Source organism: Silene latifolia, chromosome Y (genome assembly GCF_048544455.1).
Source record: "Silene latifolia isolate original U9 population chromosome Y, ASM4854445v1, whole genome shotgun sequence".
Taxonomy (NCBI): Eukaryota; Viridiplantae; Streptophyta; class Magnoliopsida; order Caryophyllales; family Caryophyllaceae; genus Silene; species Silene latifolia.
In genome coordinates this window covers 17,890,894-17,951,841 of record NC_133538.1, presented here as the reverse complement: position 1 = coordinate 17,951,841, position 60,948 = coordinate 17,890,894, and the positions used below count along the sequence as shown (strand labels likewise).

The window sequence follows — 60,948 nt, the reverse complement described above, 5'->3', positions numbered from 1 at the left end:
TTTCGTCAGTTTCTTGTCATTTTACCCTATTCTAAGTTTCATAAGAAATAAAAACATGTTACGTTACTCTCCTCTTTCGCATTGCTATCAAATCCTAAGGGCTAGAGTCGTCGGATCGTTGAGTTCTTTACGCCATTGAGACCGTCGCATTGCAGGTGAGCTTCTAATATGATTTTTATATCGTTTCATTGATTTTAGTTGAAATCCTAATTGGGTAATTTGGGGGTTTTGGGGAGTATTGTTGATGTTAGATTGTGATTGTATGATTGTGTGTTTATAGGAGGTGATTTCGTTGAAGAACGGTTATGATTAGCTAATTGTGACGATCTTGGTGATTTCTTTTCCAAGTAAGGTTTCCTTACTCAGTATTGTTTACATGGCATTGTTGGTAATTGGTTGTTGTTATTGTTTTTGTTGTTGTTGGATATCATATCGGTAATGAATTGGATAATGGTTGATTGTATTGTTGATTATATAACTGTTTGTGGTTTGCGAGGTGCATCCTCGGCTGAGTGGAGTTACTTGCGGGAGTGGCTTCACGCCCTTGATTCGCCTTCTGTGGAACCCGCCACATAAGGGATGTGCACATTTAGGAACTTGGGTTTATCGCTCGGATGAGATGAGCGGGGCTTAGGTGGGAACGACTGCGGTCCCCCACTGGCGGTGTGGAATACTTGTTGCGATGAGTATTCTGGCAGGACTACACACTTTAGTGTGTAGTCAGGTGTGTGGTGATTTGATGGAGATTGGTTTGGTTGGATTGGATTGTTGTATTGCTTTGGTTGTAACGTTTGTGTAATCAGTACTGACCCCGTTTAAATGTTTTAAAAACTGTGGTGATCCATTCGGGGATGGTGAGCAGGTATGAGTCGATACGCATGGGATAGCTGGGTTGAGTCACCACGAGCTGTTTAGAAGTCTTTCACTGTGTCATAGACATTCTTTTACATTGTTTTTAGTTGGTTCGACAGTTTTGAGGAACATCTGTATTATACTTTATCAGTTTTGGTTTTTGGACTTGTATCCCTTTAAACATATTTAATAAAGTATGTTTGTTTATTGTCTATTTGATATACATTGCCTCGGGTAACCTAGATGGTAGCTCTTCCATGCTTTAAGTGGTTCTGGTAAGGCACTTGGGGTATGGGGGTGTTACATAAGGATCACATGTTAAAATATTTAAATGAGGCACCTCTTCTCTGCCTTTCCTCCTCAAAGTTAATCAAACAAGGACAATGATCAAAAATACCCACGGGCAAAAAGTGACCATAACTATTAGGATACTCATCTATCCACACTCATTGCACAAAACTCTATCAATTCTTCTATACACCTTTGATCCATGATAATGCTTATTAGTTCAAGTGTAAAACGCACCCTTAGCTTTAAGATCAATCAAGTTGCAATCCTGTACTAGTTGTCTCATAGGTTAGATCTCAGCATTTGTGACATTAGCCCCACCAATTCTTTTATTTCAATTGAGAATAGCATTAAAATCACCATAAATTAGCCAAGGATCAGCTATATTGCAGTGATATCTCCTAATACTCCTCCATAAATCTTCCTTTTCAGCAATTTTATTCAACCGATACAACATAGTATACCAAAATACCCTCTTCATGGTCTTATCAAACACCTGAGCATGAATATTCTGAATAGTGACGTCCTGGATATGCACCTCATAAGAATTAGGATTCCAAATAAGCTAAACTCTGCCTCCAGGATGAAGACTAGAATTTGCGCAAATGGACCAATTCTCATAAAGATTAATTCCTACATTATTCCCACTACTACTTTTTATTTTAGTTTCAACTAACCCAAATAATTCCACCTTATTCTGGTTTATAAACTTTTTTATTTCAAGTTGTTTGGTAGGATTATTCATACCCCTAACTTCCAAACTCCACAACTACTCATTATCAATGTTGTTACAGCTAGACTCCCTTTTCTAAACATGTCTATTCTCAATAATCACCCTTATAGTCTTTTGCAGAGAGTTGGAGAAGGCTTCCATAAAAGATAACCCTCCAGGAGTAAAAGATCTATTCTCACCACTATTAGTTCTCGTCATCCTAGCTATAAACCTTCAAGGCAATGAAGTTTACACATCAGGGATTCTTGGTGTCACAACCGGGTTTACAACCCCCACTGGAACAATAGGTGTAGGTTTCTGCATAGGAACCCTCTTAGGGGGCTGCACAGGTGCCTTCTGTTTAGGGACTATCTACTTTGGACCAACATTAACCCGAGGCTTCCATATTCTCTTCACCACAAGCTTGGGATTCCCCTTCCTACAGGAATTAGCAAGATGTCCCATCCCTTTGCATACAGTACATGATAGAGGCAACCAGCCATATACAACACGAAGAGTTTGGGTCTTACCATTTTCATCCGAGAAAGAGATCTCAGACGGGAATTTCTGCCCAATATCTACCTCAATTAAAATTCGAGCAAAACCTAGGAAATTCTTATGGAATGTAGCATCATCGCATTTAATATACTGACCTACCACCCACTTAATTTCTTCAGGCTTTCCACCCCTAAATACTTCACTTCCAAATCATATAATTTCATCCAGATAGGAACTCTTTTCACATCAAGTTTTATCAAAACTGTTTTCAGTTTCCATTCTCTCACAATAACAGGTTTGTTATCAAATAACAAGTGACCATTATTTAATATAAACTGCTGTTGTTCTTTTGTTTTGAAACGAATAAGGAAAATTCCATTTGGCATGAATGAAATCTTATCTACACCCTGAGCTTGACAAACCCGGTTAGTACATTACTCGAAGGGTTCTATAACAACCCGACCCGCCACCGTCGTAACACAACCCCAATAAGATGGGTGTGCACTTTTGGGCCCATTAATTGTCCTCACTTAAGCCCAAAAGCACAAGGCCTTGTTACTAAGTGGTGGGTGAAATCCCTTATAAACATATCACAACCTCCTCAATTCCCCGATGTGGGACAACCTTACTCTCAATAACTTGGGGTGTTACAATCTCCCCCACTTAAAGAACACAACGTCCTCGTTGTTACTCCAACTTGACCGCAGCCAAGCCCATAATCCTCCCCCGCTAGGTGTGTGACCCGGGTACTCCCGACCACGGGTTCACCACACGGTCGCAGGGTCGCTCTGATACCATTTATAACAACCCGACCCGCCACCGTCGTAACACAACCCCAATAAGATGGGTGTGCACTTTTGGGCCCATTAATTGTCCTCACTTAAGCCCAAAAGCACAAGGCCTTGTTACTAAGTGGTGGGTGAAATCCCTTATAAACATATCACAACCTCCTCAATTCCCCGATGTGGGACAACCTTACTCTCAATAACTTGGGGTGTTACAGGTTCATTCCTAGGTAGACCTGGCAAACAGGTCAGGTCCCGTCATGTTCGTGTCAAATTTAAACGGGTCATCATTACCCCAACCCTAACCTGACCCAATTACATAAACGGGTCATTTGTCTCAACCCTAACCCAACCCATTTAATTTTTCTATAACGTAGCCCGATCTGTTTAACCCATTTATCTTTTAGCAGGTTATTTTCAACCCATTTAACTCGTTTAACCCAATAAACTAATAAAATAAACTAAGATTTATAGCCCTAGTATCCCAAAAATGATGAATGATATTATTAAGTTGTTTGGTTGGATTATTGATTAAATTCAACTATATTATAAAACTTTTAAATGAATGGGTTATTCGTGTCGGGTTCGTGTCAAAAGAGCTCAATCCTAACCCGGCCCATTTAAGTTTCGTGGCGTGTCCGTGTCAAACCAATTACTTAAATGGGTCATAACGCCTTAATCCAAACGCGCTAACTTCGTGTCAGATTCGTGTCGTATTTTTGGGTCGTGTCGTATTTTTGGGTCGTGTCAATGATTGCCACCTCTACTCCTAGGATATAGTAGAAAATAGAAGGGGACCAGAAATTGATCTCACCAGAAACATCCTCATTTGTGATCTGAACCAAAGGTGGGCGATTGATTTCTGGGTTCTCCGGTATCTCCTGGTAAGGGGCTTCGAGCACTTTATCCTCCACAATGGATCCAAGTTCCAACTCAAATTCTTGCAATGAGAACCGTAGATGAAGTTGAGGAGCTTTCCCCTTATTCTTAGAATTTAAAACAAAATCAACATGTTTTTGTGTTTTTTGATTTGATAAAGAAGGACTATTACTCGATTTCTTATTTCTCGCCATTGTTTTTGCATTCACTAAAGTTTTGGGAAGTTTTATTAGACTTGTATTTGCATTTCACTAAAGTTAAACATATCTATAATAAATTTCGTTCTAAATAGTTGTTTGGTGCTTGCTACCTCGGGAAACCGAGATGGTGACTCTCTCATTGCTAGGAAAGGTCTTGCTAATAATTTCCTAATGAATTGGAGTGTTACAAAGTGGTATCAGGGCGACACTTTTGAAACCTAAACCAATAAACCTAATAAACTTAGGTGTGTCTAGCTAACAAATTGAACTCAGGAATAGATTGTTAGGAGCTACCGCAATGACTCGGGAGACGTCCCGAAATCATACTTAGGCCCTCTTAATCTCGAACCGGTCACGACAAGGTAAGGAGGAGAGTGGGGTAGAGTGTCTACTTCTTGGTGTACAATGAGGTTGTTGAATATATGTAGTGGATATGCATGAGTAGATGGATTCATGTGAAGAAAGATTGAGGAGTTTACATAAATGATGAAGACAGGTTCATGTGGATAATGATGTGATAAGTTTTGTGAATAACGAGTTGATAGACAAGTTTGAAACAGAATAAGAAGTATTATGCATGTGATATTCTCCATTTATAAGTGTTATTATATATCGTAGCCTAGCGATCTCTTTCTATGTGTGCGCTTATAAACGTGCAAAATAGGGTTACCTGTGAGTCTTGTGGTGCCGGGGTATGTGTAGAGGCTTTGGAGTAGAATTCGATCGAGTATGGTCGAGGACTCGGTCGAGTAAGGGGTACTCGACCGAGTGTCCTTCGACACTCGACCGAGTGGGGTTTTATGTAGATTAGGGTGGTGCTTGGAACTGTGGCACTTGGCCAAGTATGAGGATATATGATGTGTCCTATTTTTATATGATTTTCACCTCTCTTTTATCTCGTTTTTACATGAGAATTTGCACTTTCTGAAGTGATTATGTGAGCTAATTCTGTGTTCCAGGTGTTTTGCATGTTTTTTTGCATTTTGTAGGAAATGAAACGACTTACGACTTTTTCCTATCATTTTTTCATTCACCGAGTATCACGAGGCTACTTGGAGCGAGTCTTGGTCATGTAGGGGAGTTTTAGGAATATTCACGCTTGTCGAGGAAGTAGGAATGGGATATTATTAATGCCCATTTGAAGAAATTCAGTTCTACTGAAGATTGGAAGACTTGCATGAGACCTCATGACGCAACCCCTACCCCTTGGGGTCATATCACTTGATGATTTCATAAATATTATGGCTCAAAATTGGTTTACTCACGACCTATATCTGGGTTGGTGTCCCCGGGTCCTTGAGATGATTTGTGTTTCAATTGCATAAGAAGATATATGAAGAAAATCTAACTGGCTACGGCCCCGATCATGGTTGTTGACCACGGGTTCCCGAGGTGGTGAATCCCAATGCTAATCTATTCGTCTTCCCCTCTTTATTCTATATAAACTTATGTATTCCATCATTTCTAGATATCTCGTATCATACATTTCAGTTTTATCGAAAAAACCCTAGATCTCAATAGTTTAGTTTACATTTTTATTCAACAATCGTTCAAGTTAGTTCAAGTTTTATTTCCGGGTTTATGTCGCTCTTGTTTTTCCAAGTTTTTGTTCTTATTCCCTTAAGTTGATAATTTCTATTCTCTAGTTTATATTATCATTTCAATTCTAATTTTCATATTGTTAACATGTTTATGTTAATCCATTTAATAGTTATTATGTGTGAGTAGTTCTATAATCTGGGGGGTACGGAAGCCATGTTTGATTAGAGATTTGTATTTGTTGGATTATGATATTTTAATATAAATTCGTTGTTTTCATCACAGAATTCTACTCATAGCTTGTCATATTGCATCTACCCTCAAGTTGAGATCGACCCCTAATTCCCTAGCTACATTTGTTTCTTAGCTAAGCCTAGGTTATCTTTGTTAGGTACGCAATAACTCTATCTATATATTGGACCGAGTGGCCTTCACTCGATTGAGTACCCTACCACCCCCTAGTACTCGACGGAGTATGCCTGGAGGGAGCTAAGATACCGCCAAAGAGAGCTTTTTCGTCGTCGAGGGTTGCTAAAATGTCGGATGTGGAGGTAGAGAGGTTGGTGGAGCAAAATCAAGTACTTACGGAGGCTCTAAAGAATGTAGGAAAAGGGAGAGAAGTGGTGGTTGATGCTTCTACCGTGAGTACGACTATAGCTAGGCATCGACCTATAAAGTATGAGGGTAACTGAGCACCTAACTTTGTAGATAATTGGATAAGAGAGATAGAGAATGTCTTTGAGGTTGTTAATTGCCCGGAAGAGTTGAAGGTTGACTAAGCCGCATTCTACTTGAGTGGCCAAACTTCACAAGGATGGTGGAGAGTCCGGTATACCTTGGGCAAGCTTTAAGGGTGAGATACGAGATAAGTTCATTGCCGAACATATTAGGAACACGTTAAGGGCAGAATTTGATAGCCTCGTCATAAAGGAGGACATGACCGTCCGAGAGTACTATGTGAAGTTTAATGAATTGCTTACCTATGTGGAGGACTTGCAATTGAGTCACCAAATCTTGTTCGTTCGCTTTGAGAAGGGAATAACTTTGATGATTCTAGAGAAGTTGTCGGTGGGAGTGCTAGCCGACTTGAAGGAAGTTTATGCTAGGGTCGGTCATGTGGAGGGACTAGTTAACATGGCTAAGGAGGATAGGAAAAAGGGAGTGAGAAAAGGAAGGCAGAGGGTAAAAGGTTGTTTGGTCACAAGAGAAGCTTTACCAGAGCTTGGTATTACATGAGAGGTTCTCATTATAATGGAAGTTCAAGGCATGGTTGGAGTGTTGTTCGATCCCCTAGTGAGGGTAGAGGACCACAAAGCTACAATTGCAGTAGAGTGAGTCACAAGAGGTATGAGTGCATGAGTGCCGGGGGAGGTTCACACCGAAGGTTTAGCCAAGGAAGCTCTTACCAAGTCCCATCACATAGCATGGTTAGCAATCGTACTGCGGGTTCATGGAGTACCTCTAGGAACCCAAACTTCAACAAGTGTTGTTTCACTCGTGGTGGTTTCAATCGTTGTGGTGCATCATCTCAAAGGCAAAACACCGGAGGGCAAAAAGCTAGGAGACTAGGCCGATTAATTCCACTAGTACCGTTTAAGGAGGGCTGAAGCGTAGTAGGAAGTTGTTTGCAATAGAGGAAAAAGCGGCAGAGAAGGATGGTCTTGTTGTCACGAGTACATTTCTAGTTAACTCTAAGCCTACTTTTGTTTTAGTTGATTCGGGAGCCACCCATTCCTTCGTGTCTACGAGTTATGTGTCGAGTATAGAGTTGAGGGAATTTGAGGTTGTAGGGGATGAGGTGTGGTGAGTCCGTCTTTTGTAATAGATTGTTTAGAAATGTGTCGGTAATTGTTGAGGAAATAGACTTTTCGATTAACTTGTTTGAGTTTCCTTAGGAAGGGTCTGAGATCATCTTAGGGATAGATTAGTTGGAAAAGTATAAGGATAATATTGATTGTTATCAGAAAAAGGTGTCGTTGAGAAGTCCCAAGGGAGTTATAGTGTCATATCGAGGTTTTGTAATCAAACCAAAAGTTAAAATTATTGACGTAACAACCTTGAAGTCGTGACAAAGGAAGGGATATCCTATGATATTATGTCATGTGAGGGATACTCGAGTGGAGGAGTGTAAGACTTTTGGGATACCCGTAGTTGGTGATTTTGAAGATGCGTTTTTGAAGGAGGTGCCCGGATTACCTCCAACGAGGGCAGTTGACTTTAGTGCATGTGGAGTTGAAACCGGGAACGAGACCTATATCTAAGTCCCCTTACCGGATGGGACCGAAGGAATTAAAAGAGTTGAAAGGCAAATGAGTGAGTTATTATAGAAGGGAAATATTAGACCAAGTGTTTCACCGTAGGGAGCCCTAGTTCTATTTGTGAAGAAGAAGGTGGTATAATGAGGTTATGCATTGATTATCGGGAAATGAATAATGTTTCAATCAAGAACAAGTACCCGCTACCGAGGACTGATGATTTGTTTGATCAATTGAGTGGTGTCGAAGTGTTCTCTAAGATCGATTCGAGGTCGTGTTACTATCAATTGCGGATTAGGGATGCAGATATTCCTAAGACCATATTCTGATCAAGGTATGGGCATTATGAGTTCATTGTGCTGCCTTTTGGGTTGACGAATGCCCCGACCATATTTATGGACTTTATGAACCGTGTCTTTAGTCCATACTTGGGTATGGTATGGTGGTGTTTATAGATGAAATTTTGGTCTATTCTAAGACAAAAGAAGAGCATGAGGAGCACTTAAGGATTGTTTTACAAACATAGAGAGATAACAAACTTTATGCTAAACCAAGCAAGTTTGGGTTTCGGCTAGAGAAGGTTGCATTCTTGGGGAACATGGTGTCGAAAGAGGGTGTGTCTATTGATTCAAGTAAAAATTAAGTGGTGTCTAAGTGGGAGCCACCAAAGAATGTTGTGGAGGTGAGAAGTTTCCTTGGTTCCGGCTACTATAGGATATTTGTTAAAGATTTCTCTAAAATAGCTAGGCCTTTGACTGCGTTGATGAGTAACGAGAATCGAGCTAAGCGGGACGGGATTGTGAGACGACATTCTTAACCTTAAAGGAGTGCCTTACTGCGCCCCCTGTCGTAACCTTACTAGAAGGAAGTGAAGAATTTGAAGTATACACTGATGCATCTAAGAACGGGTTAGGGTGTGTACTAATGCAAAATGGCAAGGTTATCGCATATGCTTCACGACAATTGAAACCTTATGTGGAGAACTATTCGACTCACGACTTGGAGTTGGGTGTCTGTGGTGTTTGCCTTGAAAATTTGGAGGTATTATCGTTATGGAGCAACTTTTTTGCGATCATAAGAGTTTGAAGTACATCTATACCTAAAATAAGTTGAACATGAGATGGATCGAGTTAAATGGTGACTATGACATGGATATTATGTATCATGAAGGGAAGGCAAATGTAGTAGCAGATGCTTTGAGCAGAAATCGGCGCATTCCTTGTGTACCGCTTTATACAATGAAAGAGGAAGTGAGGAGGATGAGCATCCATGTGATCCGAAAAGGAGATGCTATGAGTGATTTGACCTTAGAGCCCGGGTTGTACGATGAAATTCGGGAGAAGCAAATGGCGGATCCTAAGTTCCGGGGGTGGAACGAGGCCTTAAGAAGGAATGAGACATCGAGCTTTGGGTTGCATTCGGATGGTAGCATTGGATTTGAGGGTAGATGGTGTATTACTAATGATGACGAGCTTAAGAAGAAGATTATGAATGAGGCCCATTGCACACCTTACTCGGTGCATCCAGATGGTGACAAGTTGTATAAAGATCTAAAGAAGACGTTTTGGTGGCCTGGGTATGAAGAAATAGATGGCAGAGTATGTGGCAAGGTGTTTGACGCGTCAAAGAGTTAAAGGGCAACATAGGAGACCAAAAGAGGTGCAATCTTTGGAAGTACCATAATGGAAGTGAGAATCGATATCCATGGACTTTATTATGGGATTACCAAGGACTCAAAAGAGCAACAATATGATATGGGTGATTGTGGATCGACTTACTAAATCGGCTCATTTTATATCAATGAAGGACACGTGGAGCAAAGTCGAGTTATCCAATGGTTATAGAAAGTATGTGGTGAACTGTAAAACACCCATTAATTAGGAAGCCTTTAGCAAGGCCTTCTTAGCTAATAGATGCACTACACATCTTGGTTTCCCAAGGTAGTGAGTGCGAAAAACTATTTAGAAGCATATTTAGCATAGATAAGTTTAAGCGTGAAGAGAATTAATACATGTCCAGGACTTTAAGTTACAATATACCAAATATACAAACCAATAGATATACTCGGAGTCTAATAAATAATGTCAAAAACTAAGAATGCTATGTGGTGACAGGCTAAGTGAAAGACCGCTCCAAGCCTCCGACTCATCAATATGCACAATGCTACTTGTCAATCCATTGCTCCACATATGACCGAAAATATCATAGGTTCAACATAGATTTTGAAAACATTAAAGGTCAATCTCAATAATACGAGTACTCCTTATACAATATGAGTGTAAAGATATAAGAGGCAATAAAGACATGCAAGAGTGAAGTATGAGAACCACAAGTCACCCCAATCACTCCTCCTCCTCCAAAGCAACCCGGTGACGACATCACAACACTGCCACCAATAGCCGGATCGCAGTCCATAAAAGATCTTCGGAACACACCCAAAATATCGAGTCCGGGTGCAAACCGGACTCCTGCCAGACGTCGTGATGCCACATAAGTCCCTCCATACTCAAGTCATAAACGTGCACGTTCTCCTTGGAGTGGGAAACTCCAAGGAGCGATCCAAGCATAAGACGGTCTCCCCAGACCGTCTTACGTCTCCTCAACAACACAATCATACACCAATAATCTTCCACCAACATCCCACCAACATACTCCAATCAGCATCCACAAGTAACCAAAGTGCCACACAATATATATCAAATAAATCCATTTCACATTAACATGAACCACGGTATGACATGAATGCATATACCCACAAGTATTCCAATTCTTTAGTCACCCATACTCAATTTCATATTATAATGCAATTCCAATGATAATGCGAAACTAATACCATTTACCCATTATCATGGTATAATGAATTTTCAATAATAATACGCAACTAACGTCAATTTCCCAATAAATCATGTTATAATGCAATTATGGCATTATTTACTAAGAAATCCATGGCAATTAACACAAATGTAAACAACCATATTACCAAGACTGAGTAGGGAAGCCCTACATTTTAGCAAATCTTTCACAATAAGCACACACATTAGAAGGGCTTCTCTATGAAGTCTCCTCCTACAATTAATTTCGGAACTACTATCACAAATATGCTCTACAACAATAAGAATACTCATAATCCCTTATTTAAACTATATAATTACCTAACACTCTAATTAAATACCCATAAGACAAAACCTCCAAATTCTAGGGTTACTAATAAGAATAAGAGAACAAAGGCCCTGTTCTTTTGGACTTAATTTCAGTTCTAATAAGTTGATTGATTCGATTAATTTCCATTCGATTCGATTCGATTGATTCACTCCATTCGATTCGATTCGATTCGATTCGATTGATTCGATTAGAACTTTTTTTGTGTATCAATTTTTATCATGCATCTAGGAGATATGGCACCTCTTGAGTATACTCTAATGAGTTCTTGAGTGATGAGGGTATTGTCAAAGATAGACCTTCCTTCAACAAAAGCAGCTTGTTCTTTGCCAATTAATACAGGTAAGACCCTCTTTAATCTATTTGCCAAGACTTTGCTAATAGTCCTATAAATGGTATTGCAGGATGAAATGGGCCTGTATTCCAAGACCGAGTCGGCATTCTCTTTCTTAGGGATGAGAGTGATTAAGGTAGAATTTATTTCTTTGAGAATTTTGTTGGACTTAAAAGAAAACTCCCACAGCTCCACAACTCCATTAAAATCATGTTGAATAATATCCTAAGATTGTTTAAAAAAGCCAGCCGAATAACCATCTGGGCCTGGACTCTTGTTTTGGTCAATATAAAACAAGGATTGTTTAATTTTTGAAATATCCTGAATTAATAGTTGTTGAACGTCTTCTATTATGCAGGGTCCGGTCTGAACTATGGATAGCTTAGGCTGAACTGTAGCATCTTTTGTTCCCAGTAGGTGCTGGTAATACTCTAGGAAAGCTGCTTCAATAGAATTTCAGTCGAGACACATATTACCTTTCATATCTTGCATTTTAGCTATATCAATTGAACTAGATTAATACCCGTGCAAAGTTGCACGGGTATAAATAAGATCATTTAAAAATTTGACTTATAAATTTATAGCAAAATTAATATTTTTTCCATCATCTTGAAACTTCTTACTTCAAAAAAAATCTTGTTTTTTGTCGATTCTTTTGAACCTAACTTATCATATGTTTACCCAGTGTCTCGGCGGTTAATTACACCAATAAAGATCATAAGACAACAAAATCAGTGGTATGACGATTTTTGTAACCCGTCCAAAAGCAGCAATCATGTATTACAATTAAAATGTTAGAATCTAATCCGACCCAACCTAAACCCGATTGTTTGATCCATTTTACGGTCATGTCCCGTAAACTATGATTGTGATTCGAACAATCCACGGCTCTTGATGACTCGTGATTTCAGGGTTAAACCCGACACGTTCGACCTGATTGATTGAAAATAAGTTTATGTTAAGGTATGTTAAATATTACTAAATCATTAATAATTATTACTTTATATAATATTTAATTTCAATGTATAAAAAACGGAATAGTAAATAATACTGTAAGTTTTATTTAGTCGAGGTTTTTTAAATCATAAACATGATTAAAAAATAATTATTAAAATAAATTTAGTTTTTACCATTTTTCAATGTATAAGTTGGACCATATGGAAAATATTGTCATTTAATGCTAAGTATAACTTAGAAAATGTTGAAAGTATATACCTTTTAAAAATGAGTAGACAAATTTAGATTTGTTTTCTCTTGATAAAGTGCTCCAATTTAGGAGTTATTTTAGGAAACATTAATTTTTAATGGAAATAAAGTTATGAGTAGTTTGGAGGGAAAAAATTGTGATAGTGGTTGTTGTTTTATTATTTACTATAGATTTCTCCTGGGTGCTACTCTGGAAAAGAAATATGCCGAGTTCCCATCCATTGCCTGAATATCATGTTCTTTGCCTCTTTGGCTCAACATACTTAGCTCTGCTCTTTTTAGAGTACAATATTGATTATTGAGCTCATTTTCTTCTGTTTGCAAAGCAACATTAGCAGGGTGTAACTGCAACTGGTTTTGACTATAATATAGTTTATCCCTAGCCTTAATTACTCTCTGAGACAAGTGTGAATAATTCTTAGCATTCAGTTTCTTCAAAAAAAAAAAGGTTTCAAAAGCTTCAAATGAGTAACCAGCGTGTACACCTTATTTCCTATAATTCTAGTGCCCCAAACTTGTGATACAGTAGGTTTAAAAAGAGGATCATCCATCCAACAATTCAAAAATTGAAAAGGTTTAGGCTTTGCCACCATGTGAGGATCAGTGACTACAATTAAGGGAGAGTGTTCAGAGATACCAGGGACAAGAGCTTCAGCAAATGAGGAAGGAAATGAGGTAACCCAAGCCAAATTTGATAATGCTCTATCCAATTTAATCCACTTCCTGGATTCCGGTTGTTACTTATTAGTCATCCAGGCAAGTATCATCAATGCATGAATTAAAATCATCCAGCTCAGATAAGACAAGAGGACAAGCACTAAGTCGTTTCTCAGTATTTATAACATAGTTGAAATCTCCAAGAAGAAGAAGTCAAGGTTAAAATTTCTTAGATAAGCCAAAAGAGATTTCCTGCTACCTCCATCATTGGCCCCATCGATGCTAGTGATGTAGCCAATAAAGTGATTCATATACTGCACATGAAGAGTAATCCATTGTCTACCTTCACTGACCATAGTCATACTAATGAGGGGATTCCTCCAGAATACCAATATTCTTCCATTATAGTGAGATATATAAATTTTGAAAGCTGGTCTGCATAGTTTTATTTAGGTGATGAACCTTAATTCTAGTGTCCAGGACACCTATAACATCCAATTTATTTCTATAAAAAATCCACTACTACTTTTTGCTTGAGAGAATCATTCATGCCTCTAATAGTCCAGGAACCAATCTTCATAGGGAGAGTAAAGGAGGGATGTAATCATTTCTATCAATAACCTGCTCCTCTATGAGTGGTCTATATTCTTTCTGTCCAGTATATAGAGTTAGTGTTGGCTTTGATTTGGCAGTGTGAAAAGAGTGATGTGAATGCTGGATAGGCTCAATGGGTAGCTCCTCCACTATTATCTCAGCATTTGCTCTAATCCCCTTCAGAATAGAGGAATTATGTTTTGTTGGAGTTTGGACCACCAAAACTGTCAACATTTTTCATAGGATCCTGAACAAGACTCAGACTTGCCAACTCCTCATTCTCTTTTGAAGATTTAACCACCAGAGCATCCTTGGCCATCTTCTGAACTGGCTTAATCTGAGACCCTTGAGAAATCTCTGTGCCATCACGTTCAGCATGCTCAGAGCACTGCACCTGGGAAGATGTCTCACCAGCATTCTTGCAGTAAGAACTGCCTTATAAGTTTCCTTAGGAGCAGGTTTTGTGCCAACTACATCAGTTTCTCTTAAGTAATCTGCAGTGAGTTTGCTCATGGCCAAATTTCTTACAGTGATGACTGAAATAGGGCGTCCATTCAACCTCTACTCTCTGGAGAATAGTTCCATAAAAGGGAGAATGTAATCATAACTGATCTGGGACTGGTTTAGATACATCCAATTCAACCAGGACCCTAACAAACCCCAAACGTTCCTTATGAGGGGTAACATGATTCGCATATAATGGTTTGCCTAGTGCAGCATATAACAACAATTATTGGTAGCAAACAAGGCAATAACTCAGAATTTAATGAAAAGGAACAACTTTATTTGCTTGCAGAAGATAAATTAACAGACTAAATGATGCAATTTTAGGAACTGTAAATTATTGAATTACTCAACACAATAAAGCTGGATTACTCGAGATAAACAAAAGGATAAAAGGACTTTACTTTCACATAAATGCCAAGAACGAGAATAACTATCTCCCTTCTTTTTTCTACCTTCTCTTCTACCTTCTCCTCTCACAACCCAAAAAATACCCATATATTTTGCTCCCTCTACTTTCCTTCCGACCCCACACGATATATACTAATTTAATCAAGGGATAATTCACGTGGTGTCCCCAGGAGGGTTTGGCTTTAATTCGCGTAGACTTCTGCGTTTAAGTTTGTCATTTGTGGTATCCTCAACTTTCATTTTAGTGCACAAACTACCCTTACTTTTCTTGCCGTTATAACGGCGTCATCTCCCCTCAACCTGTTGATCAACCTAACCTATTTTCCCCCCTTTTCCCCATCAACCTAACTTATTTTCCCCCCATTTCACTCATAAACAAATAAAAAAAAGGACAACCTCTCTCACTTCCCCATAACATTAGACGATTATCCTCCACAACCCGAAAAACCCCAAATCAGCTCTTATTTTTCATCAATCTTCTTCATTTTGATCACACCCTTCATCATCTTCGTCGCTGCTATTGTATTCCAGGTAACCATCTTCATCTTTATTTCTTTTTTTTTTTTGGTTAAAATTCGTTTCTTTGAATCTTTTTCTCTTTGTTTTGTGATTAACTCATATCTAAATGAGGATTTTTGTAAACGATTTTGTTTGCATGTAGATAATTGTTGTTTTGTGAATTTTAATTAGGGTTTTTGATGTGGTTTTATGAATATTGCAATTCAATAATTAGGGTATTTGTTTGTTTTTCTGATTTTGTTATCCCTTTTGTTATCCCTTTCCATTTTGGAGTGATTTTGTCAATTATTAATTTTTTTTAAAAATAATTAGGGTTAGTGTTTTACTCGATTGTATTTAAATAATGCTTGATTTAAAATGGTAGGATGGAAGCTGCGTTTTGGTTGCAATGTGACTATAAAGGGAAAAAATTTGATTATGCTATATATGATGTGGATTTTATACAATTACTAGATATAATTGTTGATCTTGGGTTTGTTGCTGAGAAACAACAAGTTTTATTGCCCTCTGTATATGCTATGTATTATAGAGGAAGGAATGATGCTAAGGTAAACATTAAGGATGATGGGGATTTACTGAAAATGTTTTGGGATTATGAAAGCTTTGAGACAATTGATGTGTGGATTGATGACACAAATAAGCCAATTAAGGAGTTTAGGTTAGTGGCTGAAATAAAAAAGGCAAGAATGATGGAAGAACAGAGGAAGGAGATGCAGAAGAAAAAAGAAAAGGAAAGGATGGAGAAAAACAGCAGTGGAGAGTGAAGGTTTGTTAGTTGAACCTTTGGCAATTGAAGTGCCTACTGTGGATGTGGAGACAAATGAGACTGTTTATACTAGAGTCTTTGAGTCTCAAGAGTTGGCTGATCTAGCAAAACAAAACAACAACCCTGAACCTCAAAGAAACACCAACCCTGAACCTCAAAAGAAGACCAACCCTGAACGTAAAAAAAAGACTAACCATAAACCCCAAAAAAAGACCAATCCTGAACCTCAAAACAAGAATAACTCTGAACCTCAAACAAACAGCAACCCAACTTCTCATGAAACTACTCCTAAAAGTCCAACCACCACCACCACCATACCTGAAACTCCCCGAAACTCAAGCAAACACTCCAGCAAGTCAGTTCACCCAAAATTGCCCAACTGCTAATAGATTTAGCACAGAAAATCAAAATGCTCCTGATAATACCCCAAACTTGTCTCAATTGTTTAAAAAAAGGCCTGACCCAAAGCAGAAAATTCCTAAATCAACTGCTAAGAGAAAAAGTATTTATACTCCAAAATCTAAGTCAACTGCTCCTGAAAGTGATGCTGAGGCAACTGAGATAAGGACAGGAAGGGGTAAGAGAAGGGGTGAGCCAATAAATTTGGGTTTGGATGAGGATGAAGGTGAAGGTGAAGAGAGTTAGGAATTTGATGAAGACTACTCTGCCTCTAATGAAGAGAGTGAAGAAGATGAAGATAGTACTGAGGATGAGCAATCATCTGAGTGTAGCAAGGATCCATTTGATAAAACAGTGGAAGGGGATAAAATGCATCCATTTGATAAAACAGTTAATGAAGCAAAGGAAGGGGATGAGGCAGTTACATTGGATAAGGCATACAAGAATGGTAAGATGTATGTACCTGAAAGGTGGGGTGAGATTAAGTTGAGGCCCTGGTTACTGTTCCAAACCAAGAGTGACTTTGTGTCAGTGCTCTCGATTCACGCATTCAAGAAGGGTTCAATGTTATAGTCAGCAAATCTGATAAGGTGAGGTACACAGCTGAGTGTAGTGGAGAACATTGTACTTGGAAGATACATGTGTCCATAATCCCTGATAAACTAACTTGGGCAATCAAGACAATTAGTGGTGAACATATCCAATGCCATTTTCTGAAGTGCAATCCTATGGCAACAACTAAATGGGTGGCTTCTAAATTAGAAGATGAATTGACTGCAAATCCTGGTATGCCAGTTCAGGGCATAGCAGACTTGTTAATGGGTAAGTTTGGGATTACTGTGAAAAAGAGGACAATGTACAAGGTCAGAAGTGTAGTTGTTGAGAAGGTGTTTGGGGGACATGAGGAAAGTTATAATTTTTCGCCCGCTTATCTTTGAGATGATCAAACAGACCAACCCTGGTTCATGGGCACTTATTACATGGCATTCCCCTTACACTGACAGGTTGACCTATTTTAAGGGAATGTTTGTTAGCTTTTCTGCCTGGACAAAAGGATTCCTGAGAGGTTGTAGGCCAATAATAGGAGTTGATGGCTGTCATCTGAAGGGGAGGTTTAAGGGAATGTTATTGTCTGCATTATCTCTGGATGGCAACAATAACTTGTTTATCATTGCATATGCTATTGTTGGTAAGGAGACAACTGAGTCATGGAGTTATTTTTTCAGAAATTTGAAGATGGTATTTCAGAGGGAAAGTTGTACTAAGTGGCACTGGACTTTCATTAGTGATAGAATGAAAGGTGTTGAGAAGGCTTTATCAAATGTGTTCCCAACTACCACAAGAAGAATTTGTGCTCAGCATTTGTACACAAATTTCAAGGAGAAATGGGCAGGGCCTGGCTATCATGATCTGTTTTGGAAGGCTGCCAATACAACATCACCATTTGTCTTCAACAAAGCAATGACAGGTATAGCTAGACTTTCTAGAGAAGCTTTTGCTTACTTGTCCAATGTTCCCCAACAATGGTCCAGACATCAATTTGATCCACTAACAGCTTGTGATCATAATACCTCAAACTTTGTTGAGTCTTTTAATGTTGTGATTAGTGACATGAGGGCCAAACCAATTCTTGTCTTGATGGAAGAGATAAGACAGTATCAGATGAACAAGATAGCAGAAATAATTGATATAGCTGAGGCTATGCAACCATATGATCCTACCCCATATGCAAAGGGTATTATTAAGTCTAATTGTTCAGACTCAAGGCATTGCAGAGTGATAAAAGCTGGAGGTGGAGAATTTGAGGTGGTTGAAGGTACCACAACTGCCTTTCCTGTAAATTTGAAGAATGAATCATGTTTGTGTGGGGCATGGCAGGTGATTGGGATACCATGTAAGCATGCATGTAGGGTCATCTATCACAACAAAGAAGAACCAATGCAATTGTTTTGTGTGGATTTTGCACAAGGCGAAATCAGGTCAGGGTAAAACTGTGTAGGGTTAACTAGCTCTAGGTAGTCTGTTAGTCAGGTCGTCAGAGTACAATAATAAGTCGTAAATGAAATAACAACAACAACAACAAAACAAACAATTTTGTACGTGGAAAACCCTTGAATGGGAAAAAACCACGGGCACCAAGCCAGGAGAGGATTTCACTATGTAATTTGGGAGAATAATTATGTGATAATAACAATCTTTGTATTTCTCTAAGTGTTGTATATGCTTCTTCTTGCGTATGAATGAGATGCTTCCTATATCTTCAAAGTGTTCCTTATATAGTCTTCCATCTTGAACGGCTGCTTGATCTGGTCATTAAAGGCAGAATATTCTCCATAATTGCCAGTAGTAATTGCTAATTATTCCTCCCTTAATTACTGCTTTTACTGCGTAATCTTCACATTTAATGTCGCATATATAATTCCTTTATTATACGCGTATATGGTATAATATCGTCCTGATATTTCGACCGTTGTCCTCTCCATGGCCTGGCGCCTATCTTCAAGTGCCCTGATAGCCTGACACCCTGACAGCCTGGTAGTCAGGTTCAGGTGAGATACTGACCAGGAAGGTCTGCGGATTTCCAGGCCTAACAATAGCCCCTTATCTCCTCATTTGCAGTGTGCCAGGACGAAAAAACGAGGAGATAACTTTATTATTGGTAAGATTACCCAACGGTTAAGTTTTTCCTGATTAGTTTCCTGTAACGGCTCTTTTACTGCAATTGCTGACGCGTGTTTATTTACTGCAACTTGCCTTAATGATTTGGCGGCTGAAACCCTAATCTTTTTCACTATAAATACTTGTGTGCTTCATTAATTTGAACTCACCAACGCAATTTCTTCTTATCTTATTTTAACAATCTTTTTCTTCAGTTTTCTTAGTTCCCAACTCCCTCAATCTTTAATCAATCTTCCATAATCTTTTAGATAATGGCTGTAAAGAAAAAATCTACCAGGGCAGCGATTCCTGCAACTCCTCCTCCTCAGAATCCTGAGGAAATTTCTTCTAAAACCTTATCTGCTTCTTTCTGCTGCTCCATCTCCCATAGTAGATAAGCCGAGTGATCCTCCATTGGAGATGATCTCAATATCTCATGGTGCTTTTCAATTCAAGCCTACGAAGGCTTTAAATAAGGATCAGTCTCCTGCAAACCGTTTGAAGCCTGAGTTCGAGAAGATTTTGAAGGATAAGGGGATCATCCCTGCTGATGCTGAAGTCGGGATCCCTGAGGATTCTCCTATTAGGGCTGACTGGGCTTGTCCTGGTTGGTTCTGTATCCATGACTGGGCCTTCAGGGCAGGCTGTAAGCTTCCTTTTTCTCCTCTTATGGTTGAGGTTATTAAAGAAATCGGTGTTCCATCTTATCAATTAATGCCAATGGTGTGGAAGGTTGTATGTTCTATTGAGAACCTCTGTAAAAAAACACAATATTTCTTTTTCTCTTGACGATTTGAAGACTGTTATCTCGTTAAAATAAATGATCCTGGCCGTATAAGTTTTAAGGTCGGGCGTCTACTACTCCTCTTCGAGTAACTTGGACAAAGTGGCCATGATAAGGGTGGGGTTTGGCTACATGTTTGTCGGGACCAATTCTGTGGGTCCCGACCTGGCGTATTTAAATCATGAGGGCTGCGTGGTGGTGAGTCTTTTGGTTTCCTTCTTTGCCGCATGTTTTATCTCGTTAGTGAAAATTAAATGAAATTTATAATAAATCATACCTCCTATGTGTGCGAGTTGATGATCAGAGTTCAAACCGAGTATCCCACTCCTAATGTTTCGCTTTCCTTGCTATTCCTCCTTTGAAGAGGTCCTGGCCTCTCTGTTGTGGGGTTGGTAATCTTCCACGCTGTTTGAAGGCTGACGGTGCTCCCAGAGTGGCTAAAGCTTCAGGGGCTGCTAGTGCCATTACTTCAGGCAGTAAGTCCATCTTGATATTTCCTTTCTTTTTACCTAGGCTTCCTGATAATGTTTGGTTTGTATTGCTGATACAACATTTCGTGTTGCAGCCACCATGTCGTCTATTCGCCTTCCCAGGTTTGGTATGGCTGACCTCTCAGCCAGGCTGGCTAAGATTAAGGAGGAAGGTCCCCAGGGAAGCGGGGAAACTGAACCCGTTATTGACTTGATTGAGCGATCCGATCTTTCGCAAGGTCACTACTACGGTGCGCCCTGCTTGAAACAAGTTCAGCAGCCCAAAAAAGAAGAATTGAAGATGTTGATGTTTCTGCCCCAGTCAGGGAGGTGAGAGCAGGTTGGATAATATGGAGGCTGCTAGGGTGAAGATCAGGGACTATGCAGCCTCTAAATCGGATGTCATGCTTACCCTTGACCCTGTTGAGACTGCTACTCAGGCAGTTGCTTCAGTGGATCATTCAGGCAGCCTCTTGGCTGGTGCCCTGGCTGCTGTGAGGGAGGTATGTTGACATGGTTTCTAAATGTGTTTTGTTTTGGTAGTTTTCTATTGTTGGTATAAATTACTCATATTTTTCTCTGTTTTTGGTCAGGGTGTTGCAACCTGTCTCCATAATGCCTATTAGGCTACTTCTTTGGTAGCCAGAATTGATCTGATGAGATCAGATTATGATAGGCTAAAATCTGAGCTGGATTTTGCACAGGCTGACCTGGCTGCTAAAGCTGCTGACTTGACCTGGGTGCAAGCTGGGAGGGATGCTGCTAAGACTGAGGCGGTTTCAAGCAAGCGACTGTTGTAAGAGGCCTTGGATAGGAATGAGGAGCTTAGGCAAGAGAGGGATGACTTGGAGTTCAAGCTGGATGATGCTTCCCTCTATTTCTATATCAAAGGGAGGGCGGCTGCTATGTCAGAGCCTGTCGAGGCCAGGGCCAAATGGGACCCTGCAGCTGAGATGGCTTTTGCTGCTTCAAAGTATCCTGACCTGCATAATTTGGAGAATGAACAGGAGGTCGACTCCCCGGGGGAGCAGGGCGTTGAAGCTGAGCCGGCTAAGAGTGGGGAGCAGGTTGTTGATGCTGCTGCTTCTAAGGAGAAGCAATAATATATTTTATTTCTCAGTTGGTATTTTGGCCCATCCAGGGGGGATGTCCCTGGGCAAACATTTATTTTTATTTTCCTGTTTTAGGTCAGGGGGACTCTCCCTGGCCTTTATGAATATTTTGGCATCTTTGCCCCAGGGGGTAAAGGTTTTTATTAATATAGGCATGATGGCCTATTGCTGGTTTCACTTTTGACTTTGCTTGATTTGTGAGTTTCATCCTGTTGGGCCTGTCAAGTATTTCGTTTGAATGATCTGCACATTATTCTTCTTGAATAAACTGCACATTATTTTCGTTTTAATTTGTCATGAAAATTTCAACCAAGTATAGTTTTCTTTGCTATAATGGTTGAAGGGGTGGGAAATCCGGCATGTCAGGAGGGCTTATGTCCCCTGCCTAGCTGGAGGGCTTGATATTCGGCCTGTCAGGAGGGCATTTAGACTGATGGTCGGGATAAAACACCCTTGCACCTGTCTTGCTGCGTCCAGCCGGTTGTAATCAATGGCAGTAAACCTAGTCCGGTCAGGCAATTATTTCATGCCTGATTGGTCCTGACTCTTTAATGTATCTGGTGGTGGTTACCAACTCGTTAGGCACGGTTAAGTGCAGAATGTTTGTTTCAGGAATGTACAGTAGAGTAGCCCTCAATCCTGAATATTTATGCATATAATCTTTTATTATGTATAATTGTTCAGGATTCAAAAAGTAAATATATGGGTTAGTTGAACAGGTATAAAATACAGATAAGGCATGTAAAACATGTAGTTCATCACATAGCATGTTGGGTTGAGTAGTGATTGAATTTATACCTGATTGTAGCCTGATCTTTACATATGGAATAGTTTTAAATGAGTTACATTCCAGGATCTTGGGATCATTTTCCCTTCTAATGTTTGGAGCCTGTATACTCCTTGTCCAACAATTAAATCTATTAAGTAAGGGTCTTCCAATGTGGGAGCCAGTTTGCCTGCTGATTTTTCTTTTTTATTTGGAAATACTTTGCGTAGGACAAGGTCTCTTTCTTTAAAGACCCTGATCCTGACGTTTTTATTATAAGTCCTGACGACTGCTTGTTGATATGATGCCATCCTGATTTTGGCAGCGTCTCTTAATTCTTCTGCTAGGACCAAGTTGTCTTGCATCAGGTCTTTGTATGCTTCAACGTTGTTCAGGTTGCATCTGAATGTTGGTACTCGTACTTCCGCATGGATGACAGCTTCACAGCCATACACCAAGGAATAAGGTGTTTGGCCTGTTGCAGTTTTTGGAGTTGTCCTGTCTGCCCATAGAACTAATGGAAGTTCTTCAGCCCATCTGCCTCGTCTTCTTTTCAGCTTCTTTTTTAGGCAACTTATGACTACCTTATTGCTTGATTCCGCCTGGCCATTAGCTTTTGGATATCCAGGGGTTGATGTTACCAGGTTGATATTCCATTCTTGACAAAATGCTTGGGTTCTTTTCCCTACGAACTGAGTTCCGTTGTCACATACTATTTCTGATGGGATCCCATATCTGCAAATAATATTTGTCCTGATGAAGGATATTACTTCTTTTTCAGTTACTTGCCTGAAAGAGTCAGCCTCAATCCATTTGGAGAAGTAATCAGTCATGGCTAACATGAAGACTTTTTGCCCTGAAGCTACAGGCAGTTTTCCCACAATATCCATGCCCCACTTTATAAATGGCCATGGTGCGGAAATTAAATGAAGGAGTTCAGATGGCTGATGTATGATTGGGGCATGAATTTGGCAGGCTTCGCATTTTGAAGAGTATTCTAGGCAATTAGCCCTCAGTGTAGGCCAGTAGTAGCCTGTCCTGAGAACTTTGCTTGCCAGGCTCTTTCCTCCTTTGTGGTTGCCACAATGTCCATCATGTATCTCTTGAAGTACCAGTTTGGCTTCGTCAGGCTCCAAGCATCTCAGGTAGGGTACAGCCTGCGATCTCTTGAACATGGTGTTATTGATGATAGCATAAGTTGAAGCTCTAATTTTAAAAGCCCTTGCCTCATGTCTTCCCTGAGGCAGTATTCCTCGGAAAAACCAATCATAATAGGGTTTGGTCCAAGAGTTATTGTCCTGATTGACAGGATTGACCTGTTCAGGTTTGTTGATGGTTGGCTCTAATAAGTGCAAAATTGGTATCTTGTCAAAAACAGTAGGGGTGACATTTGAACCTAGGCTGGCCAGAGCATCAACCTGGGTATTCAGGTCTCTTGATATTTGATCTATGTCAAATAAAGCAAATTTAGCGGTAAGGTTTTTTGCATATTCTAGATACGAAATCATTTTTGCATCCTTAGTCGTATAAATTCCCTTTATTTGATTGGCAATTAGGAGTGAATCAGTTTTTACCTTTAGGTTTTGAACACCGAGGTCTAGACATACCTTTAAGCCTGCTATCAGGGCTTCGTATTCTGCTTCATTGTTGGTAGCTTTGAATTCACAGCTCACAGCCTGAGCTATTACGTCTCCCTGTGGTGATTTAAGTACTAGTCCTAACCCTGTCCCCCTGGCGTTGGATGCCCCATCTATGAATAGGGTCCATTCCTGGTCTGGGGTTTTATTTTCTAGTTGATTGACTTCTTTTATTAGGTCCGGTTCCAGGTTAGGGCTAAAATCAGCCACAAAGTCTGCTAGGGCTTGCGATTTGATCGCTGCCCTGGGTTCAAAAGAGATGTCATATGTGCTAATCAGTACTGACCATTTGGCCATCCTGCCTGAAAGTTCAGGTTTGCGCAGGACAGATTTTATGGGTAGGTTGGTCCTGACTATAATGGGGTGACTTTCAAAATAAGGTCTCAACTTGGGTACATAACATAATTAAAGCTAAAACATATTTTTCAAGTAGTCCATACCTCAACTCAAAGATCTAGCGAGGCTTTTACTTACATAGTAGACGGATGTTCTTTGCCCGTCTGTTCTTTAACCAGATCACATTGATCTTTGTGTCGATGATGAGATAGGTATACTCGACAAAAGTTCTCCTTTTTTCGGCTTAGCCGAAGGGTGGAGATGATAAATAGGATTTTAGATCCGAAAAAGTCGCCTCATGCTCATCCGTCCACTGGAATTGTTTATTTTTCCTGAGGAGATTATAGAATGTTTTGCATCTTTCAGAGGATCTTGATATAAAGCGGTTCAGGGCAGCCACCCGGCCTGTCAATTTTTGGATATCCTTGACAGACTTGGGTGACTGTAGTTCCAGGATAGCCTTTATCTGTTCAGGGCTGGCTTCTATGCCTCTTTTTGTGACCATATATCCAAGAAATTTGCCTGCAGAGACTCCAAAGTGGCACTTTGCGGGGTTTAACTTCATGTTATACTTTTCTAATATCTCAAATGCTATTTCTAGATGCTTCACATGATCTTCTGCATTCTTGGATTTCACCACCATGTCGTCTATGTATACTTCCATGATGTCACCTATCTGGTCTTTAAACATCATGTTGATGTATTTGGTACATTGCCCCCGCATTCTTCCAGGCCAAAAGGCATGGCAGTAAAATAAAGATATGCCCGATCTCGTAATGAATGCGATCGTCCTGGTTAACAGGGTGCATCTTTATCTGATTGAATCCGCTGGAAGCATCCATGAATGTTAGCATCTCATGGCCTGCTGTGGCGTCTACCATGGCATCAATATGAGGCAGGGGGAATGGATCTTTAGGACAGGCTTTGTTTAGGTCAGTGTAGTCTACACAAACTCTGCACTTCCCATTCTTATTCTGCACAACAACCACGTTAGCCAGCCATTCAGGGTACATTACTTCCCTAATCATCCCCATATCCAATAGTTTTTCTACTTCCTCATTTATTATGGTGTTTCTTTCAACTGCAAATTTGCGCCTTTTCGTCAGACAGGCTTAAAAGATGGGTCAACATTGAGCTTATGAGTAATAACATCGACACTAATTCCAGTCATATCAAAATGTGACCAAGCAAACCAAGATGATTTATTTTTAAGGAATTTTACCGATTCGGCCTCGACACTATCCGGTGCGTCGATCCTATCAAAACATACCTGTCGGGTGCTCGTGGTCTAGGATTACCCGATCTGTTTCCATTGCGGGAGGTGCCACATAAGTGCTCCCGACAGGCATCGTAATTGCTATGCCAGGGACTTACCTGCCTTGGAAGGCTTCAAAGCTGTTGTGTAGCGTTCCTGGGCTGTCTTGTGATTCCCTTTGATTGTGGCTATGCCCCAGTCTGTTGGTATCTTAATGCACTGGTGATAGGTTGATGGTACGGCCTTGACATTGTGAATCCAGGGTCTGCCCAGGATGGCATTGTAGGATGACAGGCAGTCAAGGACTCCAAACTTCTCATAGGATGAGACTCTTTCCAAGTAGGTTGGGAGGTGGATTTCTCCTAAGGTGCTCCTAGTTTCACCGCTGAATCCTACTAGGACGCTGGATCTCTTGGTGATTTGATCCTCGTTTATCTTCATGGCTTTCAGTACGTCAAGTATGATCGGGTTCACCGAGTGCCTCCATCTACCAGGATCCTTCGACCGTGGTGTTCCAATCTGCATAGAAATGACCAGGCCATCATGATGAACATCAGGGATGCCCCCAGGTCACAATCATTGAAAGTGATTGTAGGGACTAGATCCGGCTTGCAGGGTGACACAGTTCTTGGTGTCCTGGCTATCTTCTTTGCTGCTGAACTTGTCAGACCGCAAATTTTCGAACCTCCAGATATAAATTTTACTTCATAGATTGGTGGTGGTGGAGGGAGACTACGATCCTGCTTGTGCTCCTGGTTTTCTTTATCCTGGTTTGCGTTCTTACCCTTAGTCTTGATCAGGTCTTTTAAGTACCCTAACTTTAACAAGTAGGCTACGTCCTTTCTCAGGGTGAAACAATCATCCGTGGTGTGTCCAATATCCATGTGAAATTCGCACCATTTTGAGTTGTCTCTTCTGGGATTTGGATTCTATGACTTCTTGGGCCATCTAACAGCTGATCCCATGTTGTTGTGTCTCTGGATTAGTCCTGCAATATCAACACTGAAGTTATGTTCGGAGATAGGTGGATAAACTTTTAACCTTACCTTGATACTCATGAGCCAGGTTGATTTCTGACTAGTCTGGCCTGGAATATGGGGTAGGTCTGTAATTGTTCCCCCTGTTGCTTTTCCTATTGCCTCTTTCATGGTCCTTCGATCTACTAGGTGATCCAAGTTTGTAGCTTTTATCTTCTTCCAGCCTGATGAAAGCAAGAGTCTTGGCCTGAACATCTTCGAAGGTGTGGCAGGGATACTTAGTGAGTTCGTTGTATAGGTCACTGTATGGTAGTAACCCCCTGTCTCGAATGCCTCCTTTCTTTGTTCCAACGTCACACCGGGTATAGACACTTTCTCTTTGTTGAATCTTGCAAGGAATGTCCCGAGAGTTTTATCAAAGGCTTCGTGTAACTCGGTAAAGGTCACCTGGATCACTTTTCCAATTCCCGCTACTTGCAAACCGCTGGTTGAAACTATTGATCGGGTTGGCAAAGGAATGGATCTTGCCGGTTGGCAAGGTTGATGTACCATTGCGGGCGGGGCGGTCGTGGTCGTTCTAAATCCTTTGCACATGCAAACTTGTCTGATTCACGGGAATAGATGCGCCAAAGATCTTACGCTTGTAAAGAGCCACATGATTTTGTGGATCCGTGGTTCCATCATATACCCTCATGGATGGAATAGTAAACTTTTTTGGTAGGTCTACTTTTGCTATTTCGTCTATGAAAGGCGAGTCAGCATAGCTATCAGGGGCGGCTTCTTCGATGCTGGCAGGTACTCCTGGTATCTTATCGAATTTTTCATTGAGTTTCTTGATCTCCTGAACTACTGCCATCATGATGGCTGCTGCAGATTAATCAGGTTTCTCTTTATCATTATCTTTTGGTTCATCATCACCATCTACGTTAATGACTTTAGGAATACTTGGGCTCCCAAAGCTGGAAAAATCAATGTTCTTAATGATTGATGAAAACGGGGTTTCTGGTTGGAATCTAGAGCCTGCCCCTTAGGTTTTTTCTAATTTTTGCTTCAGGGCCGACTCAGATTCTTTCAATTGCAGGATTTCTGCTTCAGTTTGGGCCACTTTTTCTTTCGGGCTTTCCAACTCGGCGATTTTTTGAGAGCGCATTCAATTGTTCTTCAACGGTGGGTTGAGCCATTTTTATGGGTTTTTTGAGTTTTTGTAAGATAAGAAAAAAGGATTTAAAGAGCTAGATGCCCCACGGTGGGCGCCAATTGTTTTGTGTGGATTTTGCACAAGGCGAAATCAGGTCAGGGTAAAACTGTGTAGGGTTAACTAGCTCTAGGTAGTCTGTTAGTCAGGTCGTTAGGGTACAATAATAAGTCGTAAATGAAATAACAACAACAACAAAACAAACTATACGTGGAAAACCCTTGAATGGGAAAAAACCACGGGCACCAAGCTAGGAGAGGATTTCACTATGTAATTTGGGAGAATAATTATGTGATAATAACAATCTTTGTATTTCTCTAAGTGTTGTATATGCTTCTTCTTGCATATGAATGAGATGCTTCCTATATCTTCAAAGTGTTCCTTATATAGTCTTCCATCTTGAACGGCTGCTTGATCTGGTCATTAAAGGCAGAATATTCTCCATAATTGCCAGTAGTAATTGCTAATTATTCCTCCCTTAATTACTGCTTTTACTGCGTAATCTTCACATTTAATGTCGCGTATATAATTCCTTTATTATACGCGTATATGGTATAATATCGTCCTGATATTTCGACCGTTGTCCTCTCCATGGCCTGGCGCCTATCTTCAAGTGCCCTGATAGCCTGACACCCTAACAACCTGGTAGTCAGGTTCAGGTGAGATAATGACCAGGAAGGTCTGCGGATTTCCAGGCCTAACAGCAATATTTAAAGGGCTACCTCTCTGGGATGTGCTATAAGTTAACTTATAGCAATATCATGCACCCTATGCCTGATAAGGATCAGTGGCGTGAATTTCAGTTTCCTATGATCCAGCCACCACTACAAGAAAGATCAACAGGAAGGCTAGCTAGACAAAGAAAGAGAAAGCCTGATGAGAAAAAGAAAAAGAGAGGCAGCAGGTCCACCATCAACAGATGTTCTATTTGCAAGACAATAGGACACAATGCAAGATCATGCCAAGGTGGTCCAACAGCAAAGAAGAGAAGGACTGATGGTGCTTCAACTTCAACAAATCAACCTCCAATATGATTTAGAAGTTAATGTGGTAACATTTTATTTTAGTTGCTGAAAACATTGGATTTAACTTGACTTTTTGTAGGAGTTGTAATTGACATTATAACTGTGTTTGTAATGTCAATTCCAACTTCTAACTACTCATTTTTTGGGTTATATAAATGGTCTCTTGGATAAGAATTGGCAAGTCTGTTTAGATAAGTTGGTTGTTAGTAAGTTGGCTGTTAGTTGTTGAACTAGATGAATCATGTAAGTTTTTGGGTTAAACTCTTAGATGCTTGGATGCCAATTAGGTAATATAATGCATGAAATTTGTTTTAGGTTTCTGAAATCTTCTTTTTTTGATATCACAATGCTAGAACACTTATTTCATTATAATATAGACTAAAAACATATACATTATTATCCCTATTTTCAAACTCAATTGAAACTTTTTAGATAAAACTACAATTTCTCTTTTTAAGTCACAAATGATAGTTGTTTGTTCCTTCAGTTTCTTCTTAAACTCTTGTATAGCATTAGCATCATGAAATTGTGCAGCTTCCTTACCAACCAACTCATTCATGTCTTCATTTTTGGGTTTTCACCATTGAAAGCATTCACATTCATCACATTTGTAGTACAATCTTGATGGATTTGCTGCCAAAGGTCCAGATGACCTTATGTTGAATCTCTTCTTACATTTAGGGTAATTTTTGTTATCAATTTGCACCCCTTTTGAATTAGATCTTGAATTAGATGATGATTGCATTATTATAGTAGGAATGTGTTTGTAGTAGTGTTTAAGAGTCATTGCTCCAAATTTTAACATCAACTCTCTTTATATGCAATAACTACAGTCCAACGGCTACTTTTCTAGCCGTTAGAGGTCTTTCTGGTAACAGGGGCATTTGGTGCACAATTCTCAAACTCAAGGGTATTTGGTGCACAAATCTCAAACTTCAGGGGTATTTGATGAAAGTCATATTAGTTAGTTGTAGTTAGTTACAAATTTTAGTTAGTTGGATATTCAAAAGGTTGTTGGGTTTCAACAAACTTTCCCCCCAAAATAGGTCAACAAGTCAATAAACCTACTGCCGTTTAATATTTGACAGCGTTAATGAAAAAGGGTAGATCGTGCACTAAAATGAAAGTTGAGGGGTACCATGTGCACAAACTTAAACGCAGGGGTACCACGTGAATTAAGCCAAACCTCAGGGGCACCGCGTGAATTATCCCTTTAATCAATTGTTAGAGGAGAAAGGGAGAAGATTGGAGAGAAAGTCCAAAGGAGAAGGTAGATAGAAGCCCTTATGCTAAGAACATATCCTGCCACAAAGCTCGGGCTTTTACAACAATCCCACAAGTAAACTGCCTTTCCCACAAAGGTGAAAGTGACTTCAGCGAATGCAAGCCTATTCTGATTAATTCATTGACTGCCTACTGACATACATTCTAAAGGATTTTATATTACTAGCAACCCTTTCTTAGGATAAGGACGAAAGCTTAAACAAATTAACAGCTATTTTTTTAACAACAAGACAAAATAACAGCTACTATCTATGGTACTATGCTTCATGTGCTGTTGTTAGGTGCCTTATCTTGGTGTTCAAGGAGTTTTCAGCATAAGGTCCCATGGACAAAGTTCTTGTAATACCACAAGTTTCTGACCATGGGTTACTCGATCGAGTAAGACATACTCGGCCGATTAGGTTGCCTGGTGTTTCGAAGTTGGGTTCTGGAGTGCCAGAACTCGATCGGGCGTGTTGGTACTCGGCCGAGTAGTGCGTACTCGATCGAGTACATAGAGTACTCGGCTAAGTAACCGGTCTGACGGGTTAATTATTCGCGGGTTTGATTGAAATAGTTGGAGATATATATAAAGGTATGTGACGGTTCTTAATCAACTTTTTAATCATCTTCTTAAAAACCTAAAGTACGTATAACCTCTCCAACCATTTTAATCACTCCTAAGGCTAGATTCGCTCAATTGAAGGGTTTTTACATCTATTGTCCTCGTCGATTTCATTGGTAAGCATCGTACTCTTGTTATTGTTGTCGTCTTGTCTATAGTTGGTAAACCCTAATCGGATGAGTTGGGCGTTTAGGGTAGATTTTGATTGTAAGATATGGTTATAGGTGACGAGTTCGTATAGGAGCCTTTCTGACTTGGTTGCTGTGATTTGCTTGGATCGCAATAAGGTAGGGTTTTCCCTACTCAGTTGGCTGTGTAATTGGTTAAGTTGTTTGTGATTAATTGTTGGCATGTTATCTCTTTGATTGAGTTTGACGGAGGTTGATTTAGATTATACTGTTGGTTGGTTGCTGTTGTGGGACCATGTCGGGAGATGGTTCCAACCCCACCCCATACTCGCCCCTTGGGGGATGTGCACATTAAGGAGCTGGGTTCGCTCGTTATGATGAGCGGGGCTTAGGTGGTACGGTTGCGGTCCCCACTGGAGGTGTGGGTTACCTGTTGCGATGGGTAATCTGGTAGGGCTACACATTTTAGTGTGTGGTAAGGTATTGGTGATTATTGGAATTGGAGTATTGGTTGATTTTATTGTTTGTAATTGTTTCCGCCGCGTATGCTGTAACACCCCCATATACCAAGGAGCCTTAACAAGACCTTCCCTAACATATAAGGGCGTTACCATCTCGGTTGCCCGAGGACTTTAATAATCAAATGTCGATAAAAGAACGTTTAAGTTATATTACAAGTGATTAACAAGACTAACTTTATAAAAGATACAACTCAAAACCACTATCAGCTACGTGAACTACTTCTATCGTGACTCGTGATAGACTCGTCCCGCCAAGCACCCAGCTATGATCCAGATCACAACATGCTAAGATTGACTGCTCACCATAGTGGATCACGACAGACACAAAAGAAACAAACAACAAAACAAAACCACACAAGGTCAGCAACTGAGGGAGCAAACATACAAAAACAGACACAACACACGCACAAGAACACACACACCACTTCTCCTCCAACCAACCACCATCACTGACTGTCCACTGGACCAGCCCTGCCAGTAGGGGACCGCAGCCGTTCCCACCTAACCCCCGCTCATCTATCCGAGCGATAAACCCATGTCCATTAATGTGCACGTCCCCTCCCATGGCGGGTTCCACGGACGGCGAACTAGGGGCGTAAAGCTACTCCCGCAAGTGACTCCTCTCAGCCGAGGGCGCACCTCGAGAACCACAGACAAACAATCACAATCAGCTATACTACAACAACGATTATCAAAACAACACAAGTTCAACCAACTACTACAACTAATCATGAATACTGACACTAAATCAACCAAACAACATCCACAGACACTCTAGACAATAAACAGTACTGAGTAGGTGAACCTACCTTTAGCGAACCGCAGCGATCCCGCGTCCAACCAAAAGATACCAATCAACCAAGCAAAACACCTATACCAACAGTACAACCATCTATTACTATTACTACCAACCTAACTGAAAACAACGATTACGATGACGATGACGATAACATACCTATACATAGAAATCCGGCGTCAAGCCGCTACCCGACTCAAGCATCCCATCCCCCACGGTGCAAGCATCCTCAAGGACTTCAAAAGCAAGGATTATGGTGAAGGAGAAGGAAGGTGACGACATCTAGGTTTAGAAAGAAGGTGCAGAAATGATTTGAGGTTTCACGATTATCGATTTATAAATCCCCGTTACAAACTCGTTACTCGATCGAGTAACTAACTTACTCGATCGAGTGACCCCTACTCGATCGAGCTCCCAAGCTACTCGATCGAGTAGCCTCAGCTAGATCGAGTCCCACACAAACCACAACTCACATCGTCACAAGACATTACTCGTAAGGCTTCCGAAGGTCAAGATAGGTGTCTAAGGTTGGTCAACGTCGGTCAACGGGTCCCTAAAAGGGCGGGTATTACAATCTTCCCCCCTTAAAAAGAACTTCGTCCCCAAAGTTCAACTCATCCTCCCCCGAGACACAAGACAAAGGAACCAAGGTCAACACCACCGTTTACCCGACACAGGTCAACATTGTCGTTTAAGAATACCATCCCTCTATGTATGATCATCAAACATCGTCATCACCTACCTTAGCACATAATACACAACACGACTCCCAGCGAATCACCAAATTCCTTTTGAATCACCGAACACACATTGTCCACAAGGACGACTAACTCGACTATGACTTCTACTTACCACATAATATTACTCAAATGTAAACCAACGCAAACTAACAGTTACAAAACACTCAAAACACGGTCCTACTACTGATTCACAACACACATTATTCATTCCACTCTATTACTTTAAACACGCAACACAGTTCTACTAATAGGAACTCCACTACTGCTAATAACATCCAATTTTCATGACAACATAATGAACGACTAACAGGAAATAAGACCTAACAACATGCTATTCTATTCAACAATTATAAACTGTTACTCAATTACACATTAACCACTATAAAATCATCCAAGCAACCATTTAAAATACTTTAAAATATCATGAAAACACTGTAAAATTGTTATAATTACGTCATTTTTCCTTTGCGACATTACTCTTCCCCTCTTAAAAGGAACTTCGTCCCCGAAGTTCACCATCAAACAACTTTCTTGCCCCACAACCCATACATATTATTCCACATTGACATTACTTACAAACCACAATGCAAACTTTGACGCATGTTAACCATTATACTCCCTTGACACTACACAACTTGACTCGCATAAGTATGAAATCATCGAAAACATGAATCACACCACAAGGTATACCATCATCAATTAGCAGCCATGTCATCAATTACTTTTTCTACAACCATACAAACTATGCAACGAGAGTTAAAACTTCTAAACATGGCATTACCTGAGGCAATTTGGTTTAGTATTTTAATTTATATATATAGTATCGAAACTTGTATAATTCGCACGACTATGCGCAACAATATAGCCACAGTTGAGACCGAACAATGGTATAAGGCACCCACAACAAGAAATACTATAACAATAACCAACGACAAGATGATGAAAACAAGTTTTTAAACGAAATGAAGTTGTAACAGTGTTACTCGATCGAGTTCGTGAGGCACTCGATCGAGCTGGACTTACTCGATCGAGTTGCCTTAGATCAGAATACTCCCCAGATGTCTCCCCTGCAGTTTAGGAGTATAGGGGTGCGTTTAGTTTGCATTTTGGTCCCCGTTCCCGCTCCCTAGGCTCGAAAAACGTGATTGAGGCGAGAAACCGTCTCATTTCACAATGCCAAGTTTATTTGCATGGGTAGTGGGTCCCACTAGGTTGCATTGTAGTTAGGAAAACCCGTGTTTGCCATCTAAGGACCTTCATTGGATGTTTGCGGGCAAAATTGAATGTTTGCCTTTTGCGACGGTCTTACGTCTGACCAAATAAGCGTCTGTCTGGGCTTGAATTGAGTCAGTTTGCCTTGAAATGGACCTTATTGGTAATTTAGGTCGTGTTGAAGCGTGATAAAATCACGTTTGCCTTTTTGCGGTCGTTTTTGAATTTTTGACCGGCTCGGGCTCAAATTAGCGTATGAATTGCCTTTTTGAGCCGCAGAAAAATCCCCATTGTGTCGGGAATGTATTTTGTGTTTTTGGCAGTGTTAGGTTCATATACCTATTATTAGACTCCTCTAATAGTGAACTAATTAACTTGTTAATTATTTGTTCTTTAGATCTAGTGCATGCATAACAAAATGAAAGATTTATTAGAAAAACAATGTTCCTTACATTGTTGGTTGATTCGAAATTATGGGCACAAGTAAGGTCACCTTCCTTCACTTGTTCTTGAGCTTATAATGATGGATGATACTCCTAAGACTCCAAGTATAGAAGCCACTCCAATAAATTGCACCCAAGATGAATCCCAAAAATTCCTACTAATATTAACTAGATATTTAGTAGAAATATTACCTTAATAATACTAATGATCTTGTATTACTATCTCAAGTAATATATGATGTGTATTAGTATTTATGGAGAGCTTTGTTGCATTTGCATGTGAGGAATTATTAGAGAGAAATAAGCAAAACTAGCAAAAAACAAGTAGTAGTAAAATGAGCAACCAAAATGCTCCTCTTTATAAGCCAAAACCGGTGGCTTTTAGACAAAGGAGGAATCTTTTGTCATTTGTTTTTACTTGTTTTGTTAATTGTAGGTAGATTGTGTAAGATGTAGTATGTAAAGGCTAGTATGTAAGGTCTCTTTCACACAATAACCAACATCAACATAAGACAAAAGAGCATCTTTTGCTCATCTTATTTGGCCGAAAAAATGGTCCTTATATGGTCCATTTTTGCCTTTTGTCATTTGTCCCACAAATGCTTATAAGTCTTATGTTTAACTATCTTACATATTTAATTATTAATGTAATCATTTATCACTTAAATATTACACTTAATAATATAATATACACTCCACTTTTTGAGTAGTATACTACCATCATATTAACATATAATGGGTCCCATAATTACTAGTTAGTTAAAATTACAACTTCATGTAACTTTAAATAACTAATTACCTCTACCTCAAAACTTATATTTATATCCCAACTAATTTAGTAATATAACACTTAATTACTAAATTCAATCTTATTTAATCACATTAAAATAAGACGCAAAATTGCACTCCCATAATTAAGGAATTAATTAATCTGTATCGCATACAATTAATTAAATATCTATTTGGGCCTCATCCTATAGGTGTGACCTAAAGGGATCAACTGACCACCACCGTCACACGACAGTAATGTCAAACTCTAGTTAGCCAATCATTACCGATTAATGACGGTCAGTCGACTGTATAAAGAATCATCCCTCACGTATTCTTAATATGAGGTTTAATAATGATATTTAAATCATATGATCGCACTGTTGTTGAAGACACATTTCCCAACAATCTCCCACTTGTCCTCGACAAGTGTGCGTCACCAATTCTCTTGTCCTATTACAATCTCCCACTCAATGCAAGGTGTCTTGCAGGTCGTACTTACATTTGATTATATCCTGAGTGGTTTTCTCGATCTGGAGATTAACTGTCTGACCGAAATTATCCATCATAGATACCTTCCGAGCGTGGCCACGCATTTCCAGTTAACTACTCCTCGAGTGGCCTTGAGATTTCAAACAACCCTGACAAGGGGTGGACAATTTCTATCGCCCTATTCCCTTCGTTCAGCCACAGTCCATCATAACCCAAAATATACCCAGTTTGACCTCATTTACGAAATCGTAGAGTATAAATCAAAGCTAATCAGAAGTTGTGCCAACTTGGGCGAATAGTCTCTAGTCAAAAGAATTGACTCATAAGAATACTATAGTAGCTCTTGCCACGACCATGCTTTATGAATTACCAGAACTCTATAAGCGGTCACTACCCGACAGATTGTCCCATACAGCCTGCCTATGTGATCGACTAGTCATCCCATATGACTCTATGGCACTTGAACTTGCCATCAATCGCATCACACTCTAGTCACTTCGAGACGTCACCTCATATAATTAACTAGGGGCGAATACCATGTCAATCCAGTTCACTTTAATGGGGTTCAATTTGTCTCTACAACCCATTCGGATATGACAAGGTAGCGGGTGAGTTTAATAAAACTCAAACGATAAATGTGATTATCGCATATGAATAGTCAATACACTATTACTACTTCATATTCTATAATCTTTAGTGTATTATAACACTAATTAGAATGCAATACAAGCTTGACAAGTGGATATACCCGATATCCATATATTCCAACTTTATAAATTGCTATTTCCTTACATTCAATGTCATCTCTAATGACATGAATTTTAGCCAAGTGTTTGTCTAGACATCTAACTGGACTTGGGCTCTTTAACTTGAAAGATGCTCCCACTGTTATCTCATAACTTGTGATAAAGTCATTTGTAGAGGGATTCACCCTTAATCCCTACGTTGACCATTTAATCACTATTTACTTAGAATCCTTTTGTAGAATTTGCAATGCATGAAACTAAAACACCTTTCTTAGTTTCTTACTCCTTAATCAATAACATTAGCTTAGGATTTCATCAAATCCTTTTAAGCTTGGAAAATAAAGTTTGTGCAACCCTTCAACACAAACTTAGTTTATCATCCAAACATATGTACAAGTCATCAATTGTACTTTAAGGCTTTCACAAGCCCATCTAATGAATTAACTTATTATTGATTCATAATGTACCTAGCAAATGGTACATCACAGCAGGTGCGTCTATTGGCATACATAATCGTTCTAATGGCGGAAACATTAGTAATCGATTTTATGTAATCAACAACTTAATGGGTTCAGTGAACGACTATGATTCCATCATAGTAATTCCACTTTCATCATCATGAATAAGCCATTCAACTTTGTTGATGTAATACAAATACGAAAGAACTTATCCTCATAAGACTCTCAACTTTATTCCAATATTCTCTCACATAGATTCAAAATCTAGAATACTTTGCACCCCTTTCCAAGTCTTCCAATTACTCTTGCCAGAAGAGAGCATTGGTACATAATACTCAATAAATAATATGTATTCAATGTATAAGACATGGAAAAAATAATTTTAGCTCCCACTTAACTTCATGTATATCATGATTCTTCAATCATGTGAATGAAACAATTCACTATAATCACATGAACGAAAAGTATAATCCTTTAATGCTAGCTTAAGACCATCTTGTGATCACTTAAGATAGCTACGCATAATATGTTAGGATTCTTAGATCTTCATCTAAGGTTTTGTGTTTTAAACACTTCCTTCTCTAAATTCCCTTTTTAGAAAAGCGAATTTTTATTTGCCATTCTTCATTATAATGAAATGCGGCAATTCCTAACACAATTTATCTGATCAACATCTTTATGTAAGTCTTATGCATTTGTGTACTCTGGAGCTCTTTTTACTTTTGAGGAGACCCGCGCCTTAAAGTAAATCTACTCTTGAGTAACAATTTTTGGATTGTAATGCTTCGGCTTGTATGTAACAAGGTCATGATACTATCACTTTCACAAAGTAATATTTTTGCACAATAAGACATGTGTGATAAACTCCCACTGAACTATGCTCTCATACTATCTTCATAGATAATAGTTCAATACCAACTCCCACTCTATAATTCAATTACTTTCACAAAGTAACATTTCAACTATAAGTGATGTTTGTGACGATGATTCAATTTTACTCCCACTCTATCTCTCAGAAATATATCTATTTCTTGAGAGATAGCTTTGTGAGTCACAAACATATATATATATATATATATATATATATATATATATATATATATATATATATATATATATATATATATATATATATATATATATATATATATATATATAATGGAGCTTAGCATTCAAAAGGCCATCCTAACATGGCAGCTTGATAATATACGAGTCTTATCCATGTCATCTGTTTAATAGACTCTCTATTCTAGGTATCTCATGGCTGACCATCCAATTAGAATAATCTGTCCATATGGTATCGTAAATTCCCTACTTGATGAGTTCAAAAAACTCATTATAACTATAATTGATCTTACATAAGTAAGTTGTTACTTTTAGTAATGATGACATAAGGAGAATATAATTCGTAGCTTATGGACATATAATGATCCCATCATCAAATCGTCTATTTGATCAATTTGAGTTGTTTATCTAATGTTTCTTTACGCAAGTAATTTATGATGATGATTTTAGAACAAATGACATAATAAAACAAGTGATTTGGGTTAAAAACCAAATCACCAATATCCAAAATACAACCCGTGTTTAAAGGATACAAACCAATTTCCAAGTCACACAAGGAAATCAAAATAGTTCTAAAACATGAAATACATCATAAAATTAAAGACAAAGCAAATTAAAGCCAAGCTTCCATTGATCCATCACCATGGTCGGCTACGCTAGCTTCCCTCGTGATCCTTTAGGCTTTCTTCTCCTTGCCTTTGTCCTTGGTAGGAGCCCCTATTTACAATAAAAAGGGTAATCATCACAACTTGTATCACATACTAATTGAGATTGAAACATAAAAGATAGGGATAGTCATATACCTACTGGAATAACCTTTCCAGCTTTGATGTCGCCAAGATACTTGGAACAGTTTCTCTTCCAATGCCCAACACCACAACAATAGTGGCACTTGTCCCCGGAGGGGGCACTGTACTTGGGCTTGGAGGAGCTTGCTTCATAAGTCTTAGCTATGTTCTTGTTGGGAGTTCGCTTCTTTCCCTTTTTCCTGCTCTTCTTGAAGGTTCCTTTGCTCTTATGATTGACATTGAGCACATCTTTGGTGGTGCTAACACTTAGCCCCATGTCCTTTTCGGCTTGCACAAGCATTTTGTGCAACTCATCAAGGGAAACCTTCTTATCTTGCATATTAAAATTCACCCGGAATTGAACATATGCTTTGATTTTGCTGAGGGAATGAAGAATTCGATCAATTACAAGTTCATTAGGAATTTCCACCTTATGCATTTTCAAGGTCTCAACATGCTCCATCAACTTGAGCACATGAGGGCTCACCTTTTGGCCCTCTTTGATGTTAAGATAAAAAAATGCGGAAGCCGCCTCATATTGAATGACCCTAGGAGCTCGTGAAAACATGTTCACAAGCTTCATGTAGATCTCATGAGCGGTGCTAATCTTTATAGCACTTCGTTGGAGTTCGGCCTCCATAGCAAAGATCAATACATTTTTCATTGCGGCCGACTCTCTTTGGTAAACCTCATAGGTTTGCCTAGCGGCGGGGGTGGACCTAGTAGTAATTTCGGTGGGAGATGCCTCGGTAAGGTAACGAAGCTTATCGTCACCTTGCGCGGCCAAGCGAAGTTGCGCGTCCCAATCGGCGAAATTGGACCCATTCTTTTCTAACTTACATCGATCCATGAAGGATCGGAGCCATGACACATTGGTAAGCGTGGTGGAACTATTGGATGCGGACGCGATTGGAGTTGTCATTGTGGTTGATTAAAACAAATTTTGACTACAAAAAGGAAATGAAGGAATTAATTATCATCTATCGTTTTAATAATACTCGTAAATTTAACTACAAGCATTGCATTTATATAGTGACTTCCACCCAACTACATAAATGATTCCAAGATCCAAATTCATATCAACTCGGGCACGGTGAGCCGATTAAACCCTTATTAATATAACTCGGTGGATTAACTTTTTAATCGATTCTACTTTTAGAACTCTCGGTCGATAAAAATTACTCTAATTCTCATCTTTAGCCCGGAACACATGCGACTACGGTCAACAATACTTCCGTTGAGCTCAATCCAAATTTCGATGTAATAACTTTTTACTACCCCACTTCGCCAACGTAACAAGGTTTGTATTACGGTGAAGCCGGATTAACTCCCCCATGAAATTGGTACTTCATGGGTTTCTACTATTTGGTAAGGCTTTATCTCAATTATTATATGTGAGAGGTCTTGTCAATTTATTATCTATCACGTTTTAAGTGAACTAAAGCGGTGAACTACGATAATTATAATTGATACGGTCGATGACTCGATATGATATGCATGTGTTGTTATGGCGATTTGGCAATGCATGCAACATATTAAAAGAAATGCAAAGCAATAAATAAAATTCCTAGTATGTCCTTCCTAAAATAGAAAATCAAATAATCTATTACATATTCGGAAACCAACTCCATTGGTCCCTTGAATCTTCAAATGGCACGCCTCCCAAGACACCGTCTTTGTCGAATCACCTTTCCGAATGGCACCGTCTTTGAAGATGCTCCATAATTACAAATAATAATAAAAAAATACAAAACTATTCCTATTATACATTTGTAAAATGGAAAAACTAATAAAAATAAAATGAAAGTGATTCGAGATCACATTAAATTACAACCGAATCAATATTCCCTTTCATTACGGGTAATATCGATTAAAACTAAGGCCATACTAAGATAAAATTACATAATTCAAAATTATATAAATAAAAGACATTCAACAATTGAAATATGCAGCATTATAATATTTACCTATCATGCAAAATCATGTGCCAAATCGCCCTATTTAACTTATGTCGTACATATAACCCGGTTTCATGGAAATGCGTGATAATAACCTTTTAAAATCACTAATTAACACTTAAATCACATCTAAGCTCAAGTTAATTATCCTAACACATTTTAGGACTCAAAAATCAGTCATCACTAAATGTTTGACAATAATTCAACTTGATTTAATTTTATGCTCATTTTTGACCTTAAAAAAACAATATTTATGAAATAAATCCAAATTAATTCATAAAAGTTTCAAAATTTGAATTTTAAATTTTTGAACATTTTGGAATAATTCCATGACCCTCATAATGTCAAAAAACATGGTTAAAATTTTCGAATTAATTTTGAGAAAATATAGTTGCATTTTTATCTGTTTTATCTCATAAAATGTATAAAGTATACGAAAATTAAACCAATAATTTTTACAACTTTAGATCTAATTAGTGGGATATTAATTCAACTTAAAATAATTTTCTCAAGCTATGCAATACGTTTTAGCTAATTTTTGCTAAAATAGTCACTATTTATGCCATTTTTACTCAAAAATCCATAAATCATGCTAAAGAAGATACTTAAATATAGAAATTTACATACTCTCTGTAAATATTTCATGTGACATCATATTAAAATATCATGGCTTAATTCGAGATTTAACTAATTTTAACTATTTTACCTCTTTTAATCCACTTTTATCTCATAAAAATCATAAAACATGCAATATTAATCAAATTAACACGTCCTTTTACACACAACTTGTAAAATATGCATGTGAGGTCATATAAAATTTCCAAGGTCATAAACGAAGTTTAACTATTTTTAGCATTTTAATTCCCATTTTAGTCATAAAAATGTAATAAAATGACCAAAAATCCTTAAAATGAGCAATAACTTTCCATAAATCATAAAAATGACCTAAAAACATTTTAGGACCAGAATATATAACATGCATGGTGATTTCATGGCTTATACTTACAAATCACAAATTTTAAGTTTTATATGTTAACCTTTTAACTCGGAAAAACAATAACCGATTATGCATGCAACATCCTTATGCTCTGATACCACTTGTTAGGTTCATATACCTATTATTAGACTCCTATAACAGTGAACTAATTAACTTGTTAATTATTTTTTCTTTAGATCTAGTGCATGCATAACAAAATGAAAGATTTATTAGAAAAACAATGTTCCTTACATTGTTGGTTGGTTCGAAATTATGGGCACAAGTAAGGTCACCTTCCTTCACTTGTTCTTGAGCTTATAATGATGGATGATACTCCTAAGACTCCAAGTATAGAAGCCACTCCAATAAATTGCACCCAAGATGAATCCCAAAAATTCCTACTAATATTAACTAGATATTTAGTAGAAATATTACCTTAATAATACTAATGATCTTGTATTACTATCTCAAGTAATATATGATGTGTATTAGTATTTATGGAGAGCTTTGTTGCATTTGCATGTGAGGAATTATTAGAGAGAAATAAGCAAAACTAGCAAAAACAAGTAGTAGTAAAATGAGCAACCAAAATGCTCCTCTTTATAAGCCAAAACCGGTGGCTTTTAGACAAAGGAGGAATCTTTTGTCATTTGTTTTTACTTGTTTTGTTAATTTTAGGTAGATTGTGTAAGATGTAGTATGTAAAGGCTAGTATGTAAGGTCTCTTTCACACAATAACCAACATCAACATAAGACAAAAGAGCATCTTTTGCTCATCTTATTTGGCCGAAAAAATGGTCCTTATATGGTCCATTTTTGCCTTTTGTCATTTGTCCCACAAATGCTTATAAGTCTTATGTTTAACTATCTTACATATTTAATTATTAATGTAATCATTTATCACTTAAATATTACACTTAATAATATAATATACACTCCATTTTTTGAGTAGTATACTACCATTATATTAACATATAATGGGTCCCATAATTACTAGTTAGTTAAAATTACAACTTCATGTAACTTTAAATAACTAATTACCTCTACCTCAAAACTTATATTTATATCCCAACTAATTTAGTAATATAACACTTAATTACTAAATTCAATCTTATTTAATCACATTAAAATAAGACGCAAAATTGCACTCCCATAATTAAGGAATTAATTAATCTGTATCGCATACAATTAATTAAATATCTATTTGGGCCTCATCCTATAGGTGTGACCTAAAGGGATCAACTGACCACCACCGTCACACGACAGTAATGTCAAACTCTAGTTAGCCAATCATTACCGATTAATGACGATCAGTCGACTGTATAAAGAATCATCCTTCACATATTCTTAATATGAGATTTAATAATGATATTTAAATCATATGATCGCACTATTGTTGAGGACACATTTCCCAACAGGCAGACCTTGTATGGGTCTTGAAATGCCGTTTTTGTGGTTTTGACTCGTTTTTTGCTTGAAAAGAGGGGCGAGTCGTTTTTGTGTTTTTTTGTGAACCGTTTTATTTGGTTGGATTTTGGGCGGGATTGCCCTTGCTTTTGCATTGCAGGTTGTGCTGTTGTTTTTGGATTTATCCATTTCATGCCGTCGTAATGCCGAAATTTTGGCTGACGTTTTTTTGTTTGTTTTTTTTTTTATCGTAGGGTATCGTCTGGGACCGATGGGGTCCGTTGTTGAGTCTTTGGAGGAGGAAATCGATCCCTGAGGGGATGTAGCGGCCGAGGGGGCTGCCGTATTCGAGGCGTTGGTGGAGGATGCTTCCGTAGAGGAGGATAGGCGGCTGATATGGCCGGTTTGTCCTTTTCGTTGTGGCTCATAGACAGGGTGGCTGATGAGTGGGGGTCAGCACCGAAGTGGTGCATCGCATCATGGTTCTTGGCCTCCTCACCAAAATCTGACAGGCATTGTCTTCTTTTTTGTCATGGAGCAGGAGCGGAGGGTTATCGTCATGGTAACCTCCTCTGCTTTTCGTTGTTGCTCTCTCTGTTTCCCTGTTGCTCTCTTTCTTTTTCGTTTGAGAGGATAGAGAGTGCTTAGTTCGGTAGGTGGCGGTTTTGATTCGTTGTCTTAGGCGATGTCCGTATGATAGACGTTTGTTTTAGGCTAGTGTCTGTATGATAGACGTTTGTTTTAGGCCAGTGTCTGTATGATAGACGTTTGTTTTAGGCCAGTGTCTGTATGATAGACATTTGTTTTAGGCCAGTGTCTGTATGATAGACGTTTGTTTTAGGTTAGTGTCTGTATGATAGACGTTTGTCGATGTATTTTGCGTAAAGCGGTTTGTATATATGTGTTTTTTGGACTGTAGTTTGTTTTGTGATTGTTGGCTTTTTTGTGTTGTGTTTCGGATGAGCGCTGTCGGCTGTTGATTCTCCTTTTGCTTTGCACCAGTTCCTGCATCGTTAGTGTAGAAAACAGGCAACAAATAGCACATATACATAAACGTAAACACGTACAAGCAATTGAAAATCAAAATTAACCAAGATGACTTTAAGTTAAAATTGAAATTTTGAAAATTCCGTGATAAATCGTCGCGTTTGGAATTCAAAATGAATTGATTTGAAAATTTGAGCAATTAACTCGTGTCGTGAATTAAATTGCATTGAAATTTTGAAAATTGACTCGAAAAATTCAAACTCAAACCGTCAGGAAAGAATTTTTAGAAAAGGATTTTTGCGAGTATATTTGGCTTTCGAGGTCAAGACTTGAATTTGTGAGTGCTTGAATTTTTTAGGAAAATTGATGTCGTGTTATCAATTTTCAATTTTTATTTTTGCTGGAAAATTGCGAAAAAGCGAAAAATTTTCGGAATTCGACTGACATGGAAATGATCCATCGCGGATCGGGGCGACTAGCCCTTCCCCCCTTTTAAAAAAGAAAGAAAAAATCCGTATGTTTAAAGCTGCGTCATGGAAACCGTGTCGGATTTCGTAAAACGCGAAAACAAGGAAACGTGAGTGTGAGGAAACACAAAATTTCCCGGATCACCCCGAAGAGGCGCGAGGTTCCTGGCGGCAGGTTTGAGGTGTCAGGAGAAAACACATGTTGAAAGAGACAAGTCAACAGCGGGAATCCTCGAGGAGCCTCAAAGAGGCGCGAGCGTCTTGGCGATGGAAGCCAGCTCTCCTCTTTTTCTGAAAAATGCGCTGATCATTTTGCATAAATAGGGACGTTTGCGCTTCATTGTTTCATCATCCGAAACACAAAAACATCTTTTCAAAACCTCTTATTCTTCCACAAAAATATTTCATGGATGCTTTCGAGAACGCCTTGCGACAATGGTGCCAGGATTTGTCGCCTCCCGAAAGGTATCAACTCGATTGCATGGGAGTTGGTCAATTGTTGGTGCTTCGTCAAGTCAAGGTGCAACCTTCGTTTCTTGAAGCATGTTCTCGGTTTTGGGATTCGAAACATCATGTTTTCATTTTCCCAAAAGGTGAAATTTGTCCTCTTGTCGAAGAAGTTGGAGTCATTGGTGGGTGGCCGGGTTGTGCTCCGGTGCTTCCTCCGACTCGGTTGTGCTACAAGGAGAAATTCCGTTCCATGTTGGGCTTGTCAACAAGCCAAGTCAACTTCCTTCTTGCTCCACATGGTGTGGATATGTTGGCTCTTATCAACATCTTCTCGAATCGGTTAGATGCTAATGTCTCGGAGGTTGCTAGGAGAAGGGCTCTTGCATTTTGCCTTGTCCATGTGTACCTCTTTGTTGATGTCTTGAAGAATGAGGGGCCGAGATGCCATGGTAGCATGACCCTTATCCATGTGATTGAGCAAATGGAGCATGGTAGAGATCCATCGTGGTTGGTGCTTGGAGAGATTATCCAAGCTTTGGACAAGGAAGGCTCTTGTGGAGAAGCTCCCTCTTTTGGGTCGCAAAGGATCCTTCAAGTGTGGCTATTGGAGAGGCTAAGGTATGTAGAGCCTCCGGTTAATCCTTCTTCTTACTCCTTCCGTCACCTTACCACGAGGAAGAAGTTGTACCCGGATAGTTTTGCTTCCACCGAGGCCTATTGGGCCGCAAGATTGGCGGAGGAGGGTGGTCCTCATATCCATTGGGTGGTGCCGTGGTGGCACTTGAGGTCCTTCACGGGGTTGCCCGCTTCGTGTGCTAGTCCTCGTTCTTTGATGGTGCTGGGTTTGAAGGTTGTTTCCTTCATTTATCCCGAAAGGCTCATGAGGCAAATGGGGCGTCAACTAAAGGTGCCCGCTCAAGATACTCTTGTCCAAGAGATTATTTTCCGGAACTCTGAGCTTGTGGAATTCTTCGAAAGGTGGTGGGCCACTCGACCGCTTTGGGAGGTGCCAAACCCCGTTGCCACGACATGGGTGACTCCCGCATATGTCAAGTGGTCACGTGCTCCGTCCTTGGAAGAGAGATCCAAATTCCGAAAGGACGAGGTTGTCGACTTGAAGTACCGAGAGGTTGGCAAGGACAACCGTGCCTTCTTTGAGGAGTATGTTGATGGAGCTACTCCCGATGTGATGAGACCACCGAAGAGGAGGAGTTCCGGCCCCAAGAATATGGTGGGCCGTGCTTTGGCTCGTCTTGGGTCGAATATGGGGTCTTGTGCTAGACCGGAGGCCGTCGCCGTCTTAGATCCGTTGAGGATCCGTCTCGAGGAGGAAGTCCGTGCTAGGCGGGCCAGCAAGAAGAACAAGGGGAAGATGTACCCCGAAGGAAAAGGCAAAGGTAGAATGGAAGAGTGAAGACCTCCATTACCCGCTTTATTATTATGTCGTATTATTGTTGTGAGTTTGTATTATGTTGTACTAGCTAGTTGTTGTGTGTTTTGTGCTAGTTTTACTATGTGAGGTGTGTTAGTGGACACCTTAGCTTTGACAAGTTGTAGACTCGTCGAGCTTTTTTTGTTATTGGAATTGTAATACCTCCCATTATTAATTAAATAAGAGGATTGCTCGTGTCGAAAATGGTGAACGCTTGTTTCTTCCAACCATTTTGTGAAGTCAATTCGATTTGAATCGTCCTCAGCATTTGCACTTGGGAAAGTGGTATTTTGTGGAAAGGGAGAAAGGCTCATTTTTGTATTTTTGTGGGAAAGGGAATGGTTTTCCCTTTCTTCTTTTTTGATGGGGATGTTTGTATGGGGATGATTGTATTTGATTGTGAGGATGGTTGTATCCTTCTTGTGTAAAAAAGGACTGCCTACGTATCCACCTGAAGAGGTGAAATCAAACCACGATCGTAGTTCGAAATGTTTTAGGAATTCGAATTGGGTTTTGTGGTTGTATCCCTCAGGCATAAGAGGGACTGCCTACGTATTCACTTGAAGAGGTGAAATCAAACCATGCTCGTAGTTCAGGGGTTTTTTTTGTAGTGCAAATGGACGTTGCCTTTGACGGATCAAAGGACATTCGAAACGGGCAAGGTGCCGCAACTTAGACTCGATAAAACATGCAATTTCAAATCAGAACATATTGAGGAACTTGACTTGAAAAGGGTTGAGGTTGGTGGCTAGTTGTAAAACTAGGCTAGGATGTTGGTTGATAGGGCTCAAGGGTAGTATTTCTTGAGTTGGTCTAGGTTGGTCGGGTTTGTAAAGTCCTCCCCATCTAGGTCACTCAGTCTCACTGCGCCCCCCGAAAGTATTTTCTTGACCAGGTATGGCCCGGCCCAGTTGGGTTTGAATTTTCCCCTCGGATTGACGGGTAATGGTGCTCGAACTGACTTGAGGACCAAGTCGCCCTCCTGGATGTTTCTGGGTTTAATGTTTTTGTTGAATGCCTGTTGTATACGTCGTTGGTATAGTTGGACGTTGTGCAAGGCGTTGAGTCGCCGTTCGTCTAGAAGAGTGAGCTATTCGTACCTTCGACGGGTCCATTCCGCCTCAGGGACTTGACTCTCCAGTAGGATGCGTAGAGATGAGACCTCTAACTCCACCGGTTGAACCGCCTCCATACCGTATGCTAGGTAGAAGGGTGTGGCGCCTGTCAGTGTTTGAATGGAGGTTCGGTATCCCCAGAGTGCGAATGGGAGTTTGCTCGGCCAATCGCGGTAGTTGTCTTGCATTTTCTTGATAATGGTAACAAGAGTTTTGTTCGCTGCCTCCACCGCTCCGTTGGCTTGGGGACGGTATGGGGATGATCGATGTCGTTTGATCTTGTATTTGTCCAAAGAAAGCCCGAGTTTTGCACTGGAAGTGAGAGCCTTGATTGATGATTTCATGGGGTACCCCATATCGGTGAGATGATGTTGTTTTGAATGAACTTGGCCACTTGTTTGGCGGTCAAGACTGCATATGACTGCGCTTCCACCCATTTGGTGAAGTAGTCGATGGCGACGAGGACGAAGCAATGCCCCTTGGTGCCTACCGGGTTGACTTTCCCGATGATGTCGATGCCCCCAGTTGAGAAAGGCGGGGTGACGTCATGGTGTATAAAAGGGATGGTGGTATATGTTGTATATTGGCGAAGATTTGGCAATTGTGTCAATGTTTGACGTAGTTACGGCAATCGGCTTCCATGGTTGTCCAGTAGTAACCTAGCCGCATGATTTTCCGTGTAAGCATCATTGCACTCATGTGAGGGCCACATTCTCCGTCGTGAACCTCTCCCATGACTTTTTTGGCCTTGTGATGGTCAATGCAAAGGAGGAGAATTCCTTGGGGTGTTCTTTTGTAGAGTTGGTTTTGGTTTATCACGAATTGTGATGCAAGTAAACGGATGGCTCTTTGTCCTCTTTGATCAGAGTTGGGAGGGAATTCGTTTTTGGTTTTGTAATTGAGGATGGCTTGGTACCAAGGTTCATCATGGCTTTCCTCGTCGTCGATAATGGCACAAATGTGAGCTGGCTCGCTCCTTCTCTTGACACATACGGGCATCGATGTCATGTCGTCAGGTATGTTGACGAGCGCGGCAAGTTTTGCCAGGGCATCAGCAAATTGATTTTCCTCTCGCAGCAAGTGGAAGTAGTCGACTTGGTCGAAGAACTCGGCCTCTTGATTGATCTTTGCTCGGTGGGGAGCTAAGCTGTCAGATCGGATTTTCCATGATCCGGATACCTGATTGATGATGAGTGAGTAATCGCCATGGACCCTCAATCTCTTGATGCAAAGTGTGATGGCTGCTTGTAGGCCGATGAGGCATGTTTCATATTCAGCGGCATTGTTGGTGACGGCGAAGTCTAGCTTGACCGAGATCGGAACATGTTCTCCCTCTGGTGAAATTAGAAGGATTCCTACCCCGAAGCCTCTCAGATTAGATGCACCATCAAAGTATAGGTCCCATGCGTCGGAGTCGGCACAAAGGATGTCTTCGTCAGGAAGTGACCATGTGTCGGTCGTTGGATCCTCGTTGACGGGATTTTCTGCTAGGAAGTCGGCGACTGCTCTTCCCTTGATAACCTTGAGGGGTACAAACTTGAGATCGAATTCAGACAGCATGAGTGTCCACCTAGACAGCCTTCCGTTTAGTACGGGTTTTTCGAAGATGTATTTGACCGGGTCCATCTTGGAGTAGATGTGGACCGAGTATCTGAGCATGTAATGCCGCAGACTTCTTTCTTTGACCATACTAGGGCAAGGCATGTCTTTTCCGATTGGGTATACCTCGTCTCGTACTCAATGAACTTTTTCTTTGATGTAGTAGATGGCTCGCTCCTTGTTGCCAATTTGTTTGTGCTAGCATTGCTCCCATGGTTTGTGTCGAATGATCAGTACTGGGGATAGAGGAATCCCCGGTTGAGGTGGCATGAGGACAGGAGGTTTGGATAGGATTTCCTTTATCCTGTCAAAGGCTTTCTGACAGTCGTCGTCCCAATCGGTGTGATCGGAGGCACGAAGCTTCTTGAATATTGGTTCACAAATCATAGTGAGCTTGGCAATGAACCGGCTGATGTACTGGACCTGACCGAGAAATCCCCGAATCTCCTTCTCGTTCTTAGGCCGAGGCATTTGTTGAAGGGCTTTTATTTTGGTAGGATCAATCTCAATGCCTCTTTTGCTGACGACATGTACCAAGAGTTTTCCGGAGGTGACCCCGAATGCACACTTCTGAGGATTTAGTCTCATGTTATATTTCCGCAGACGAGCGAAGAATTTCCGGAGGGCATTGATGTGGCCGTCCCGTTCTTTTGATTTGACAATCATGTCATCGACATATACCTCTACCTCCTTGTGGTTGCCCCGGCGTTGATGAGGCCGAAAGGCATGACCGTGTAGCAATATGTACCCCACTGTGTAGTGAACGCGGTTTTGTGCATGTCTTCCTCAGCCATTTTAATCTGGTTGTACCCGGCATACCCGTCCATGAATGATAGGAGAGCATGTTCGGCAGTGTTGTCTACCAGAATGTCAACATGTGGCAAAGGGAAGTCATCCTTTGGACTTGCCTTGTTTAGATCCCTGAAGTCGACGCAAACCCGAATTCGTCCGTCTTTCTTTGGTACCGGCACAATGTTGGCCACCCAATCCGAGTATTCAGACACTTTGATGAACCCAGCCTTGAACTGTTTGTCCACTTCTTCTTTTATTTTTAAGGCCCACTCAGGACGCATCCGGCGTAGCCTCTGTTTCACAGGTTTAGCCCCGGGTTTGATGGGTATCCGGTGCTCTGCAATTTCTCTGTCAATCCCAGGCATGTCTCTGTAAGACCAGGCGAACACGGCCTTGTATTCGTGGAGGAGGTCAATGAACTGTTTTCTTTCCGAGGGGTCCAGGGTTGTCCCTATCCTAAGTTCTTGAGGTGTATTGTCGGTTCCTACGTTAATAGACTCGGTTTCCTCAATGATGGGGGTTCTAGTTTCCCGTTTGTCAAGTTCTTTGGCTAAGTGAGGCGGGTAGTCACTCAAGTCAAATTCCTCATAATCATTCAGAATCGCATTGCAGTTAAATTGAGACGAGTCATAAGCAAACTTAGCGTTCATTAAGTTGACAAGAGCAAAAAGCTCGGGGAGGACAGACATCTCGTGGTCAGTCAGAGGCGACACGACAGAAGTAGTGACCCCCGGAACAGGCTCCAGGTTGTCACCTTTCATGGGAGTGGGGGTGACCCTAGCAGACTCAGCCTCTGAATCAGCCACGACTTTGTGATAAAATAGTGGGAAGGGGACCTTGACTGGGACTTCCGGAGTGTTAGGAGCTATAACAGACTCTAACTCCGACTCAGACTCAGATCCTTCTTCACTTTCCTCCTTGAACATAGGGCCTTCTCCAGTTGTGATCTTGAGAATGCGGCCTTGGCGATCGGTCCACTTGATGGTCTTCCTCCAGCCCTGGGTGGCTTTCTCCGGGTCAGTATCGGAGATCAAGGCGGTTGGATCAAACTGATTGTCTTTCAGGGCGATGTTGATGATGTCCTCATAGTCGAGGCGTTTGAGGTCATCTTCCCCAAAGAGTAGTGTGATAGCTTGTCCGTCGAGGCATGGTGACGGTTTGGACTCGGTTGATGCAGCTTCGATGTTGTCGGGGATAAAGTAGCAGTCCTGGAAGACTTCCACTCCCGGGTATCTAGCCTTGGCCACAGAGTCATATATTGGCTCCGGAAAGCCGTGGTAGCGTTCAGACTCTCCCTCAGGGACGAAGTATCCATTGAGGGTTAGGTGGTATGGACGGAGGATGACTCCGTGCTTCTTGCGTTTTCGGACTAGGAGGTTCATCTCCTGGATATCTTCGTAAGTAGGTTCGTACCCCAGCCCAAAGGGAATGTTGGGGACCTTAGCCTGTTTCAAGGGAGGCAAAGGGTCCTTTAGTGGATTGAGCGGCAAACCCGGGAAATAACCCTGACGCATCATGATACGGTTGATCGTGAGGTTGGTGAACGGGTCACCATCAGAGGTTGCCGATTCATTAGTTACGGCGTTTACAGCCTGGAAACCCCACATTTCATTGTCGTCCTCCTCAAAGGCTTGGGAGGCTACCCCTCTTCTCATAACTGCTTTGATTGGCGAAGCGGGGATCGTGATTGTTTTCCCGTTGAAGGGGACCCTGATCTTTTGGTGGAGCGTTGAGGTGACCGCTTTGACGACGTGAATCCAGGGACGTCCCAGGAGCATGTTGAAGGATGCGTCGATGTCGACCACTTGAAAACTGGTTTGTCTTTCTAATGGCCCGGTTGCGACGGTCAAAGTGACTAGCCCAGCGACCTTGCGACGAGTGACGTCGTAGGCGCGTACTCCTTGATTCGTTGGGATTAAATCAGATTCTTTAATGCCCAGCCTGTGGGCAGTTTTGAGAGGAATGACATTCACGGCGGAGCCGTCATCCACGAGGACCATCGGTATATTTTTCTGGAGGCATTGTACGGTGATATACATGGCCAGGTTATGATTGGCTCCGAACAGGGGGATATCCTCGTCGGAGAAGACGACCGGGTTACTCAGATCAGGGGCGTCACTCGTCATGTGTGCCACTATTTCTTCTGGGGAAGAGGTGGAGGGCACGGTTAATTTCCCCAAGGCCTGCAGCAAGGCCTGTCGGTGCTCAAAAGACATTGCGATCAACTGCCAAATTGAGATCTCGGCTTTTGCTTTCTGAAGCTATTTCAGGATTGAGTTCTCGGGAGCCTTTGGTTGAGTGTCCACCTCCGGGATGACTTGGTCATTCGTTGTTGGAACGACCGCTGGGTTGCTCGGATTCTGATAGGGGGCGTCCGGACCGGGTGAAATGTCCGATTTCCTTCGTCCGCTTTTCCTTCCCCGGGAGGACATAAACATCCTCAATATCATCCCGCCATATGCCGTTAATTTCAGGGTCTCGAGGATACCTTGGAGTGGTATTCCTCGGTGGGTAGTTCTTGTGGGGGATATTTTTGTGAGGGCGATTTTTGTGAGGGTGGTTATTTTGAGGGTAGTTATTTTGAGGTTAATTCTCGTGAAGGTGGTTATTTTGAAGGTGATTTTCGTGGGGTCTATGCCAGAATGGTCGCGGGAGCAATCCATCCTGGGATGGGTAGTTTTGAATGCTTGGGGAATTCTCCCTCGGACGTGGTGCCGGGGGATTGAAGATGAGTCGACGGTAGGCGTCGTCGAGTCGGGTGATTCTCTCAGAAAGGCTAGCAATGGCCTTCTCAACTTGCTGAAACATAGTGAGCATAGTGGCAAAGATCGAACACAAACACTCCGTCGAAGGATCCTTTTCCAGAACATTCACCTCGTCGTCAATTGGCAAGATGAGATGAGAGCAGTCTAGGGTCGGCTCATCGTCAGAGATGGCGTGAATTCCCAGAGGATTCGTCTTGTTGTTTGGCTTAGTTGGTGGGGGTATAGGCAAATCTCCCTTCTCAATCATGTCTTGAATGAGGTGCTTGAGTTTGAAGCAATTTTCGGTATCATGCCCTTTCCCTCGATGATACTGGCAGTAGGCGTTGGGGTTCCAAAATCGGGATTTCTTGGCGTCGGCCGGGTCCGGGATGGGCCCGATTGGTTGTAGCTTCCCTTGGTCCATGAGCCTTTTCAGGGCACTTGCATAAGTTGACCCTATGTTGGTGAACACTATCTGGGGGAGTTCAATTTTCTTGGCAGATGGTTCGACGAGGTTAACCTCATCAATCTTGTTTGTCTGACCGTAAGGGCGAGATCCGGTTGAGGTGGATCCTTGATAACCCCTGCCGGTGTCTTTGCTAAGACACCCTTTCGGAGGTCGTCCTCAATACGTGTCCCCAGAATCTGAAGATCTTGAAAAGTTTTGATATTCTGATATCTCAGCAGGTTGGCATAAACCGGGCGGAGGTTGTTGACAAATTTTTCCACCAGAGTTGATTCACTCGGCTTACTGACCAGTTGAGTACTCACCCTCCTCCAACGGGTTAGGAACTCAATGAATCCTTCCTTGTCGTTTTGGGTTAACACCTCGAGAGTACGGGTGTTGGCCTGGATCTCGACATTGTCGGCATACTGTTTGGCAAACTCAACTGCGATCTCATCCCAGGTGGTAAGGTTTTTCGGGTCCAAGGAGTAGTACCATTGGCGAGGAATCGGCTCCAAAGAGGATGGGAAGATCCTGGTAAAAAGTTCCTGTTTGACCCCCTTAATGGCCATGTATTCTTTGAAAGCACGGATGTGGTTGAGTGGGTCCTCCACTCCCTTGAACTTAGGCACATCAGTTAGGGTGAAGTTTTCAGGTAACTGGTCCCCAACAGGTTCGAACCTTCGGTTATTTTCAAGGTGGATGTTGTTACCCCGGGCTAGGAGTTGTTCTTCCAAGAGTTTCAGCCTCTTCTCAGTTTCAGTCAGAGGTGGGGTATTATGTTCCCCAATTTCCTTGTTCTCCAGGGCGTCGATACGGGTCTCGACGCGATCCAGGGTGACCTTAAGAGCGGTAAGCAGGCTGGCTAGCTGATCAGTTGTGACATCTCTGTTGTTATCATTGTTGTTGTTGGACGAAGCTGAAGACGGGGCCATGGCTCTGAGGCAGAAAAACGGCTCACATTACAACTCAATCTGACACGGTTCCAAGACTGAAAGCAGACAACACAGAGGACGAGACCAAGATCGACTCAACAAGACGGGGTGACCGTGTGTGGTACCTCGGTGCTGACTCGATTTATGACGTGACGGTGTTTGACCGAACCTTTGACACGAGTCCAACCATGACGGCGTGACGCCATTGGACGGGTCTCGTGGTGAGACGACTTATAAGTAAAGACCCATAAGTACGTTTGCTTTGACTCGATAGACACGAGGTGGAATTGGAATGGTGGACTAAAGCTTTCGAAAATAGAAATTTTCAAAAAGATTCATTTGTCGCTTTAATGGGAGGCTTCCGAAGATAGAAATCTACGCAAGTCGATCAGTTGAAAAGGGTTGTCTTAAGTTTATTTGCAAAAGACGGTTTGAGTTTGAGTCGGCTCGGAAAGCAGTGTATTGTTTCCCAAGACGGTTTTGAAATTCAAAATTGTATGTTTTGAAAATCGAGTTTGAAATGTTTGAAGAGGTCTTCACGGTGCATGGTCCTCGGGATCTCGAAAGTGTCTCGAGAAAAGGGTGTGTGCTTTTCTCGGTTTTGAAAGAGCCATTATCGGCGCGAAACGGGTTAAAATCCGTGTCTAGACGCGGCGATTATAATGGCGTAAAAAGGTGATTTTGAAATGGTTATACAAAACCAGGTTTGAAAATCGTCATTACGACGGCCTAGAAAGGCGATTTGAAATGGTTATACAAAACCGAGTTTGAAAATCGTTATTACGACGGCCTAGAAAGGCGTGTTGAAATGGTTATACAAAACCGAGTTTGAAAATCGTCAATACGACGGCCTAGAAAGGCGTGTTGAAATGGTTATACAAAACCGAGTTTGAAAATCGTCATTACGACGGCCTAGAGAGGCGTGTATCGGTCGGCGAAAGACCGAGGTTTGAAATGGCCATTATAACGGCGCAAAAAGGTGTTTTGAAAGTTTGAAATGACACGGAAGGACTTATGATCAAGTAGCACATAAGCACTCACAGTTTCATTATATTATGCATCATGCTGACACGGGTTTTGGCTTAAAAGGGTGGGTTACACACGAAGCAATCAAACCCCGATTTGCGAGAGGGATACCAATCCAAACAAAATGTGTAAGGAGGGTGCCCTAGCCTTGTGCTCGAAAGTGATGAAAGCTCTTTGACGAAAAAGAAATGTGTAACGTCAATGGTATGCTTGACTCAATCGGGATTCGAAACGCGGGGATGAGAAAACTCACGCCGACGGGACGAGCCAATTGGTCGAAAAGGGTTAGGTTGTGGGCTCGGACAAGGAACCCGACCGTGACCGTAATATCAATTAATGCATTCCAACCAAGACCTCGTTCGAGTCTCACCATCTAGGGATCACAAAGACGTAAGTGTCCTAGTACTCCCCAGTAGAGTCGCCAATCTGTGGTCATGGGCCACGTCTCGGTCTGCGGATTCGGGCCGCCTACCGGTCCATAGTCGCGGGCCACCTACAAGTCCAGTCGATCTGTGGGCATGCAGCGGTCTTTTGAAAGCCACGCTCAGCGGCGTAAAGATGCCTTCGACCGGATCGTTTTAGATCGGTCGGTTTCGTCTCGGTAAGGGTCTCGAAACGATTAGAGATGTTCGGAGTCGCCACCAAGCATTTGTGGGATGCCTGAAACCCGGTCGAATTCCACTTTATACCTCGGTCAAATCGAAGCACAAAGCAGCTTTTTGACATTGGTACTAAAGATAAGGAAATCGTCCCTCTTTAGCATCCTATCTCTAGAATGACTCTCGTACGCCCTGGATAAGGTCGTCCACTATCCAAAGTTTCTGAGTAAGAGGTGAAGGTATGTATTGGAAAGACCTTTAATCAGACACCCAATCTCGCCCGCGTTTAGCGGCCTCTACTGATCGATCTTGGTTGGTTGAATGCAAAAGTTGAAAAAAACGGTTTAAATGCATGAATGCGCATCCAATGATTTAAACCTAACATGTGAGAGCTTTCTAAGTCGGTTGATTTAATCCACGTATCAAGTATAAGATGTCGAGTTGGATTAATGATTGATTTGCATGCAAGACGGAAATTAAACATCCATTTACCGTATTAGGTTTAGGGTGCATAACATGATCCATTTGTCTTAGTAAGGCATTTTGCAAATATGGTTTGAATAGACGAATAGTCATCTGATCTTTCCTATATCCGGGTCAACCGGAGTCGGGATTTTCCTGGACTAATGCTGGAAGGGAACAAGCCCTGTACCAGACGGCTATAAGAGGCGCGAGCCAGCCGGCGGTGTAAGGGGCCTCCCTCTGGTTTTGAAAATGAGAAAGAAATGGCCTGCTTGAGGCGCGGGTTAGCCAATGGTTATATGCCGTGTTCTGACTATTTAGAAAACATTATAAAACGTGTTAAAAATGGGTATTTGAACCCGGTTTGATTTTGAAAGGGTCGTTTAGACCGCATTTGTTGATTTGAAGAACTAGACTCGAATAATCATCATTATTTGATAATATTCGGTGTCGGGTTCGGTTTGACAAGCTTGACATGAATAGTTTTGAAAATGATTATGGACTAATTGTTTTAAGTCCATTTTGAATGTAATTAGTCGGTACTCATCATCGTACCCGGGTTAAAATCCGGCATGGTATGTAGAACTAAGGATGATTTTGTGTTGGTGACTAATATGTTTGTTTGAAAAATGTGAAGAAATGAAATAAAAGGCTTTAAAATACCTTTTAAATGTCATTAACCAAATATTATCACCAAAACACGGATTTAACCGTCATGGTATGAAGAACCAAGGGTGAAAAATGCTTTATGGTTAAAACATGTGAAGTGAAACAAAAAGGTTTCGAAAATACTTGAAATGGTAACAACCGATTACAAATATGAAAAATGGGTTGAGGGAAATGACGAGAACAAACACGGTTGATCTCTGGTCTGGGCACCCCATTTAGGCGCGAGCCATTTGGCGACCTAAGGGGCTTCTGCCTCAGACCAAAAATCGGTTTTGGCTCGTTTATCCCATGTTTTGGTTCATGTTATGCATGTTTTAGCATGTTAAAGTCATGAAACAAATGAAAACATAATAAAAGAGGATTTTTACACCCTCATATTACATGTTTGGTTATGGCGAGTGACCGACGTAAGTGTAACAACTTGTTTGATCGGAAAAAACTCGGTTTAAAACCGTTTTGGTAAGTAAAGAGTGTTTTAAAAGTTTAGTGATGGTGTAGTGGTCAAAGTGGTCGGACAAGTAATTTAATGCACGATGACGGTACCAAACAATGTGTAAGGCTCGTGTTTACCATCGGTATGTCGTAAACACGCGTCGGATTGTGACTTAAGAAGTCGAGTCGAGAATTTTAAGGGAGAAAAGAGGGGGCGGACACTCGCGTGTCTCAAATGGGTGGCATTTGAGGGGTATTTATAGGAGAATGAGTGGTTGTGTGAGTTTTGAGCGACGTGGCCACATGGGCTGCTCAAAGAGGCGCGAGCCACGTCGCGGGTCTTCGAGCTGTGTTGTCGCTATCACAACAAACGCAATCATGATTTGTTCTATCCTAGGTTTTGTAGTCATATGTTTGGTACTTGACCAACATGAATCCGGGAAAACTTGGCATAGATGGCTTGAAGATATTTTATTTTTGTGGTTGACTCGGTTTGACTCGTTGTTGGAGTCGGGATTTTGAATTTTCGAGTCGGTTTTTGATCCGGTGTCGGTTTTGACTCTAGTTAGTGTCATTGCAACCCCGTTGCCGTTCATTAAACAATCCAGGTATTTTTGAAATGTTTTGAAATGTTTTATTTTCGAAAGCGTTTTAAGTTTTGCGACGTAAAGTTGTACACAAACTGTCGATCAAACGCTGCGATCCCAAAACATGTTGTAGTCCGATAATCATCGGGTGTTTGTTGGAGTCTCAGCAGATACTGGGTATCTACAAGGCCACAAGAGACATGAGTGCACGAGTGTACCGAGAGCTTTTCAGAGATCGGCTCAAGGGAGCTATTCTCAGGGGCCGGCACAGAGTTAGGCTAGTAACAGACCGGCTGGATCATGGTCTAACCGGGGAGGTCAGAACAATCAGGGTGGAGGTAACCGCAATTGCGGTAATTCTTATCAGAAACCAGCTACGAACAACAACAACAATCAGGGGTCGGGTGCTATGCCGACCACTTCAGCCAGTACTGTCCAGGGAGGTGGACAGAAGACCAGTGGAAAGCTGTTTATGATGGACAAGAAAGCAGCTGAGGACGACTTACATGTTATCACTGGTACTTTTCTTATTAACGGTATTCATACCTTTGTTTTGTTTGATTCGGGGGCATCTCAGTCGTTTATATGTTCGAGTCATGTTAAACGGTTGGGTCTGAGGGTATATGAGTCTGCAAGTGAGAAAGTTTTTATACCTTCAGGTGAGTCCGTATCATGTGGGAGGTTGTATAGAGATGTATCTATGATAGTTGGGCAAGTTGATCTACCAGTGGACTTGCTAGAGTTTCCTTTAGACGGTTTTGAGATGATAGTCGGGATGGATTGGTTGGGAAAGTACAAAGCTAAGATAGACTGTCATCAAAAGAAATTGTCTTTGAGAGGTCCTAAGGATGTTAGTGTGTCTTATCGTGGGTTTGTGGTCAAACCCAAAGTTAAGTTGATTGCAGCTGTGACCTTGAAGTCTTATCTGAGGAAGGGATGCCTTTTGATCTTGTGCTATGTGAGAGATGACCGGATAGAGAGTCCGACAGTTGATCAGATACCTGTGGTGGGTGAGTTTGCAGATGTCTTTCCAGAGGAGATTCCGGGGTTGCCACCGAAGAGGGAGATAGATTTCACGGTCGAGTTGAAACCGGGGACGGGGCCAATCTCTAAGGCACCGTACCAGATGGGTCCTAAAGAGATGGAGGAGCTCAAGAAATAGTTAGATGATCTGATAGAGAAGGTATACATTAGACCTAGTGTATCACCGTGGGGAGCACCAGTTCTTTTTGTGAAGAAGAAAGATGGGAGCTTGAGGTTGTGTATAGATTACAGGGAGCTGAACCGAGTGACGGTGAAGAATAAGTATCCTTTGCCAAGGATAGATGACCTGTTTGATCAGTTGAGTGGTGCATCAGTATTTTCCAAGATTGATTTGAGGTCGGGATACCATCAGGTGAAGATTAGAGAGGTGGACATACCAAAGACATCTTTCACGTCAAGGTATGGCCATTATGAGTATGTGGTGATGCCTTTTAGGTTATCTAATGCACCGGCTGTGTTTATGGATTTGATGAACAGAATCTTCAGACAGTTTTTGGACAAGTTTGTGGTGGTGTTTATCGATGACATCTTAGTCTATTCCAAGACTAAGGAGGAACATGAGGAGCATCTGAGGATTGTGTTGCAGACCTTGAGGGATCATGAGTTATATGCTAAGTTGTCCAAGTGTGAGTTCTGGTTAGAGAGAGTTTCTTTTCTGGGGCATGTGATCTCTAAGGATGGGGTAGATGTGGATCCGGCAAAGATTGAGGCAGTGACCAAGTGGGAAGCACAAAAGAATGTTGCTGAGATCAAGAGTTTCTTGGGTTTAGCTGAATATTACAGACGGTTCGTGAAGGATTTCTCCAAGATTGCTAGACCTATGACAGCTTTGATAAGGAAAGAGAACAGGTTTCGTTGGGATGAGAGTTGTGAGACGGCGTTCCAAACATTAAAGGAGCGTTTGACCACAGCTCCTATCTTAGCATTGCCTGAAGGGATTGATAACTTTGAGGATTATACAGATGCCTCAAAGAATGGGTTGGGATGTGTGTTGATGCAGAACGGTAAAGTGATTGCCTATGCTTTTAGGCAATTGAAGCCTTATGAGGAGAATTATCCTACACACGATCTAGAGTTGGGTGCAGTGGTGTTTTCTCTCAAGATTTGGAGACATTACCTTTATGGGGCGACCTTTAAGGTATTTTCTGATCACAAGAGTCTCAAGTACATCTTCACTCAAAAGGAGTTGAACATGAGACAGAGGAGGTGGATGGAGCTGATTGGCGATTATGACATGGATATTATCTACCATGAAGAGAAAGCCAATATTGTTGCAAATGCTTTGAGTAGGAAGAGTGTACATTCTTTGTGTACAGCTTTATCTTTGGTGAGGTTGAGAGATGAGGTGGGGAAGTTTGGGATACATATGATGTAGAGAGGGGATGCCATGGGAGATTTGACGATGCAACCTGATCTTTATGATGATATTCGAGGTAAATAGGTGTTGGATCCTAAGATGGTAGAGTGGAGAGCTGGAGTAGAGAAAGGGACAATATCCAGATTCTCTATTCATTCAGATGGTAGTTTGAGGTTTGATGGGAGGTGGTGTGTCCCTAATGATGAGGAGCTGAAAAAGAAAATCATGACAGAGGCACATTGTACACCATATTCAGTACATCCAGGTGGTGACAAGCTATACAAGGATTTAAAGAACACGTTCTGGTGGCCTAGGATGAAGAAAGAGACAGCTGAGTTTGTGGCCCGTTATTTGACATGCCAGAGAGTAAAAGGGGAACAGCGACGACCACAAGGTAAGATTCAGTCTTTAGAGGTACATGAGTGGAAGTGGGAATCCATTTCTATGGATTTTATCGTGGGTTTGCCAAAGAGTCAACATGGTAACAATATGATATGAGTAATAGTGGATCGACTGACCAAGTCAGCTTATTTTGTGCCAATGAAAGATACATGGACTAAGGCACAATTAGCTATGGCTTATCGAAAGAATGTGCTAAAGTTTCATGGAGTCCCTAAGGACATAGTATCTGACAGATATGCGAGATTT

At 40.9% G+C, this 60,948-nt stretch overlaps 1 protein-coding gene across 1 annotated transcript; it reads left to right on the top strand.

The window, feature by feature from the left end:
• The first annotated feature begins 16,434 nt into the window (after positions 1–16,434).
• LOC141627670 (uncharacterized) lies at positions 16,435–28,781 on the top strand. Its single transcript, XM_074440899.1, has 7 exons — positions 16,435–16,789; positions 16,838–17,012; positions 17,090–17,420; positions 17,509–18,435; positions 20,415–20,475; positions 20,565–20,592; positions 28,502–28,781. Exons 1-7 carry the CDS (start codon positions 16,435–16,437, stop codon positions 28,779–28,781), a joined length of 2,157 nt encoding a protein of 718 aa, XP_074297000.1.
• The last annotated feature ends 32,167 nt before the right edge of the window (positions 28,782–60,948 follow it).

What these genes read in the sequence shown, in the direction of transcription:
- LOC141627670 (XM_074440899.1), top strand. Translation starts at nt 16,435, where the DNA reads ATGAAACTACTCCTAAAAGTCCAACCACCACCACCACCATACCTGAAA. An exon ending in GCATACAAGAATGGTAAGAT is followed by an intron (nt 17,013 to 17,089) that starts GTATGTACCTGA and finishes ACTTTGTGTCAG; the next exon opens with TGCTCTCGATTCACGCATTC. An exon ending in TAGTGCCATTACTTCAGGCA is followed by an intron (nt 20,476 to 20,564) that starts GTAAGTCCATCT and finishes TTCGTGTTGCAG; the next exon opens with CCACCATGTCGTCTATTCGC.